At 44.2% G+C, this 72,089-nt stretch overlaps 1 protein-coding gene, 1 long non-coding RNA gene and 1 pseudogene across 3 annotated transcripts; 2 read left to right on the top strand and 1 right to left on the bottom strand.

Moving 5' to 3' along the window:
* The first annotated feature begins 30,020 nt into the window (after nucleotides 1–30,020).
* On the top strand, nucleotides 30,021–32,241 carry LOC113251630 (vacuolar protein sorting-associated protein 37B-like; annotated as a pseudogene).
* A 10,619-nt stretch (nucleotides 32,242–42,860) lies between these two features.
* Nucleotides 42,861–60,873, bottom strand: LOC123000756 (uncharacterized). 2 transcript variants are annotated; one of them, XR_007189960.2, is made up of 4 exons: nucleotides 60,166–60,869; nucleotides 52,963–53,134; nucleotides 51,512–51,685; nucleotides 42,861–46,680 (listed from the first exon to the last, which is right to left on the bottom strand). It is a non-coding gene; the product is annotated as an uncharacterized LOC123000756 (long non-coding RNA). The 2 variants fall into 2 exon arrangements; XR_006408952.3 differs by having other exon boundaries at nucleotides 42,861–51,685; nucleotides 60,166–60,873.
* A 202-nt stretch (nucleotides 60,874–61,075) lies between these two features.
* On the top strand, nucleotides 61,076–63,557 carry ADRB1 (adrenoceptor beta 1). Its single transcript, XM_026494177.4, has one exon. The coding sequence runs from the start codon at nucleotides 61,309–61,311 to the stop codon at nucleotides 62,707–62,709; it is 1,401 nt and encodes a 466-aa protein (XP_026349962.1). The 5' UTR covers nucleotides 61,076–61,308; the 3' UTR covers nucleotides 62,710–63,557.
* The last annotated feature ends 8,532 nt before the right edge of the window (nucleotides 63,558–72,089 follow it).

Raw genomic sequence — 72,089 nt, 5'->3', positions numbered from 1 at the left:
AGGCGCCCCTCAACAATGGGATTTATAAGTGGAACTTCCAGAGCTGTCGGGAGGAATAGAAATGTGCAAATATGGAGTACCCATGGTCACTACTGGGTTTTGAGGCCACGGGGCATAGTAATTAAGGATGCAGACCCACCTGGTTTCAAATTCCAGTTCTGCCGTGTCATCTTGGACCCTGGGGTAAGCTCCTTACTTGCTCTGAGCCTCTGTTTCTTCCTGTGACAAATGAAGATAACGGTTGTGTGTACCTTAAAGGGTCCTTGTGAGGATTAAATAAAATCCATGAAAATCAATAACTGTAAGGCAAGCACTGGAGATCTGGCGGACAATACCTTCACCCTCTTCCTATCTAACGGGTGCATCAGACCCGGGGCTCACCCCTACTCCTGCTCCTTCAGCCCCCTCCCCCCTGAGTCATAAGGGTCCTTCCTTCCAATCCTTCCAGAGGGAAGAGGAAAGCAAGGTCACTGGCGAGGGGGCCCAAGGTGACCTTGGAGGCACCGAGAAAGCAGGCCTGGAACTCATCTGCCCTCAGAGCCCGCCAGTTCACCCACCTAACTTCCCTTGGTTTCCGAAGCTTAAAATAGCCTGAACCGGTGTGGCCACATTTTCGCCTGCCACTCGCAGAGAGCCCCCAGGGTGTTTTCAAAGCCGCTCCTCGCTTCTCGGTAGCCCAGCTCCAGTTACAAGTTATTCATACACACCAGGCTCCCGCATGTCTGTCCCAAAAATGTGTTCAGAGTGTTTTCCTGCTCGGGCCCCTCTCCAGGCAGCCCCACTTGCTTAGACGGGTCAGGCCCATCAGCTTCTTCAATCAGCCGGGCCTGCGAAGCCCTGCCAGCCGCTGGGCAGAGGGAAGTGACAACCGGCTCTGAGTGCAGGGCCACATGATGGGAAAGAGCTGCGCTGGGTGTCAGGTGTTCTAGATCCAGCACCGCCGGTCACCCCGTTGTGCGACCTTGAAGAAGTTGCCTCACCTCTCTGGACCTTGAAGAGGTGTCGTGGAGACCAGGGCTTTCTAGATCTTTCAAATGGACTCTGTTCTCCACTGCGCACTGGCTTCATTCTCGGACCTTATCTGATGTCAAGATAGCTTCCAGCAGCCCCCAAACCAATGCTTCTCATGTTCACAACCGGCAGGAAACAGAGAGAGCTTTTCTTCCCCCTCAGTGACCCAACCAAAGTCCTGACTCTTGTTTCTTGAGTTGAGGGGGGGGCACAGGAACCGGCCCTCAGAGCCCATTCCGACCCCTCTAGGAAGGCTTCCCCGCGCTGCAAAGGCTGCAGCCTGAAAATCTGTATCCCCAGCCTCCGGCGCAGCCAGACAGAAGAGCTGCCACCACCACATGTCCCGGGGTGAGGTACCATGGTCTTGCTGCCCCGGCTGTGGCTCCCAGACCTGGACAGCTGTTCCCGTGGATGGTCTCTAGCTTCACGGGGGTTGAGAAGCTTTGAAGCCTGGATTGTTAACAACTGGGTACATTTTTGAATACGACGGTTTGGGGGTTGGGGGCTCCTCCCTCTCCACCTTCTTGCTTGATCCCTGGTGAGCAGAAGCATTTTTCCTGAAGATCCAGCAAGAGTCTGCTCCTCCAGGCTTTCTACGGACTTCATGAGCACCTGTTTCCCTGCATAAAATATCTTTCCACTTAAAAACTGCCAGAGTCATTCCCGTTCCCTGTCTTCAACTCCTGACTGGGGTGCCATCCCTGAACCAGTCACGGGGCTGCAGGGAAAGGACTGTGCTGATTGCCCAGGCCTGGAGCACATGTTCACCCAGGAAGTCTGGGCTAGTGGTCTCTGCCAAAAGATACAGACTAAGAATCATTTCCTGAAATTACTATTAGTTTAGCATTGCCCAATCGCCTAATAATAATTAAATTACAGTGATCAAAGGAAAGAGGGAATGGCTATTGGGCAACAAGAAAACAAATGTCCACTACATGTTCCAGTGCAGACGTCTGGGGAAGAAACCCTGGAAGACAGAAGCGGAATCGCGGATGATGTCGAGATTCTGCTCAGGCCAAAGCTGGGGCACAGTAGACACTGGCAGGACTGTGCCAAGATCCCCTCCATTTCCTTCCCTGGCTCATGCGTCCAACCCCTGGCCCTGTGTGCTCTGCTTCTGGCCCACACCCGCGACTCACTCCAGAAGACTACCCTGTGTGGCTACACCTGCAGAGAACCGGGGCCACCTGGGAACTCACTTGGTCGGGTCGGCCCTTGACCAATGACTGCCCGGTGCAGAGGGATGGACGACCGGCTCTCCTGCCCCAGGTGTGAACTCCTCCGAGGGACAACTGACCTCACGGGGCTCCCCTGCAGGACCAGGCTGAGGCTGGGACTTCACCGGAGAACACCCCTGCACTCAGCTTCTCCCGCTCCTTGTCCTGCTCCCGGCCCCTCCCACCCCCGGTCCCTGGGAAGACTGCTTTCCTAAGTCATGCACACGTGAATCTCCATCTCAGGGTCTGCTTCTAGGAACCCGGCACGTACTGATATCGTCACAGGTGTTCACACCTATGAGAACCTCCATCTTTACTCTGGCTCACTTGGAATGTGACATTGTCAATATTGAGGTGAGTCCGACCTCTGAGCTAGGATTCTGGATACAACACGGTTCCCCCCTTTATAGAAAGGAGGTCACTACATGGGGAACTTTTTGCAATTCCTTCCTTGCCCTTCACCTAAGGTGACAGCCATGCAAACCTAGGAAAGAATCAATTAATCTTGGTTTTATTTTCACCGCTCCTTGATTAAAAATGCTAATGGCTACCAGAGGTGTTCACTTAAACCCCAAGTTCCTACGTTAAATATTTGAGGAAAGAATCATTTTCCTTTCATTTATTTTTAAAAAAAAAAAAAGATCGGTGGTGAAGACAGCCATCCTAAGGTACAGGAGGCTTCTTGGCAGCTCGGGTCCCACAGAGTTTCCTGAGGAAGGGGAGGTCGGGGAGGTAGGAGAGGCAAAGCCATGGGGAGCAGGTGGCAGGATGGATGGGAGGTCTCCTAGCAGCTCTGCTGCTGACAGATGAGGTGAGCCGGCCATCATGGAACCAAAGACTTCTCGGAGTCCACTTCTTCGTCTAGTGAAATGATTGCTTCCTGGATCCTTTCTCACCCTAAAGTCCTCTATCCCCACCAAGGATGTCTACACAGCTACATGGCACTAGACTCTAATACTGAATATTTAATATTTTTTCATAGAAACCAGAAGGGAGTAGAAGCAACTTATTGTATTGTGTCCTTTTATTTTTCTAAGAAGTAAGTAAATTCACTGCACTACCTGCAGATACATAAAGGCTAAAGGCTGACCTCACAGCATCCAAGAACAATTCCTGATCCCAGCCAAGAGGAACATTGGGAATTTCCTTCTTAAGCAGCTGTTCAAGTGTCCAAATCAGTAACATCTTTGTCTTGGACCCATGCAACCCACAGTCTCTCCACCTCCCACCAGGAGAGACCATTATTTGGGAGATGGTTATACTGTAAGAAAACCTCTGTTTGCCAAATTGGAGGTTGGGTAATTACAATTCCAGGACTTCATGTAGGTGGTTTCTTCAAAGGCTTTCATTTATTTGCTGCTTAGCACAGAAGAAACCTCATTTATGTCATTTCTTTTTCTCCCAGGGAAGCTAAGAGCTCAGTACAGCTAATGAACTACGTACCACTGTATCACTGACTTTAATATGGCTCCAGGCAACTTAATGCTAAAGCAATTTGATGATTTGATGTTATAAAAAAGCATCTATTTTATTGAGAATGGAAGATCAACCACTCAAGTGTCCATCAGAAAACGTTATAGCTGCTAAAAGGCATTTGTTTGTAAAGGGAGGGAGGGAGAGTGACAGAGAGAGAGAGGGAGAAAGAGAAAGAGAAAGAGAAAGAGAAAGGGAAAGAAAGAAAGAAAGAAAGAAAGAAAGAAAGAAAGAAAGGAGGGAGGGAGGGAAGGAGGGAGGGAGGGAGGGAGGGAGGGAAGAAGGGAAAGAAAGAAACACAAGTTTATACCTGCTGCTGAATCTTAACCCCTGGCAGACTAGCCTGACAGCGTCCAATAGAAATATGATATGAGCCACATGTGTAGTTGGAAAGTATCTAGTAATCATACTAAAAAAAATGCAAAAAAACAAAAAATAGTTGAAACAACTTTGAGTAACATTTTATTTGACCTAATATATCCTATAACCTCACCTAATATATTTGAAATGAAAATATCATTTCAAAATATGATCAATATAAAAATTATCAATAAGTCATATTGCATTGCTTTTTACCCCCCTAACTTTTCTAAACCTTCATAGTTCAGTGTGTTTTTTTGCACTTGGAGCACATCTCAATTTGAGCTTGCCTCATTTCAAGTGCCCAACCGTCCCATGTGGCCGCCATGTCGTATGGTGCCAGTCTGATGGAGAGTCCTCGCTGGCAGGTCACCCGTGATCTGTAATCATCAAGTCAGATGGCCTCTTCTCACACCCAAGCCTCTTCCAAGTTCTCCTTGAGATCTTTTCTCCTTAAGGCACATTTGACTACCTGCTCCTTGACACTTTCTCCTCCTCTAATTTATAAAACACAACATTCCCGGTTCTTCTCCTGTCTGGCCACTGCTATACTCACAGAGTTCTTGCTGCCTTCCAAGCATAAACTGTCAAGATGTCAAGCTGCCCCCCTCTCTCTCTCTTTCCTTCCCCCCTCCTCTCTGGACAGCTCCCAAAGCCAGGCTCGCAGGCTGGTCCTGGCCCCTCAGTTCCAGTCACACATTCCCAGTTGCTTAAAGGACATCTTCCCCTAGCATACCTCAGCTCCTAAGACCAAACGTTCGAGATCAATCCTACCTTCTCCTACTACCCACTCCAGCTTCCCCCCCCATTTCAGTTTTTGTTCATGTCAGCATCGCCACTCAACAAATATTTATTTATTTATTTATTTATTTATTTATTTATTTATTTATTTTTAAGATTTTATTTATTTATTTGACAGAGATAGAGACAGCCAGCGAGAGAGGGAACACAAGCAGGGGGAGTGGGAGAGGAAGAAGCAGGCTCATAGTGGAGGAGCCTGACGTGGGGCTCGATCCCGTAACGCCGGGATCACGCCCTGAGCCGAAGGCAGACGCTTAACCGCTGTGCCACCCAGGCGCCCCCTCAACAAATATTTAATGAGCACTTACTATGTGCCAGCTGTGAGGATACAGCAGTGGACAAGCCAAACAAAAATCTGTCTTTGTGGAACTGACATTTAGTGAGGACGGTCAGATAATAAAACATAATAAATAAGTAAAATATATAGTATGTTAGAAGGTAATATTCACTGTGGAGAAAAATAGAACAACAGAAGGGGAATGGGAAGTAGAGGAGATAGTTTTCTTTCTTTCCTCTAATCTCCCAAATCTGTGATATCATTTTATTATTAAAATAAAATGGTTATAATTTTTTTAAATCACCATAATTCATGCTGGGTCATCAATTATCATACAAGCAATTTAACCTCTTTGAGCCTGTCTCCTCAGCTATAAGTAGGGGAAAGGCTTCTTACCTCCTAGAGTTGTAGTAAGAATTAATATGAAATTGTGCACATAATATTTTAGGTATGGAGCCTGGCTCATGGTAGGTACTCAATAAAAAAGCAGAAATAATGATGATGATGATGGTGATGATGGTGATGGTGAGGAGGAGGATGATGATGATGGTGATGATATTGATGATGTTTATGGTGAGCGTGATGATGGTGATGCTGGTGACAGTGACGGTGACAGTAGTGATACTGGTAATGTTGATAAAAATTGTGACTTTCAATGAACTAAAAATGAAGTGCTAAAAGGGGAGGGTTCTATCCAGGTGGTTAACTGACCACATCTTTCAGTGTAAGGTCATTTAGTTTTCCCTTCATCTGATGCTATTCACAAAGATCACTGGTATATTCATAGAAGATTCCAGGCATATCAGTTATTCATTCCTGCATTTGAGACTTAGAAACAGGTAAGTTTCATCCTGAGACTACAGACTAAAAAGAGAAAATTCCAGTTAGCATGGCTATTTGGTATTAGACTGTGTAAAACTGGCTTACTGGATGGACATGTAGTTGTTGTTTTTTAAGAAGCAAATCTGTCCCATAATAATTTTGGGGCTTTAATTTGCATATTATAAAATAGTTCATGTTTATTATAGAAATCTGGAAAATGCGAAAAAAGTAAAAAGAAGACAATGGAATCACACATAATTCCATTAATTAGATGGGGCGCCTGGGTGGCACAGCGGTTGAGCGTCTGCCTTCGGCTCAGGGCGTGATCCTGGCGTTATGGGATCGAGCCCCGCATCAGGCTCCTCCGCTATGAGCCTGCTTCTTCCTCTCCCACTCCCCCTGCTTGTGTTCCCTCTCTCGCTGGCTGTCTCTGTCTCTCTCTCTCTCTCTGTCGAATAAATAAATAAAATCTTTAAAAAAAAAATTCCATTAATTAGGGATAAAAGCTGGGTATACTTTGAGGTATACTTTTCTGATCTTTTTTTTTTCTTTTTCTAATAATTTGGGGAAGATATGGCAATCCTCTCTTTACTATGCTACTGTTTAATATTAATTTAAATTCATTTTTCTCTGATTATCAACAACAAGAATGAAATAGTGCCTGCTGTCTTTCTTTTATATAAGACGTGACATTTAGCACATTATTGTTTACTTTCTACTTCTTTTCAGCCATTTCCAGCTTTGGTTTATTTAATTGGGAATTTTTGGCTTAAATTATTATTACTAATAATATATACCTTCTCTTTCAATAATTATTTTTATATTTACATGAAGTTTTATAACCACATTAGCAATAATTATTTAATTTACTTGTATTTAACTGGTCACATAACACCATATACTTATACCATGTCTTCCCCATTCTTAAGTCATTTGTTTTACTTCATCTGCTAATTGACTGGTATTCTTCTTTGGGTAATTATTTTAGGCAGGGCCTGTAGGTAGTTGACTTTCTGAGGTCTAGAATCTGATCATGTCTTTGCAAACATAAAGTTGGCTGAACGTTGGAATTATTGATTCATAAACATTTCTCCTAAAAATTATGTCGATGTTGTTCAACAATTACTTCTTTTATTTCATGTCATAGAAGAGAAATCTAAAGGCACACGGATACACATTCATTTGTAGTAATTTGCCTGGAAGCTTACATAATTTGTTTTTCTTTACCCTTGAAATTCAAAAAATTCATTAGGGCACATCCATTGGTCTAAGTAATACATGTGGCCTGGTACCTAACGACCCTTTCCCTTTCCTTTTCTTGTCTATAGTAATTTAAGTTCACCCTATTTGGTAACAGGGTCACAACTAATGGATTTCAATGTCTGAAATCCAGGAAAACCCTGAGCTTTTTGAATACATCATTGAAAACCAGTTAACTGTGGTGGAAGGAGCACAGTCTCGGTGGCAGCTCTGTAAATGGTCGGCTGCATGACCCTGGATGTGTTGCCTGATTTCTCTCCAAGCCTCTGTTTCCTCCTCTGTAAATGGGGGTAGGAAACCCTCCCTACAAATGTGTTGTGAAGAATACACAAGGCAAAATGCTGGCCCACCATAAACCATATCTACTCTTCTGGAATATGAGAAGACTGATTCTTCCCCAAGCCAAGACCATAGAAATTTGGTTCAAGAACAAGTCAGAGTCTGCTCAGGAGCCACAGCTGCTCTGCTTACTAACTGGAAAGGGTCTTGGAGAAGTGGCTCCATCCTTGACAGATGACAACATCCTAGGGAGGCAGGGTGTCTGCAGGGGGAGAAGGAACACCCGCTCAAACCCAGTTCCAGGAGTGTGACCTCTAGACGTGGGAGGATGGCAGGGAAGAGAAATACTGCTTCTCTCTTGGTCACGGACATAGGCCTCTTAGCCTTGTTTGGGGTGCTCCTGTTGTCCTTGTCCCTTTCACGGTGACTCCAGACTGTGGACGTGTTGTCAGTGGAGCCCAGGGGATCATTAGGCCTTGCCCCTTAAAGAGCGTGGGCCACAGGCTGGCAGCTTCAGCATCACCCAGGGACACAGCAGAAATGCAGGATCTCAGGTCTCACGCTGGAGTCACTGAATCAGAATTTGCATTTTAACAAGACCCCCAGGGATGCATTTGCCTGTCAAAGTTGGAGGAGTTCCAGTCTGGACCACAAAGTTGGTCACAACTGAAGTTGTAGATGGCTTCTTGGTCACTAACCAGCAGTTTTATTTTCATGCCTTTTTAAAATAGCAATGAAAGCACAGCAGAGGGTTCTCGAAGAAATAAAAGTAAGGCATATAGGATTTTAAAATGTAGAATAAATCCAGTGGTTTCCCATGTAGCCCATTCTACAGGAGTGGGAAGGGCCTGGTTCTTCTCACTGGGGCCCCATTAGCTTGCTTCTCTGCCCTTGGCACTCAGCCAGCATTATGGATCATTCTCCTCAGAACATGTTCTCAGCTTCTCTGCTTGACCACAGAAATGAGGCCGCAACTGCTGAGAGCCGCGATCAGACCATCCCTGGCTTTTGCAGCTCCCCCCACCCCTAATTCTGGGGGATCATGCTGTGACCATGGATAGGGTCACAAAGCAGAAACTGGCATCCCCTGCTTCTGGAGATGTTCTGTGGCCCCAGTCTTGACCTCCCTCTGGGCCCCAGCTATCACTGGGCCTGCAGCTATCCCCCCGGGAATGGTCTTCTCCAGCTCTGGCCAGAGCCAAAGCCAGGGCCAGAGCTGGAGCAAACTTTGGGTGGTAACTCCAAGACGTCACTCTGGCACCTGGAACCCCAGCATCCTCAAGAATGTTCTGAGCTCTGTGGTCTCCAAGCTCGTGAGGCACAAGCTCTTCTCCAGGCCTCGTCTGTTGGTCCAACCTGAATTCCCAAAGATAAAACAGAATGTGGCTGGAACGAGGGGCCTGAGCGCATTCCAGGGCTCTGGGCAAGTCCCCACACACCCTTTTTCACCAGCAGCACGTGTTCGGGGACATGCTTGTCCGCTCTTGTATCTGTAGTGCTCACTGGAATGTCTGGCATCAAAGGCACTTGATATGTATTTGAACCTAAATCCCAGCGCAACAAAGACCCTGCGTAGTCTTAGACTGGGACGGCGCAAGCTGAGTTTGGTGAGAAATAAAGCCAATCCCCAAATTATTAGTCACGGCCTTATAGCAGAGTGGTATCATTCCTTTCTGCTTGCAGACAGTTGATTCTCTCTTTCGTCCTTAGGATGAAAATATCCTCACGGGTTTGGTGGGCCATTTGGTGGAAGGACATAGTCTTCCTGGGACAAGTGAGCTTAGGACGCGCTGCCCCAAAGGAACTGGGCAGGATGGGAAGACTCCAGGGCCGCCCAGGGAGGGCGAGGGGGCCCTGGGGGCGGGAGACATGGGAAAGGAGCTGGGGGTGACAGGACTAGTTCCGGGGAACTAGAGGACGCAGGGGCAGAGCAAGACCCCAAGGGCCTGAAGAAGAAGGTCAGGCTCAGGTCAGGACTGTGTGACATCCACTTGGAGCTCCAGCCCATCACTCCTGAACCAGCGGCAAAGCCAGCCAAGTCCCAGTCTTGTGAGAGGGTGTCCTGTGGACCGGGAGCTGCATTTGACACAGGGGTGGAAAAGAGAGAAAGAGGCCGAGAAAAGAGAGGGGTCCAGGAAAGTAAGCTGCTGAGCACGGGAAGTCCACATCCGAGAATTCTCTGAGGCCCGGCCTGGTGAGCAGAAGACAAGGCTCCATTGGGAACCCTGATGCAGATGTCAGATGGTTCCCGAATGTGGGAGGGGGCTGTGAGCCAGTAAGCACCGGACTGAAGGGAAGGAGGGCCCCCCAAGGGTAGAAGATCAGCGACCCCTGGTTACCGTCACGTGGCTTACATAAGACTTGGCCCCATTGATGGAGCCGCCTCTGGCTTTGGGGCAAGGAAATCTTTAGTCTGGGGAAGCTACGAGCACATGACTGAGTTCTAGTCACAATGTTGTAAAACCTCCCTGGAGATTCCTGGAGGAAAGTGAAAACTGTCACTACAGAATGACAAATGAACTGGAATAACCAGGGTTGGATGACCTCCACGAGTCGTGGAGCGGCTTCCCATAACAAAGCCCCCCCACATAAGAGACAGTTGGCCCTGTTACCCCATAGGCCTTCGGGACGGGAAGCCCACCCCCCTGAAGAGAAGGGGCCTTTTCAAAGAAACCCACCTGAGTTGGGCGCTGTGGCTCTACAGATAAATAGGGATACTCACGGCGGCGCGGTGAGGAAAAATAAATGATCTTAGTACTTGGAGAGAACTACTTCAGAGAAAAATCATACTTAAAAAACCAGATGGTTCCTTTGTTTCCAATAGTTGCCTATAAATTCTCTAGTTTTCTGTTCTGCAGAATTGAAATTGATTGAAATTGACATTTTTTTTATCATGAGTCAGTTGACAAGAAAAGTGAGAAAACAAAGCAATGGGTGCCAGGTTTGGGGTTTTTTTGGTTTTTTTCTCTTTCTTTCCAAACAAGTAAGTCCAGCAGTTCAGATAATCTTTAAAATAAAGAAAAGAAGAGAAGAGAAGAGAAGAGAAGAGAAGAGAAGAGAAGAGAAGCGAAGCGTGTCAATGGTCTGTTTTTAGAAGCCCCCGGCAGTTGCCTTTCTGAAGTCTATGCAGCTGTGGACACACTTTCTCCAGCGGCGGCACATCTGGAATTCTGGAGTTGTGCCTCTAGTGCTCCATGCAAAACAGCAAAAATCCACCTTTGGTTTTCTGACCCATGTGGTTTCATAGCCTCTTCCAGACTTGAGCTGTAGAAAATTGCTGCTCTTGGCTTGAAAGTCACAGTTTAGCAAGTGGTGTGTTTCAGGGGGAACTGGTGGGCCTGAAGATTAATTTGTATTTGCTGCCTCCTGGGGCTCCCAGTCAGCCACTTGGCTCCCAGAAGCCACCGGTCTGAGTGTTGCAATGCACACCAGGGCGGGGGAGGAATGCGGCACAAATGTCGCCAGTGAGAACAGCCTCAGTGTCTGGACGTCTTCTGGTTTGTGCATTTTTCCCCAAATCACCATCACATATACAAAAAGAGTGATGGGGGACATTTGTGTCTTCCACCAACCACAAAATGCCTCCTGTCCTGGGGACCTGGAGGTGGTGGCACTTGGTATGGCTTTGTCTGACTTCTCCCAGCCACATGACCCACCTGACATGCTTTATGCCAGGTCTGCTGATTAGCATGAAAAAAAGAGGCTGCAGTGACCAGAGGGAATCCACTGACCAACTAATGGGGCTTCTTTTCCCAAACACAGTATAGTACATATGGGAGAAAGGTCGCTGGGCTCTAAGTGTAGTGAACTGGCTCAGTAAATAGTCTCTTTCCCACTCCTAAGTAGCAGTGAGTCCCAAAGGATGTTGAACTTCCCATATGCGACTTCTAGAAATGGGGTAGAATTTTGGGTGGACGTGGGGAGAGTAGTGCATGGATGTAAGTAAATACATAGATATAGATATATTGTCTGTCTTTGTTCTAATGCATAGTCATCCACAGCATTTTGCTTATCATTAAAAGCGCTTGGGGGAATGGTATTTCCTTTGATGCAAAGTGGTAAATGAAAATGAGGAAAGCAAATGGGATCCCAGTCCCAAGCTTTGCATGGCGCTCAGTTTGTGCCTTAGCACAGATTCCAGCCCCACAGCCCCCATGAAAGCTTGCCTGAGTTTGCCTACTGTGAACTCCCACAGTATCCACCATCTGTAGCCCTCATTTTGCACGGCACATTTGCTGACTCCAAAAAAAAAAAAAAAAAAAAAAGTAATTATTATAACTTTCCCAGGTAGTCTTTCCATTTTTCTCAACTCTCCTACAGGGGCCTAGAGGGCAGATTTGTGTTCATTGTATCCCCAGCATCAAGCTCAGGGCCCTCCCTAGAGGAGGTCTCAAAATAATTTAAACATGCAGAAAGCATCATATACATTGGATATACAGCCCATTCCAGCAAGGACAGAATCCTGCAGTAGGAAATGACAAAGGCAGTGGTTCGATTCAGAAAACACTTGCTATGCAGAAAACACTTGCTCATGTCTTCTGGGGGTCCTGGTTAAAAGTGACTGTAATACAGAAGGAGCTCCTAGTTCCAGAGGTAAGTGCCACTGTGCTAGCCACTTGGCCATCCTCAACGTGAACTGTAGGCACAGATGCAGGGAGTGGAGAGATTCTGAAAAGCCACAGGTCTGGGGGCTTCAAAAGTACAGCCTAGCCATAGGTTATGGAAAGAGAAGGCTTGGTATGCTGAAGTCAGCTATTAGATATGCAGGAAAATGACAGGAATTTTGAGAGCCAGTTGTTAAATCATCGGTACCCTGAAATCGGCTGTGGTGAGAGTTATTTACATCATGGAAACAGGCAAACACCATAAATCAGGCTCCTCCCACCCCACGTCATCGAGGAGAGCTGGTTTACCAGAACACTACTGCGAGCCTCTGACCATCTGTGGACAGGCGAGAGTAATCTTTTTGAGCAAGAGCTTCAAGCCAATGGTGACCTTAACTGGCCTTAATTGCACAAAGCACCAGCCTCTGCCAACAGCAGCATCTGGTCCCAGGAGCAAAGGTTGGACGTTACCTGTAACTGAGACTGTTTGGTGACTGCGGGGTCTTGTCAGTTACATCTGCCCACCAGGCACCACTTACAGTCATAGCTTTTCACACAAAGGACTACACTATGCATATGTATGTATTATGCATTTTGAATTTGTCAATTTCTTTGATTATGGACTCTCAGAGCACTGCATAAGAATTAAATCAAGCATTGCTCCCAGTAGTGGTCCCCCGCTGTGAAAGACACAGAACCAGGAATAACTACAGATGGTCTGAGTATCCGTGCATGACACTTTCTTCTTGGATTTTTGCTGCCTTTCATCTGCACTTCTCTATTTATACTGTTTCCCTGGTTGACCTTATCTAGTCCTGCAGCATTAATACTCTTATACACATCACCCAAATCCAGCAATAATTTCTCCCTTCAGCTCCAGACTCACATCCAGATTCTTCCTTGACATCTCCACCAGGATATTGAGTGGTGGCTCAAAACTTTCAAAAGGTTAAATTGGCTCATGTTACTTCTCTGCTTCCAGTGACTTCTTATCTCATGCCAAATCCAAATCCGTAACACGGTCTGACTGACATCCCCAGTCCATCGCTTCCCTGTCCTCCTCTCTCACTGCTGGTCTCTTTGCTGCCTCTCAAACATGGCAGACAGGCTCCAGCTTGGGAGAACTGGCTATTCCATCTTCCTGGAAAACTCTTCACCAGGTGTCCTCATGATTTCCTCCCTTACCTCCTCCAAGTCTTTACCAAAGGCCCTTTGTTAAAGAGGTCTCCCTTGGCCACCTTATTTTGAATTACAACCTCCCTTTACACTCCCTATCCCCTCCCTTATCACCTCATAACACACTGTGTCTTACTGGCTTCCCTGTTTATTGTTTTTTCCTCCCACGAGAATGTAAGCTGCCAGAGGGCAGGGATTTTAGTCCAGTTTGTTCACTGTTGTATCCCTAAGACTTATTAGCACCATGCTCAGCCAAAATAAGGACTCAGTAAATGCTTGTTGAATGATAAATGAAAACCATGGATTCTGTCCTCAGAGCCCCTCCTCTCTCGGGCTTTGGCTTTGCCTACAGACCCACCATGTCGCTCAGTAGCTCAGAATAAAACCCTGAGCTACCCTCATCTTTTGCATCCAACCCATTGGCAAGTGCTGAAAGCTCTCCCACTTAAATACATCCTGAATCTGACCACCTGCCTCTCCTTGGCAGCCACCATTCTCATCCCAACGGGACAATGGCAATCACTTCCTTCCTGGTCTTCTTGCTGCCGGGCTCGGCCCTCTCCCAAATCCCTCACGCCCACCACCCCTCCACGCGCACACCCCGCCAGAGTGAGCTTTCTAAAACATGACTCCTCAGGGGAAAACCTCCCAAAGGCTTCTCACCACATTTAAAACTAAATCTGGGCTACCGGACCTGGCCACTGATGACTCCTCCTGACTCATCTCTGACATGTTCCCGCCGTTCTCTTCCCTTCAACAGTAGGCGTGAAGTGCCCGCTCTGTGACGGGGCTGTCCCAGGTGTCTGGGACACATCAGGAGACCAAATGGAAAAGTCTGCCCTTGTGCAGCTTCCAGTATACCAATGGGAAGCAAACAGCAAGCAATAAACACGATACTGATTAATAATAGTGCAGAAGAAGGTAATGAGTGCCATGGAAAACAGAAACGAGGGGGACTCGGAAGTGTGAAGTGTGTGTAGGCCGGCGAGAGCAGTAGTAGACAGGTCTGCCCTGAGGAGGCAGGACGGGAGCAACCCTGGTCACCTCGCTATTCTGAGAACAAGCCGGGCTCGGCTTGTATTGTGTCAACTCGGCTAAGCCGGAACTCTCTTTCTTAGAATTCCTCTCCAGGCACAGCTCCAGGTTAGCATGGGCCACAGTCGTGTACGAAACTTGGAAGGCAGAAATGGAGCGGCGGCATCCTTCTGTCCTGCTCGGAAGGCCAACGCTGGGCTCCAGGTGCTGGGGCAGGCCGCCCACGAGGAGGCCTATCTGCTGGCCTGTTTGGTTGGACAGCAGCTGAGCCGTGGCCCCTGCAGTCCCCACAGAATCTCTTCTGTCAGCAACTCCAGCTCCCGCCCAGTGCACACTTAGTCCTGTGACAAAGGGCACCGAGGTCAGAAGCTTGAAGGCAGTGAGAGCCCAGTCAGGTGCCAGCGCCCAGCGTGTCCCTCCTTCCCTCACTCAGAGAACAGCCTCTGGCATTCTCCACAGCCTGCTCTGCGGACTGCCGAGGGAGCACGGCTGCAGAAAGAGCCTCACACCTACTGCAAGTTAGCCAACTCCCATGGCTCTGGGAGGCCAAATCCCTAAATAACTAAATACGTTCTTAAAGGATTTATTATAGGGATAATATATTTTTATTACCTTATTATATCCATAATGGCTAGCTCCTTATCATTTAATCTGTGTTCCTGTGTCACCATATCTTTCCTTTTTTTTTTTTCTTTTTTTTTGAGAAAGAGAATGAGTGGTGGCTGGGGGAGGAAGGGGAGAGGGAGAGAATCCTAAGCAGACTCTGTGCTCAGCGCGGAGCCCAATGCGGCGTTGGATCTCACAACCCTGACATTACGACCTGAGCCGAAATCAAGAGTCGGATGCTTAACTGACTGAGCCACCAGGAGCCCCACCACCCGGTGCAAATCGTAGCTAAATAACTACAATAGAAGTTTCTGCAGTTACTGCGTATCCCCTCCACCTATTTTTTTCTTTTATGGTGTATATTGCTCTCTGAAGTTATTTACTTTTTTAAACATGATTACTTGTTTACCAGGGCCTATCCTTTCCTTGTTCTGTCTTCAGTGCCCAAAACACAGACTGCACATGGTAGGAATTCAAAAAAATAATGACTGAATAAATGTATTTGATGTCTTATTTTTGGTGTCTGTCAACAGATTTCTGAACACCAAAACAAGCTAAATGCCTTCAACTATGTGTTCTGAATGCAAATCTCACAAGGGCTTGATGGGAAACCTTCAGCATTTATACATAAAGTCTATAATTATAAATGAAAAGACAAAGCATTTTATTGATTACATTAGTCAAAATTATTTTGCCAACAAATTTTAAAAGCACAACTAAACCAAAAACAAACCTTTTTTTTTGCATCATGCTATCCATTCCACAAAAAAAAGTCCCCTGTGGTTCATAGAGCTAAATACTAAAATAGTCACAAAGACAATGTTTTCAGTTAATATATTATACTCAAATCTAAGGGGTAAGAGCAACTATTTAATCTTGGTACTACCTTTTTCTTTTTCTTAAATTTCTTTTATTTTTTAATTTATATTCAATTAGCCAACATATAGTACATCATTAGTTTTTGATGTAGTGTTCAATGACTCATTACTTGTGTATAACACCCAGTGCTCATTACATCACGTGCCCTCTACTAAAGCTTTTTTCTAGCAAAAAAACCAAAAAACAACAACAACAACAAAAAACAGAGTTTTAAACATTAAACTAAGAAAAATCTTTAAAATGAATGACTATGTTTTACATTTTAACCACTTTAAACCAAAGATACTTCTGAGTCAAAACTTCTGTTAATTCTGCAATGGAATAGTGGTCCTAATTCTTGCCAATAATCCATCTTAATGGTCATTAATTACTCCTTCAGGACATTAGACTGATGTTTGCTCACTACTTTTGTTTTCTTTACAGTCTCTATTCTTAGCATCCCACCTGGCTGTAGATTTTTGGCACCAAAAGCCCCATTTCAAAGAACTCAGTGCTGGGACACCTGGGTGGCTCACTTGGTTAAGTGTCCACCTTCAGCTCAGGTCATGATCCCAGGGTCCTGGGATCGAGTCCCGCAGTGGGCTCCCTGCTCAGCAAGGAGCCTGCTTCTCCCTCTCCTCGCCTCCCCCCACCTTTGTTCGTACTCTCGCTGTCTCTCTCTCTCTCTCAAATAAATAAATAAAATTAAAAAAAAAAAAAAAAAGCTCAGTGCTTTCTTACTAGGGCCAACCTGGCATAACTTTATTTTCCTCCTCAACATACTGGCATGTTAATTCATGCATTGAGCTAATATCTATTGATCATCTATTGCATTCCAGAGGCTGTTTTGGTTTCAAGGTCATTGTCTTGAAAGAGTTCCTTCCTTTTCTGGCCCATAAATGTTACACCATTGACCTGAAGCAACAGGTCTAGCCCTTCCTTGTTTTCCCATTCTTCCTGAGACCATTTGGGGTGTAACACTTCCTGTGGCCATTCCTACAATTCTCCGCCACGGATTTCTATTTGTCCTTGGTTAAGTGCTCTTCCTTCCCATTTTTGTTCCTGCCCTTTTAAAGTCTGAGAACATCGGAGGATTTCCTGCGCAGCCTCTGGTTTTACTAGCCCCATTCCTTTTTCTTCTGCAGGACGATCGCTTGCAATTGCAGACTCGGAGTGACATTTCTGAGAGCGTCCCAACCCTCCGGAGACATCATTCATTTGAAAATCTCTGACTGGGACATCTGGCCTATCGCTCCTCTGATCTTTGGGAAATCTGCTTCCCTAAAGTCTAGATTGTGTGCTTAACTGCAAAACTTTCCTCATTCTTGGGTATCATGTGCTCAAAAATGGATTCTGGGTCCAGGCAGCCATGGACTTGAATCCTGGCACTCCCACTTATTGGCAATGTCACCTCACCAAGACAAGGAATCTGCTTGTACCAAAGTTTCCTGATCTGTACAGAGGAAGGCTACTCTGAAGACTATGTTTTCCAAAGATGGACACACCAATAAATATATGTGTGCTCCATCCCATAAGCTTTTCTTACAATGTGATGTGGAAACCTCCCTATCTGGGTAGGCAGAATGCTACGCAACTTCTGAGAGTAAGCCATGCAAGGCAACACGGGACAAGGGCTTTTGGAATAGGGTTCCCAGATTTAGCAAGTCAAAGTACAGGACACCCAGCTCAATTTGAATTTCAGAAAAATAACAAATAATTTTTAGTGTCAGTATGTCCCAAATACTGCACAGGACATACTTATGCTAAGAAAGCTTATTTGTTGTTTCTCTGAAATTTGAATTTGAACCGCGAGTCCTATATTTTATATGCGGAGTCCACTGGGGAGCCCAGAACCACCGTGTAAGAAGTTTGGCTATCCGGAAGCTACTAGGTCTTCCAGTTTCTCAGTGTTTGAGCATTCCCAACCCAGGCATCAGACCTGTGTACGAAGAAACCTTTAGGATTATTCCTGCCCTAGCTACAGTCTGCCTGAGAACATGTACATACCCCAAGCCAGAACTCCTAGATGAACACAACAACCCTCAGAACCATAAGGGATGATAATAATAGATGATTGTTACTGGTTTTAAAATTAGGGGGCAATTTGTTACACAGCAATAGATAACTAATACAATTAATTACTTCACTGAACTTTGGCACTGTTTACAGAACATAACATAGTAAGGCCCGTAGCATAGCCCCTGGAACAAATAAAACTCTCCCCCCTTTCCCCCCAGCCCACACATAAGATCATTTATACACATGAGTGATGCCCCATGGTCTTTTTTCTCCAAGATTACTTTTATTTCCACAGAACTAATTTCTCCTTATTAGCAGAACTGGGTCCTGACGGTGTCAGTTGTTTCCCCAAAACATGTTCTCAGATCTCTGGGAGATGAAACTGACGGCAAAGTAAGAAATGTCAGACACTCTATTCTAGCTGTGAGACCCCCCCCAGCAGAAATCTCCACCCTGTTCATCGTGCTCACGGCCCTCTGCCAATTTAGTGATCAGCTATGCCAATCTCTTGATCTATCTGTAATATGGTCCCACAAAACCACTTCTTGTCTTCTCTCTTTTTATCCTCTGAGGTCTTCAACCCCACACCTTCATCAATTTCCATGAAGATGTTCACGAGTTATTATCGCATATTTGATTGTGACAGTTCCTGATGATCCTGTCCGTCCCACGTCCTACAGATTGCTACCTACCCCATCCCACTTCAGTCGGGTCAATGACACATTCCTCTCTTCACATACATTTTGACATGCTGATTATCACTCAAAGCAGAGGCCTAGGATCTTACGGTAGGCTGAATAAGAGCTCCCTACTCACCCAGAGATGTGCATGTTTTAATCCTTGGAAACTTTGAAATGTTACCTTACATGGCAAAAGGGATTTTGCAGGCATGACTAAGTTAAGGACCTTGAGATGGAAGAGATTATATCGAATTATCCAAGTGAGCCCAAAGTAATCACAAGGGTCCTTACAAAAGGGAGGCAGAGAGTCAGAGAGAGATGGAGATGTGTTGATGAAAGCAGAGGTCAGCATGATGCGAGGCCATGAGCCAAGGAATGCGGTGGCCTCTAGAAGCTGGCAAGGTCAGGGAAATGGATTCTCCCTTAGAGCCTCCAGAAGGAATGCAGCTCTGTGGACACCATGATATTAAGCCCACTGAGGCTGACCTTAGACTTCTGACCTTCAGAACCCTAACAAATTTGTGTCGTTTGCAGCCACTGAGTTTGTGGTAGTTTGTTGCAGCGACAGAAAACGAATTCCATGAGTCTCACGAAGTTACCCTTAGGGGGAAGGGGAACTCTCCAGCCCTGTTCAACCAGAAGGAACATTTACATGTTACAAGTGTATTTGTTTATAATTATGACCGCACCTCCTTTCCTAAAGAGTTCAAGATGACACATTAAGAAATAGCCTATTTTTATTTGACCCGAATGAGCTATAGTTTGGGAGGAAAAAAAAAGTACGACAACTTATGTGTGAGGATGGAGTACGTTTAGAAAGAGGAAAAGAAACAGAATTCAATCCCATGTGACTGCACTTGCAGGTCTCTTACATTCAGGATTCAATCTGCCTTTGGTTTATAGTGAGAAAGACACAAGACAATCATTTGTCAGAGACACGGCTAGCTTTCACCAAACGCACGTCCTCTTCTTTCGAGGCAGTAGCTAGACAGCACTTCCCAACCGGCTTGCAGTTGGGCGTGGCCCGGGACTGACACCTAGCCACTGGGACGTGATTGGATGATATATGCCACACCCAAGTTTGTCCTCCCCCAAAGCTTCCAGGCATGTTTTTCTATGTTCTTTGCCCTTCCATTGGCTGGATGCAGATAATCACAATCTTGAAAGCCACGTGTTGGATAAAACCACAAAATGGAAAGAGCCTGGGTCCCTGAATCACTGCTTGGAGGAGGATTACCGACTCATCAGCAACATCTGCTTTGGATTTTGAAGTGAATGACAAATTACCTTCTACTCTTTCGAGCAATTACTCATCTTGGAGTCGTTTACCGTTGCAGCTGGCATTACTTTAGGGTAACATACAAGGCAAATCTCAAACATTTGGGGTCAGCACAGCCTGTTTTGCAGACAGGTACGCCATAGGATCAATGCACCTGTAAGGAGCTGATCGGGGCTTACGTTTCACTACGAACATAGCAGGTTTTATAAACACGCCTTGAAGAATGGTTCTTTGTAGGTTTTCCTGGCTCAGCCCAATTAAAGCCACTGCTGATGCAACAAACCCTTCTCTTGATGCATTACATAACTTGTATTAACAAAAACAGCATGGTTTTAATATTTTCACTGTGGTCTAAATCTGAATGAGGAAATCACTTAATACCCTTGACTTTGTCAAAACACAGATCTCTGGACACAACCCTCTGAACATTCCTTAGTGTCTAAAAGAAATGCCACCCCACAAGTGTATATTTGTCTCTGGACCTACAATGAGGGTGATCAACCACTCCAGTTTGCCTGAAACTGAGGGGATTCCTAAGATGTGAGACTTTGGGTTTAAAACCGGGACAGTCCCAGGAAAACTGGGAAATGTTGGTCGCCCTACAAGATACTATTCTGCTAGAATAGTCTGCATATATGGCTGGAAATCCAGAAGTGAGCAAAGAAAGGGGATTTTTTTTTCCTCCTTCTATCAGGAAGGGCATACTCTCCATTTAGGAAATGCTATGTTTCCTTAAGGCACCACTGACCAGAAAAATCCCAGAGTCTCCAATTCATGCAGTGGTTGTGCCCATGACTCGAAAAGGCCAAGGGCCAAGGCTGAAGTCAAATGGTTGGTCCTGTGTCCTCAGCTTCTCTTGTGTTCTCTCTTGCGCAGCAGGACAGGCAGCGAGAACTGTTCTAAAGCGGAAGCTAAAGCTGCATAGGGAGGGTGGGTGCAGATGCCAGCAGCAGGAACCCTAACAGGAGGCAACAGCTGGGATGGAGGGTGTAGGGGGAGAGTACAGGCCAGGCAGTGCCACCATCTGCTCTTCTGCCCTGGGATTTCTTTGTCGCCCGGCTAACTCACAAACACTTGCCATCGGACTAGCTCACAAGGTGGTTCCTGGGATGCTGGGCATGTCCCATACTCTCTATACTATTAACTACCGCAGATTTTTCTTTGTATTGCCTCACTGTTTAAACTCAAATAATTGTATTTTAAAAGAAAATTGTGTTTCACCAACATAAATGGAAAACCAGTATCCTTTGACAAAAGCATACTCATCACAGAAAATCAAGTACAATGAAAGCAACGCGGTGTTATTCAATTCCTACTTGACAAAATTTCAGATGGAAAGCTCCAAGTCTGAGACCTGCTCTCTCTTGAGGGATATTAATGGAGTTAGAGAATTGCTATAGATGGACTCGTGCCACCCTGAGGCTTTCTCCCTAGTCAACTGAAAGAGAATGGGGGAAGAATACACCATTCCCACTCCGGGAGTTGCTGTTACTTAACCCTGTGTTCTGTATCACCAAAACTCATCTCACAAACAATCATGGCGAATTTGATTTCCCTTTAAATGAATTATCTTAAATGGTCCTCAACACAGCCTGAGATTCCAAATCCTTCTCTCCCTAGTAAGCATATCTTCCCACTGAACAAGATAGGAATCCCACACCTTATCCTCTCTGCTCTGTCCATACCCCAGCTCTCAACTGCCAATCTTGCCTCTTTCATACTTTAGAAAAGAATAGTGATTAGCTGCAATCTCTCCCTGTCCTTTCCTTCATCCTCATTAATGAACAAGTACCCTCTGAATCTCTAATGTTAAGAGAAAGTTCCTATTTCATCCACCTCCAGCCACTTACCCATTTCTGTGCACTTTCTAACATCCGAACTTCTCAAAGGAATTGTCTATACACCCACTGGATCCACCTCCCTTTCGCTCCTAATCTATGGTAATCTAATTCTACTCTTATCTCCCTGTCATTCTACTAAAATTGCCAGGATCAAGACATCCAGCTTTTTCTTCCCTCCCTCCCTCTCATGGCTCCTGTGACTACCATGTTCTTGGCTTGCCTTTTATTCCATCCCTGCATCTTTGGAATCCCTTTCACAAGACCCTTTTCTTCTATTCCGCCTCTCAGTGTCTGCCAGGGCTTGGCCCTCAAGCGCCTTCTTACCTCCCTCCACACTCTCCCACAAGGAGACCTTAGTATTCCCATGGCTGTATCATCCATAGGCTGTAAATGCCTGAAAAATGTCTCTCCAACCAGAGCCACACCTTTGAGCTCAGCTTGGCGTGCAGAGATGCTCACTCACTACCTCAGTTTGGATGTCCTACAAGAATATTAGGCTTCATATTCCAAAATCACCTCATGATTTTCCCTCTTCCTAGTCTTTCTCATTTCACTGAAGGGTTACCACGATCACCAATGATCTGAACCAGAAACCTAGGAGTAATGCTTGATTCATTCCCTCTCTCTCTCTCATCTTTTTCAATTCCACTTCTATGGCTACTCCCAAAATATATCCCCAACTCATCCTCTTCTCTAGATCTACAATGCCACCTCCCTGATCCAAGCCACCATCATCTCTCTTGTGGATTGCTGAATGGCCCTATATTTCCACTACTCCAGAGGTATCTTCTTTAAGCATAGCATATCACATCCTCCCTTGAAACCCATCTGTGGCTTCCTGCTAAACACAGAATGAAACCCAAAATCCTTATACCAAACCTCAGAGCTCTGTAAGATCCAACTCTGCCCACGTCTCCAATTCCATTAAATGTCCTCTTGGTCTCTCTCCCAGTACTTTGAAATTCCCATTGGCTTTCAATAAATGAATGGATTTGAATGAATGAATAAATGAAATGCCAACACTTACAAGAACATAACCTTGATAAAGTAAACCTTTTCAGATAAAAAGTTTGTAGAAGAATTAAAGACTTTTACAGGGAAAAAAATACATATAAAAATAAGAGTGTAGTCTTAGAATTAATGAAAAGTATTTGTTTAAAATTTTCCCAAAGCTACCTGGGTGACACATTTACTTGAAAATTGCTACTAAACTCCTTATTGAAAAAGTATTTACATTGCCCTACATAAGGAGAGGATCACACCTATTTCAAGTTAATTGGTTCTCTCTCTCTCTCTCTCTCTCTCTCTCACACACACACACACACACACACACACACACACACACCTGAAAACACTGTCAATGTTCTTAGGAAGGAAAAGTAAGAGAGGACCTATGCCATAAAAGAAAGCTCTTTCTCATAATAATTGAGAAGATAGTCACACACTACATCTTCTGAGTAGAGACACGGTGATTAGGTGATCTAAGATCTTATTTCAGGCCACCACAAATTATGACTTTTTGTAAGTAGCTCAACATCCCAATGTCTCTACCTAACTTTGTCTGCTCATTATAAGCCATATAAATTCCAAGGTGTCACATTATGTTATTTTGGAGAGAAGTGTCACATACAGAAATCCAAATCAATATAGAAAACTCTGGTACTGAGCCATGAGAGAGACTTGCATGTCCTAGGAGCGTCTGACTCAACAGTCTTCATAGGGTAAACTAGAGTTACAATAAGAGTTCTAAGGGTTATCTGCTTGAGTTATATATAAATATATGCTGGGTCAAATGTTTAAGAAAATGTAATGCCATAATTATAAGCTACTGTTACTCAAAAGGTTAAACGCAGTTACCATATGACCTAGCAATTCCACTCCTAGGCTTCTCCCCATAAGAACTGAAAACATATCTCCACACAAAGATTTGTATACAAATGTCCACAGTGGCATTATTCATAAGAGCCAAAAAGTGGAAATAACCCACATGTCCATCAACTGATGCATGGATAAATAAAATGTGATATAGTCACACAATGGAATATTATTCAATCATAAAAAGGAATGAAAAACCAATACATCTACAACATGGACGAACCTGGGAAATAAAATGCCAAGTGCAAGAAGCCAGATCACAAAGGACCACATACTATATTGTTTCTATTTATATGAAATGTCCAGAATAGGCAAATCTATAGAGATAGAAAGTAGACTGGTGGCTGCCTAAGATTGGAGGTGATGTGGGGGAAAGGAAAGATTAGGAAGTGATGCGTAAGGGATATAGGGTTTCTTTTGGGGCTGATAAAAATGTTCTATAATTGACTATGGCGATGGTTGTACAAGTCTGTAAATACACTAATAGCCACTGTAGATTTTAAATGGATGAATTATATGATATATGAATTACATCTCAGTAAAGTTGTTAAAAGCAGTAATCATAAGCTACTTTGCCTAAATTATTTCTTCTTCCCATTTTTAAAGGAGGCTTTAGCATGTTAAATTAAATCAATTGATCGATACTGTCTTGTTAAATACCATCATTAGATTTTTTTTTGATGACAGGAAAATCAATCAATAAAAGTTGACTAAACAGTTGATATTTATAACCTGGTGGATTACATTCCTAAAACTTTTATTCATGTGTTCATTTGTAATTACCTTCCTTGGTCAGCTCCTAGGATGGACATTTAACTTTAGCAGGGGTTCGCTATTTTAAGGCTAGGCATTTTCTGTCTTTTGGGGGTTTCCCTGACTACTTCCAGAAGACAGACTTGTTAGGGGAATTTCATGGACTCTCTCCACTGGGTATCGATTTCTTTTTAAATATTTTTTAAATACTTACATATTTAGTATTTAAATTTTTAAAAAATATTTTTTAAATATTTAGATTTATTCCTCACTTGAATAAAATGTCACTTGGATTAAAATTTTTGTTCTTATAGTGGAGGTGTTCAGTCACCGTAGCAAATAGTCTTGATCTTGTACTTGCTTCTTGTCACCCACTCAGCTGTAGCTAAGCTTTCTGGTATGGTCTGAACGTGACCTTGAGACAATGACAGTACAAGTGTGTTAGTTTAATGTCATGCCAGAGCTGTGACCAACAATAGCCATAATTGTGTCCAAACAGTCTCAATATTCAACAATGTCAAACAAGACTCTCAAGGGTGCATTGTGCTGGTAGAACTGAATTTGATGACATTGGCTGTTCTTTCTAACAAGTGTTCTAGATTAGTCTTTATTTTAAGGTTTTGCTCTTTTAAGTTGCTCTGTAAGAGGATTTTATATTTCAATCTTGTAGGGTCTCTGCTTTCAGAGTAGATAATCATTTTAATGGCCTGGTTGCTTCCATTTTGGCAAAGGAAGGTGATTTGTTTCCAAAGTTTTCAAAGAATATGGTGCTTTTGCCTAGACACAGTGTCTTTTTTAAAGAATGCCCAAGAACGAACTACCATTACTATTTAATGAAAAAAAAAATTCCTCAGTCATTGCAAACAAGTGTTTTACTTTGTGGTGATAGATTTTAATAACTTGGAGTTAAATTCTTGCTACACAATCCCACATTGATTCATGGAGTGCGAAAGATAGACAAGTCACACTAAATATCCTCAATATTCCAAAAGAGAAGACGCTTAGGCAAATCATAGGGTTTCTATTTATGAAACACAAATGTAACCATTCCTGCAGAATCTTGAGTACTGTTCTCATTAGGAAAATGATAACAAGCAGTATAAAATACCACTTGTATTGAATTGCTGACCTCATTTTCCTTTTGTAATAATGCCTGTGATGCTAACACCAGGAAGTATGTCACTAGCTTTTATTTTGTTTGTGGTTTAAGTATTCCATACAATAGCAAGCTGGGAATGTATTTTATTGGGGAAGAAGAGTAATCTATTCCTTTCCGCAAAACTCAAACCAAGATGAATTCAAAGTTCCCCAAAATAACTGCTCTGTAGATTATAAAGAAGCACAGGAATTCCAGGCATGAATCACTCATCTTTTTGAGTAAGCGATCAGGAATTCTAAAGCTTTGGAGAATGGGGGCTGTTGGGGGCTCGGGAGTGGAAGGGTCCGTTCAACTTTGGATTGGTGCAGGGGACAGAGAGTGAAACCTTCATGTGGAGAAAGAGTGTCAATACAACAGTGAGTGATTAAAGTCAGACACAAATTCTAGCAAAAGAAGCAGGTGCCTTCTCTAATTGTTGCCACCTGTAATTGTTGACAAACAAAATAAATGATGCACCAAGCTGATGTCTCCAGGAGGAGCGGGCTGGAAACTGCCACTAAGCAATGCTCTTAACCTACATGATAACTGCAGACCTAGGCCAAGGGTCAAGGACTTCTGGGCCTTTGAAACTGTCCTGAGAGTACTGCACTTGACTCCTTCATGCACTAAAAATAACCCATCTTTCCTTCTCTCCATTTCTTCCTTCCTTCCTTCCTTCCTTCCTTCCTTCCTTCCTTTTCTTTTCCTTCCCTTTCCTTCTCTTCCCTTTTCTTTCTTTCTTTCTTTCTTTCTTTCTTTCTTTCTTTCTTTCAGAGAGCATGCACATGGGGTGAGGGGGATGGGGGACAAGGAGAAGCAGAGAGAGAAGGAAGAGAAAATCCCAAGTAGGCTCCGTGCACCCAGTATGAGCCCAATGCAGCATGATCTCACAACCCTGAAACCATGGCCTGAGCCAGAATCAAGAGTTGGATGCTTAACCAACTGAACCACCCAGGCGCCCCTCACTTTCTTTTTAAGAAAATTAGTGACATTTAGATTTCCTGAATATAAAAATAACTTACATTATGCCTTCTAGGAAAAAAACACAAGAAAGTATAAGGAAAAAAATCAAGTTACCTATAATTTTTCTGCTCTGAAATAATCACACAATATGAAAAAGAATACTACTAAAATTAACATTTTAGTATTTTTCCTTAATTTTCTATACAGATATAGTCATAAAAAATCAGAACCATGATGAATATCCAGTTTTGTATCCTGCTTTTTCACTCAACATTATGTAGTGAGCGTTTCCTCATATCCTTCAATATCCTTAGAAACATGATTTTTCATGGCCGTATAACATTCTATTGTATGGATATACAATGATGAACTTAACCATATCCCTGCCTTAGACACTTAGATTGTTTGTAGCTTTTTCATTATCATAACAGTCCTGTGATGAACATTTCCTAACTTATTTTTAACAACCTATAGGGAAAACTTTGTGTTCTGCATGGGAAATTGACTAACATGGTAAGAAAAGACACGCCACCGCATTATTAGGAAGAAGTTTCAAAAGAGTGTGCCCATCAAAGGTTTAGACGTGTGTGCTCTCAAGGGAGCAGCTCCACTGGATAAGCACAAAATCATCCTTCATTTGCTCACCATTTCAGGACTTGAGTCCAAGTGGTCTGGAACAACACTGGTTACAACATAGGTCAGACCACAATCAGCTCCCTCTTATCGTGTCATTATGTCTCACCTACATACAGCAGCACAGAAACTTGGAGATAAGGAAGCATTTGGCAAAGTGGCATTTGCTAGATGATCAATGATCATGACAAAATGATGAAGGAAGGAAAGGAATCTGCTCCCCACTGCCCTTCGTTTGTTTTCACTGTAGCAAAACATACATAACATTTCCCATTTTAACCATTTTTAAGTATGTAATCCAGCATCATTAAGTGCATTCACACTGTTGTGCAACCATCACCACCATCCATCTCCAGAAAGTTCTCATCTGGCAAAATTGAAACTCTGTACCCATTAAACAACTCTCATTCCCCTCTCCCCTCAGCCCCTGGTGACCACCATCCTACTTCTGTCTCTGCAAATGTGACTACTCTAGGTACCTCATATAAATGAAATCATACAACATTTGTCCTTCTGTGTCTGGTTTCTTCCAGTAGGCACATTTTCAGGCTTCATCCATGGTGTAACATGTATAGAATTTCATTCCTTTTTAAGGCTTAATAATACCCCACTGTATAGATAGACCACTTTTATTTATCCCTACCAAAAATACTGATGAACATTGGGTTATTTCTACCTGTTCACTATTGTGAATAATGCAATTTTTCACACACTTGAACATTCATGTGCAAGTAGCCGTTGGAGATTTTGCTTTCAATTCTTGTGGGTCTATACCTAAGAGTGGAATCGCTGGGTCATAAGATAAGTCTATGCTTAATTTTTTAAGGAATTGCCACAGCACTGTACCATTTTACATTCCCACTAACAACATGGGAGGGTTCCCCTTTCTGCACATCTTTATCAACTAGTCATTTTCCTTCCTCTTCTTCTTCTTCTTCTTCTTCTTCTTTTTTTTTTTTTTTTTTTTAGTAACAGCCATCTTAATGGGTATGAAGTGGAATCTCATTGTGGTTTTGATTTGCATTCCTCTCATGACTAATGACATTGAGCATTTTTTCATAGGCTCATTGGTTAGTTGTGTATCTTCTTTGAAGAAAGGTCTATTAAAGTTCTTTGCCCATTTCTGAAATGCATTCCTAAAGGAGTCTGCTTTTGATGGGACAGACAGACACAGCATCAGAGGGCTTTCCACCCACAGCATTTGGTGGTAGGAACAGATATTGATTCCCCAAAAGCACAATTAAGAAGGGGATTATTATAAGGCAAAGGGAGCCCCTCCTGGGATCCTGGTACAGGAAGTTTAGCAGGCCTCTGGGGACCTGGAAAGGCATCAGGCTGCTACCCTATGTTTTTCTCTCTGGGGTGGTGTCGTCCTGTCTCTGCCTCTCCTTGCACGTCTGCTGTCCCTGTGTGAGGCATGTAACCTCTGCTTCCCACCCTCAAGCTAAGCAGCTGGCTTCCCAGGACACATGCCCAAGCCTCATCTTCACATGACCTTAGGGCTCCATGGGGGCCCCCAGTAAAATCCAGCTTCTCTGTCCCCATTCAGCATTTCCCCTCTGAGGTCAGGAGCCCCTGTGACCCAATCAGCTGGGACCAGAGGGCCAACCACATAAGGCAAACATTGCCAAATTGGCCCCTGCCTTCAATGAGGGCTGTGGTTGGAGAGTAACTTCAAAGAAGGGCATACCGGAGGGTGGCCATGATGGCTATGCTCAGCATCTGGAGGAAAACTTCAAAGGTTTTCAACAATCTAATATTACATTATTATAGCTATTTCTCAAACACCCAAGAGTATTCTACACTTGATATTATTTACCTTCAGCTTGATGTCTTTGTCTTTCAGGGCAGTGCAGCTATAAGGTCCAAAAGGCAACATTCAAAGTTGATGTGACAGAAGTGTGTCCAATGCTAAGGACAGTTCATAAGCTTATGACTGCACTTCAGTTCCCAAGGCTGAGTATTGATCTAAACAAGGCAAACTGACTTGGGACAGAATATTTGTATATGAATGTGCTCTCAGCTGGTCTCCCTGGTGTTAAATGTAAGCTATATTCTCTTCCCGTCTTATCATTTGGTTCAAAAAGAAAAATGGCAATTTTAGAGCAGTCAGCATGGGTAGAAGGGGAAGAGGACAGCATTTAAGAGCAGTCCCTAGAGTCAGCCTTGGGGGGACCCAGACACCCTTTGAAACATGATATTTTAATTAGTATTTACAGGTCACTGCTGACCTGTAATGCAGCTAGTAAGAGAAAATGTCTTGTAATTAGGACAAGAACCTATTGCAGGTGAATTCCTGTTTGAAATGCAAGCCCAGGGTAAGTCATGAATGCTCTCACTGTTAGCCCCAGCCCCTCCATCTTTGGCCATTCACATTAGTCTCTGAGAAAGGAGAGGACAGTTCTGTCTTTCCTTGTCAGGGGATGACCGATCCAACCCAAACCCCTTTCCCATTAAATGGTGCCTTTGGAGAGAAACCTTGTGAAGGGTAAAATGGGGGAGGCAGACAGTCAGACGATGAGAGGACTTCAAGACAACACCTAATGGCAGGTGCACTCGGAGGACCTGTTTCCTCCAGGATGGAGGGAATGAGGTGGGACAGCACATTGTATTGTTGATTACCACGCCTTTTTAAAAATACTAACAGACTTCATCTGTTAGAGCAGTTTAGGTTTACGAGAAAATGGAGTAGACAGTACACCACTACCCTCCCCTCATACGCAGTGTCCCCTATTAGTAACATCCTGCATTAGTGTGACACACGTCTTACACTGGTATTGCCCATATTAATACAATATCTTTAACAGATGTCCATGGTCTAGCTTAGGGTTCATTTTTTTGTGTTGTCCAGGTTATAGGTTTTAACAAATGCAAAATGTCATGTATCCACTGTTACCATACAGAATAGTTTCACTGCCCTAAAAATCCCCTGAGTTCCACCTAGTCACCCCACCCCCTCCTTGAACCACTGGTGACCACTGAGATTTTTATTGTCTCTGTAGTTTTACCACCATGCCTTTTTAATGAAAACTTCTGGAACAGCAGGGAACATCGGTCAGCATGGGATTAGAAGAGCAACGGCCTCGGTTTACCGAGCACATCCTTACTTTGTGCCAGGTACTCTCTCAGGCAATATGCAGGCATTAGCACAGCTAATTCTCACGATAACATAGAAGCTGTTACTATCTCATTCTAACGGTAAGGAATTAGGGTTTAGAGAACTGGGTAAGCATTCAGATGACATAGCCAGGAGAGGTATGGACCTGGTCCCAGAACACAGACTATAGAGACTACACTTAACCCCTGCACTACTCACCCCAATTTCTGACTATTCTAAAATGAACATCGTGACCATTTTTTTTCCTCTGGCACCAAATGAAATGATAGGGAGATGTTATGATTTGCTATTATTATTATAGATCTGTTCCACTGGTCTTAAAATCTACAAGCTTATTTAGAATATAACATGTACACAGGGAAAATAACCACACTTCTCTTTGTCTTAAAATAAAGTTACTTAGGGGTGCCTGCGTGGCTCAGTCATTTAAGTGTCTGCCTTCACCTCAGGTAATGACCTCAGGGTCCTGGTATCGAGCCCTGCATCAGGCTCCCTGCTGAGAAGGGAGTCTGCTTCTCCCTCTCCCTCTGCCCTGCCCCCCCCATGTGCTTGCTCCCTCTCTCTTTCTCTCTCTCTCAAATAAATAAATAAAATCTAAACAAAAAAAAAAAAAATGAAGTTACTTAGCAAAAATAGCCAAAATGGGACTACCTCAAACTCAAAAACTTCTGTGCATCAAAAGACACAAACAAGAGAGTGAAAAAGCAGGCTGCAGAATGGGAGAAAATCATGTATCTATAAGGGGATAATATCCAGAATTCCTACATCTCAACAACAAAATCATCAAATAACTTGATTTAAAAATGAGCCAAGAACCTGAATGAACATTTCTCCAAAGATGATCTACAAATGACCAACAGGCATATGAAAAGATGCTCAACAGCACTCATCATCAGAGAGATGTAAGTCAGAACCACAATGAGTTACTGCCTCACGCCCGTCAGGATGGCTACTACGAAAAATAAATGAACAGAAAACAACAAGTGTCTGTGAGGATGTGGAGAAATTGGAACACTTGCGCCGTATTGATGGGATTATAAAATTAGAGCAGTCACTATGGAAAACAGTGTGGCGGTTCCTTAAAAAATCAAAAAATAGAACTACCCTATGACCCAACGACATTACTTCTGGGTATATATCCAAAAGAATTGAGAGCGGGGTCCCAAAGAGCTGGTTGCACACGCATGTTTACAGCAGCACTATTCACAATAGCCAAGAGGTAGAAACAACACAAATGTACACCGACAGATGAATGGACAAGCAAAATGTGGTATGCACATACTGTGGAATATTACTTAGCCTGGAAAAGGAAAGAAACATGGGTAAACCTTGAGAACGGTATGTGAAGTCACAAAACGTGACTGAATAAGCCAGTCAAAAATGACAAATACTGTATGATTCCACTTACATGAGGTCTGGAAGGTAGTCAAAGTCATAGAAACAGAAAGCAGAATGGTCGTTATCAGGGGCTGGGGGAGAAGGGAAAAGGGGAGTTATTTTTTAATAGGTATAGAGTTTCAGTTTTGGAAGATGAAAAGGTTCTGGAGATCTGTTTCACAACAATTTGAACGTGTTTAACACTACTGAACTATACACTTAAAAATGGTTAAGACGGGGGTGCCTGGGTGGCTAAGTTGGTTAAGTGTCCAACCGTTGGTTTCGGCTCAGGTCACGATCTCCTGGTTGTGGGATCGACCAGGAGGGGCCAAGATTGAGGAAGACACCGAGGGCACAACAGAGAAGTTTCTTGGTAGAAGGCTTCCTCTGGACTCCTTCATCAATGTCTCTCAGAGCCAGCGGAAACTGCCCACACGCCAGGGCAGAGACTTCCGCAGGCCTCAGCACTGGCCCCGCTGCTGCCCAGGGTGCCCAAGCCAGCGCCCACTGCCCCCTGCCCTACCCTACCCTAACTCGGAGGCCAGCGGGGCCCCCCTCCATGCTACTCGGCGCATCTCCCCACCACCGGCCCCATGCCTGCAGGACGCTTGGCCACCCCATTTACCACTGCCATGGATCACAGTGCCCTCCCCTGTCCCCCCACGTGGGCCTGCTCCCCCCCAGCAAGGATCCTCTGCACAGTTCGTGGCTCCATACCCGCCTGTTCTCCCCCCCAGACCCCCGCCCCGGCTGCCTCCACATCAGCCAAGCTTCCTCCTCCGGTGAGCCGCCCCATTCTTCCAGGGAGACTGCACCTGCTGACTGGGGCTCTGCACACACAGATGCGAGGACCAGGGTGCCAGAGCCCTGGGCCAGTGCATCCGTTTGATTTTAGAACTGTAGGTCAGCGGTGAGTAGCCGTAGCACCCCGGTTTTGTACCCAGGGGGTTGTGTGTGCAAGGCTGCAGCCTGGCATCCCTGCAGTCATGTTGGTTTGTTTTCAGTATGATTTCTAAGTCTTTAATGTTGATGGACTCCTAAGTTCGGGTGGAAAGCTTCCCACTTAGAACTGTGGTCCTCCCGTTGCAGCTTTGTTTAATGAGCATGCTCCATCAAAAACAAAAAACAACAACAACAACAACAAAAACCCCAAAAAACCTCAGCCTTAAAAAGGGAAGAATTCTGACACCTGCTACAACACAGACGAACCTTGAAAACATTATGCCTAGTGAAAGAAGCCAGACACAAAAGGACAAACACTGTATGATTCCACTTGTACAAGGTACCTGGAGCCATCAAATTCACAAGAGGGTAGAAAGCAGGATGCTGGAGTGAGATGGGAATGGGGAGTTGGTGTTTAAGAGATACAGAGTTTCAGTTTTACAAGATGAAAAAGGTCTGGAGATGGACGGTGGTGACGGCTGCATAACATCGTGAATGGACTTGATGCCGCCAAGCCACACACTCAAATATGGCTAAAATGTCAAATTTTATTATGTCAAATGTTACATATATTTTACCACAATTTTTTAAAATTACAAAAAATGAAGTTTTCTACATTTTTTTCTTCCAAATGAAATCAGCCTGTTCATAAAGCTTAACCGCCATAGGAAATGTGTCCAGGTGACGAGGAGCTTCTAAAGCTTCTAAAGCTGAGACTATTGGAGAGAAGGAATGAGTAATTGCAAGAAAAGGGAAGATGAGCAGAGGCCTGCTCCCTTGACCAGCTGCTGGCTCCTAAGAATGCTGAGATTTGAGCATCATAAAGATCAGCTTGCTTACTGCTCACAGCATCCCCAAGGTACCTGTGGGCGGACTGAGGCACAGGCACGTTGAAGTCAACTTGCCCAAAGTCACACATCAACCAGTAAGCAGTGCCAAGATCCAGACCCTGAGGCCACATTCTTAACCACTGTGCTATTCTGCCTCAGAGGAGGTAAGGGACCAACAAGCCAAAGGCATGGATGCAAATAAGGGACAAGAAGATGAGGACCTGCCCACCTGTGCTGGGTCCGAATGTGAGCTCGTCCAACCATGGCACCCACTCTAGCAGGCAGCGGTGATCTCTGAACCCATTTTACAGACAAGAAACCTGAGGTCCAGACATCATTAAGTCAGCTTCCCTAGGTTCCCTCACCGGTAAGCCCCATCTTTACTCATCAATCCTGGCTCCTCCCCACTTGCTGGTCTTAGTTTGAAAATTACTGGAAAATCAAGGGTTCTCCGCATTGTGCTGTTTCTCGGAGGCAGAACTGGCCCAGCTTGCCAAAGCTGTTTCCTTCATTTTTAACTTTAGAATTCCAACCTTTCCCAATTGTGGGCTGCTGTGAGGTGCTGTGACCATTTCACCTCTTTCCCAAAGATGAAGAGTCAGGTGAGCAACTGTGGCTGGAAGGGCTGCGTGGCCAAAGACAGGGAGGGACAGAAATGACCGAGGTCACGGTGATAGGCGGTGCCAGCCTGAGCCCCGTGTTTTTGAAGCACAAGATCCTGTCTCGGGTGGAGGAAATTATGAAGCTAGAGGAAAATGTTGAAAATGGGAATCCACCAACGTGGCAGGATTTACTCAAGATTTTTTAGGCTAAATGCTGTAGGAAACAGCAGCAGATGGGGGCACCATATTGCAGGGAGCACTGTGGAACTTGGTCCAATGCGAGGAAACACACAGGTTCCAAAATCACGTAAACGCAACTGGGGAAAATGTGAAACAATTTGTTGTGGTTGAGAGCAGTTAAACTTGTCACACACACTAATGAGTTCAGGATACCCAAGAAACAGACCTCCGGCCAAATCCGGCAGCAGCCAGAGGCCAGAAGCAACAGGGCTTCTCCCAGGAGCAGAATTCAGGACTAACAAGGGCTCGGGGACTTTTCTGAAAGAGTCGTCTTGGATGAGCCAGGGAGGGGGTCGTTCCGGTCAGCTGCTATGGTGCGAAGAGTAAACGGGATGCTCTGATGCCTGGACAGAATCAGCCATCAAGTCTGGTCAGGCTCCCACATTCGTAGCATTCCTCTCTGCCTCCCCCCGCCCCCCGGCTGCCTTCCTGAGCCAGATGCCCATCACCTCCCTTCTGCTGCCAGATGCAGCTTCCCTCTGCCACGTGACTGCCCAGCTCAAAAACCTCCGGGGCCCCCCACTTCCTCCAGATACACCTCCAACCCCTCAGTGGCTCCCCCACGCGTCTCTCAGACCAACTTCCCACAGCTGCCAGGTCATCCTCACTGTTTCCAGGTCGCATTGGACAGTGCCATGAGCATCTCAGGACGGGGGTGCTGTCTGCCCATCATAGATTCTCAGTGACTGCTTGCTGGATGGGTACCGCCAACCTCACATGCTTTAGAGTCAGCAGACTCGGGCTGGAATTTCAACCCCACCACTGAATAGCTTTGTGATCTCCGGTAAGTTAACTAACCTCTCTGAGCCCCACTTTCAATTTTGGAAAAGGGGACAAGGGTGTCTTTCTCACAGGCTCATTTCAAGAATTAAGTGAGACAAAATATGTCAAATGCTTAGTCAATAATAACGTCTTAATAAATGCTTTAAAAATCCCTCCCCTGCTTATCTGAAAGCCACATGTGCCACAGCACCTGTCACTCTCAAGAATTAGGGACGGAGAGAAGTACCACCAAATAAAGGATCTGGGGGGCATTGATGAAAGGAGCTGTTTTGTTATATGGTGTCCAGCTTTAGTTATTTCATAAGAAAGACAGCGGAGAGAAAACAGGCTAGAGAAAGAATTTTTAAAGGATTGGATGAAGAGGAAAGAAAAACAAGCCAAAGATAATTATTGATTCCAAAAGAATTGGAGACATAGCCCAAGTGTTTGGTCTTCCAGGGAGATCATAAAACCCGCCCGGTGCTTGTGTACTTCAGCTGCTCCAAGAGAAGTATTATCAAATCCAAGGGCAGTAAATTTCGAATAACTGAAGGCACATTTGCTTTATGAGGTTGGGCTTGTTCTATTCCCTGGGAAGGAAGGAAAATTCCTCTCACTGTCATCCCTTCAGCCACCCATCTCTGCCAAACCACAGGGGCCTGGCTTCCTCGTTACACAGAACTTGCCCGGATGACTGTCGTCCAAGCCCTGGTGGAAATTAGACGAACAAGGGTCAGAGAGGTATCTGTGTTGCTAAGAAGGTCCTCACACCCACTGTCTACCACCATCCACCCCCAGCTCAGCCCCCATTCAATTCTCCCATGCCCTAATCCTCCTAGATGGAAAGCATTATCCTCTCCTTCTTTATCCCAAAGTATTAAGATTTTGTGAAGCTTTTTTTCAAGTCGCAAGATGCAACACACGAGTGTTGGCAAAATCATTCAGTGGATTGCGATCAACTTTTTTTTTTTAATGAAACAGAAAATAACATAGTGCACCACATGTGGTAATGGTAAGAACCATTCGATGAAAGTTTTGTCTCGGTCTATAGATAGGAAGATGTATTTCTTACTGTGGGTCTCAGTTGAAAATGGTCAAAAAACTGATTTGGGTACCTATGCAAAACCGGTTATAATCTTCATGTTTGACTCCTTTTCCTACCTTAACACAAGGAAAGGTCCAGGAAATATTTGTGCAGGAGTAAGTGATGAAGTGTGGGGTAGCTAGAGCCAGTATTTGAAGAGTAAGGAAACAGATCTAGTAAGAGAAAAAAATGTAAGAGTGTCTTTGGGAAAATTTCTCTTGCCTTTGGGGAGAGTTGGCTCATTTCAAGTCTCTAAGACCTGGTTCATGTGGCATAACCGAAGTCTTAATTGGACAAACTATCCACTTAATAACTTCCCCCTTCCGGATGTGCTTTATATCGTGTGAACCTAATACAAGTGTATTTCAGAACTGGGGCAGCGACATGAGCAACTCATAATCAGGAATGGATCAAATTGCCATTTCATCACAAGTGTCATGTTTGCTTAAAGTTTTCAGTGACAGAGTGCACATTATAGCAAAAACTGGAAAAGATCTAAATGTTCATTGGCTGAGGATGAGATTAACAGTGACCTATCCATACAGTGGAATGCTCCTCAGAAATTAAAAGGAGTGAATTGTGGATTCATGAAACAACATGAATGAACCTTAAAAACATCATGCTCAGTGAAAGAAGCCAGACACAAAAGACAACATATTGTATGATTCCATTTATGTGAAATCCCGAGACAAAAAGCAGATCAGTGGTTGTCTGGGCCTGTGGGTGGAAGCAGGGATTGACTGCAAATGGGCCTGAGGGAACTTTGGGGGTGTTCTATAACTGGATTATATTGATGGTTGCACAACTGCATGAATTTATAAAAACTTGTTGAACTGTGCACTTACAATGGGTGCGGTTTTATGCCATGTAAATTATACATTGATGGAGCTGTTAGGAAAATCATAGGTGCTTTGAATGCCTCCCTAGCTGGACAGTACAGAGAAAATTCCCCCTTATACTTCTCAAGTGTGGCTTTATTTATTGGAAAAGTGTCTGGATTTCTCTTAAAGTCAGACTGTTATATAACCTGGCCACTTCCAACCCTTTTCCATGACTATGGACAGAAGGTCAGTGTCCATCCGCCTGCTGGTAAGCTTCGCGGGCCTTAGAGACCACACAATAAAAACTGGCACATAGGGCCTTGCTGACCACTCAGCAGCGGGGATGCCAGGAAGGAATGAACTCCCTTGAAGCCCTTTCTATACCGTTGTGCTCTTCAGCAGACAGGGTCCTTTCTATGCTGCCCAAATCAGCAGCAGTTGTCAAAAAGAAAACACCAGGCCAGTATAATATATTTGTGGGCTTTTGCTCCCCCGAATAACTCACTGGACATGGAAAGTACAGAGCAGTTATAATATTTTTAACCTTGTAACCTAAAATCAGACATCTATTCAAAGCTAATGATCAAGGCAGACAGTATTTTGAGAAAAAAAATGCTATTTTCCTTTGTACTTGTTCACACAATGAAGGAATGTACCCTAGACATCTGCCACATTGTCCTTCTCCTCTTCCAAATCCTACCCTGAAATTGCGCTAAGGGTATATTAAGTCCTGCATACATACTTGTTGATTTGACTGATTCTTTGTCTGCTTCGGTGACAATGGCCAGGTTAGACTCGATGGGATGGTTTCTGCACGGCTGGAATGGAACGCCATGTACACCGTGGCCTCAGTAGTTTGATTAATGATGATGTGTTTTATAATGATCCCTTTCAAGTCTCAAACCTCCAGAACCTCTCAAATCCAAACCAGGAAAGAAGAAATTTGTTTAAGCTTCACAATATTTTAACTCCCATCGGTTCATGCCAAAACTACAGACCAAATCCAAGTCGGTGAAAGTTATTGTAACTTAGAATTATATGATAATCAATTTCAGTTTTGCTGATGTTTAAAACAGACAAGTGGAGATTTCAATTTTTTGTTTAAAAAAAAAAAAACAATGGCCCAGAGTTTCTATGCAGTTTGAAATTCTAATTCAAAATAGTCAAAGTATACATGGCTAAGTTCTTGGCAAAAGGCATAGAAGACAAACTAAAATGAACAATAAATTGCAACCTGATATTGAACTGCGGATGACATTTGTGCTATTTTTTAACTTTTCAGAGTATTTCTCTCAAAAACCCATGCCTGGCTGCCCTGCACAGCCATATTCGATAAAGGGAGAGTAACACAGATGGCCCCCATCCAGCCCACTCAGCGGCTGAACGTGAAAATGATCCCTGGGCTCCCTCCACCAGGATCGTCAGTCGCCAAGCATGCAGCAAAGGGCCCTCCCTCGCTTGAAGTGAAGACAGCCTGTTAGGGAGAACTTTCTCCATTAAAGGCTTCAAGCCACAGAAACATTCTCTCTGGAGATGAGGAATGTGGACTAGAAAGAGAAGCAAGAGCCACCTACTCACTAGAGTTATTCCCCCTGAATTGACAAAACTCGGGCTCGAAGTCCCTTGCTCTCAAAATAAATAATTCAGAGAGAGCTGGAAACAGCATCTCTTGCCAGACACCTGTGGTTTATTTCTGTTGTCTCTATTTGGTATTTACTGAAAGTCTGCTATGTGGCCAGCCCGTGGGGAACTCACTGAGTTTTGAACATGTCTCCCTTTTGACTGTGTCCAACTCTCCATGCTTTGAAAGGTCCTTGAGGAGTAGAATTGAGCCTTTCCATCTTTGTTGCCTTGGCCTCCAGCCCAGGGCCTGGCAGAAAGTATGCATTCAATTAATGTTGGTTGAATGGATGAAAGAGTGGATTGGTAGATGGGGGGGATGGTGGGTAGGTGGGGGGATAGATGGATGGGTGATAGATGAATGGATGGATGGATAGGGAAGAGATAGACCAATCAGCCAATAAGTTTCCCCACTTTTGAGGTCCTACATGTCAAGGTGCCCTGGGATACAAGTGTTATATAAATGCATGGCATTATCATTAAGTTCCAGACATCCATCTGTTTTGATGATACGCACAGTGGGAACACGCAGAAAAAAAGTCCCATGCTTCACTGATGCCACATGTAGAAAGCTCTTTGCCAAGTGCACTAGTTATCACCTGAAAACTACTCTTCCTGATATCTTATTCCATTTATAGATTCGGCTCAGAGTGTAAGATTCTATTTTTTGAATTAAAATGTGATAAGAGACATTTCAGTTCCCATAGTCCCTTCTCCGTCTGTAGGTCAGAAGTTATTGGCTAGAGTCCCAGCATCTCCCTTGAGCTACTGCTTCTGCTGACCAAACCGCCGTAGCCTTCAAACCAAATGATGTCATATTCGTTAGGACGCATTCTTCTCTAACAGTTGCTTACATCTGTGTAGGCACAGGTGTCTTTGATTTCCCAGTGCTATTCGCAAACAGGCGAGCACGTTTTAATTCTACACGGGGAGTGCCTCACCGAAGGGTTTTGATGATAATACTATTGAAAAACGTGTTGTCATTTGTCGGACTACCGGTAACTACATGGTTTTACGGCATATTATATAACGTGGTATATAATCACTGACAGGACAATGTCTCAAAGTGACACTATACTTCTCTAACAGAAAAAAAATTCAGTAATAAATACTATTCATTAAGCAGCCACAAACGCCAGCACTAGGCAGGGTTCCTACACGCATTAGCTTCTTCATTTCACATTAAAGTCCTAGGAAGTAAGCAATGTTATTTCCATTCCGCTGATGACATAATCAAATCTCGGAAAAACCCAGGTGAGGTAGGGCTTAATGCCGGGTCCAGCCTATGTGTTTTCTACTCGACCACTTGGGTTACACAGTTCTAAGGAAGCCATATTACTCTTGTTTATTTCTTTTGCTTATTACACAGGATATTGTGGTACTGCTCATGTCTAAAAACCATGCTCAGAGTTATTGTGGTTTTGAGTTAAAAAAAGAAACACACACCCAAGATCAGATGTGAAGATTTAGTTCGACCTAGTACAGTGTCACCTCAGTAAAAAGAAAACAACCCTGAATCTTTCAAGTGCTGATTTCCACAAGATGCATATTCACACAGGCTCTGAAATGACTGGGGAGAGTGAGTCTAGTTGATGAACTCCAAAGCAGTAAGTCTTGTCCTCATTTACAAGGCTGGAGGGACAGTGGGATAGGACATCACAGCCCTTGACAATCTTCGCTCATATCTGAGTGCTTTAATATGAATTCAGGGCACATTCACAGTACCTCTGGTTGTCTTTTGGTCTTGGGTTTTTGGCCTTTTTATGGAGTTTTTTTTTTTTTTTAAAGATTTTATTTATTCATGTGACAGAGAGACAACCAGCAAGAGAGGGAACACAGCAGAGGAGTGGGAGAGGAAGAAGCAGGCCCCCAGCGGAGGAGCCCGATGTGGGACTCGATCCCGGAACGCCGGGATCATGCCCTGAGCCGAAGGCAGACGCTTAACGCCTGTGCTACCCAGGCGCCCCTTTTTATGGAGTTTTTAACACGGTGGCGAACACGACGTGACTGCCAGCTGGCTGAAATCTACAGTTAATCTGAAAGGTCAAAAAGCCTCCTTTGTTCAACAGACGCCATCCCTCCCCCATTCCTTTACAGCCTGGGCAATGGTGACCCCGGTGTGTTGTGGTGATGCCAAGGTGCCAAGATGGCTCCGGGGCTCATCGAAGGTCAGCCTTCCCCATGTTTCATCATTGGCCCAATAGGCACAGAGCTTGTGGTTTACCGTCTATCTCTGTGAGCACTCAAGGCCAAGGCAAACTGCCCAAGACTGAGAACAAAAGAACAGCCAGTTGCCCAATGCTGCAAGACACTCGAGCCAGCCCCCTCCTCCCCAGGTAGCAGGCATGTGCCTCCCCACACAAAACCTACAAAGACTTCCCCATGCACCTTCCTCCCCTCTCCCTTCACATCCGTACCCCCTCAGCCCCACCTTCTCTGCAGTCACTCAGACAGTTTAATCCTAAAACACAGCAAGTAATTTCTTCCTTGATGAATCGCCCCTTCTCCACCCCACCCCATAACCTGGCTCTGAGGTAATTTCCTAATTCTCTTTGACAAGACAGTTTGCTCTTGATGGGGATTAAAGGTTATTTTTAACCTGAACCGCACACAAGGAAATGATGCAATCATTTCTTTGAGCTGGCTGAATGGTTCCTCTTTTTTGGTCTTTGAATTAACATGATCCTGAACTTTCAGTTGTTTCTGGCCTTTGTGAGTACTTTCGAAATCAGAGAATAAAGTCCAACTCTTCCATGTAAAGGGTTTGCGAGTAGTGATTGTTTTCTAAATGACTGGCATTCTTGTCAGATGTAGACCCCAGTGTTAAAAATCAGAATGATTTTAAGTCATCATATACACTCGTGAAGATCTCTTGCCTCGGAAAAGATCTCCTGTACCCACCTGATCCCTTTCACAGAGCCTGCTGCGATCTGGAAGGAAGGTGAGTAGTTCATTCTGCCACCGGGAGCTCCTCTGGTAGGCATCAAGTTGTCCGAGACCCCTCCCATCCCTTGCCTAGACCTTCTCAACAGAAGGTGAATGGATAAAGAAGATGTGGTCCATATATACAATGGAATATTACTCAGCCATCAGAAAGGATGATTACCCCACATTTGCATCAACATGGAGGGAACTGGAGGGGATTATGCTGAGTGAAATAAGTCAAGCAGAGAAAGACAATTATCATATGGTTTCACTCATATGTGGAACATTAGGAATAACATGAAGGACGTTAGGAGAAGGAAGGGGAAATGAAGGGGGGGGGGAATCAGAGAGGGAGACGAACCATGAGAGACTATGGACTCCGGGAAACAAACTGAGGGCTTCAGAGGGGAGGGGGGGTGGGGGGATGGGTTAGCCCGGTGATGGGTATTAAGGAGGACATGTATTGCATGGAGCACTGGGTGTTACAAGCAAACAATGAGTCATGGAACACTACATCAAAAACTAAGAATGTACTGTATGGTGACTAACATAACATAATAAAAAAAAAAAGGAAACTTGTGATAAAAAAAAAAAGAAGGTAGACATTTCTCAATCTATCACTATTTTTAAACTATGCATTTAAGTCCATACGTTTATATCACGGTTTCTCAAGCTCAGTACTATTGAAATGTTGGGCCAGCTTGTTCTTTGTTGTGGAGCTATGAACACATTATAGGATGGTTAGCAGTATCCCTGGCCTCTACCTATTAGATGCTGATAGCAACACCCCCCCCACCCCGCCACCCCAAGTTACAACAACTGAAAATATCTCCAGACATTGCCAAATGTCCTTCAGGGACACAAAACTGCCCCCCCCACCCCAGTTGAGAAACACTGGCCTTTATGTTGTTTTAAATTACAAGTTCCTTTTGGACCGGAACTAACCCAATTTGTACAGACTTCACAACAGGAAGGTGTGTAGAGAAGACTGCTTAATAATGATCACAATCACTAAAAATGGAACGAGGATTTCTGGCTCACGTTTAAAGAAAAGGGAAAATTTAAACAGATCATCAAGTAAACAGTGGAGAGAATTTGTCTTATTCAGGCTCCCATTCTAATCAATAGGATTAAAATGGCCATACTTGGCTCTCTTTTATTAACTGCCCAGAGGAATTAAAAATCTGTAAGAAAGAGCTCATCCCCTCGTAATTAGACTGCTCCCACAAGATAAGGTAGGAGGCAGGAGGAGCGAAACGGGGCACAGTAGTGTGAGTGACGGTTAGCCCCTGAGTGAAGAGTCGAGCGGAGCGCGCAGGGATAAACATTCCTTTGCAATGACTGTTCTGCGAGGCAGGGAATGAGGGCGGCTCCCCATCCCCTCCTGAGCTCTGGCCCTCATAAAGTACTTCAAGTATCTTTCATGGGTGGAAAAGCAAAAGATAGATATGAACTCATAGATCATTATAACTGCTGCTGTTTTTCATCCATTCAAGTGGCATGAAACTGCTGGGTTTGGAAAAGACAAGCTTCTAAATGGTCTCTTTCTGGCCCTCTCTCCAGGCAAAAGAACAAAACCTTTTATCAGTTAATCTGATGAATTACACGGGTTATTTTTATTCTATTTATAAGAGACAAGGCATGTAGGTCCTGCTTGTTCTTGCATGCGTTGGTTAACAATTCAATTAAACAAATATTTATTGAAATCATGGGCAGAGCAGCAGGAGAGTCACCGGCCACTGCAGTCAAAATACTCAATGAGTGAAAAGTGAAGATCTGCCCCCTGAGTTTATATTTTGATTTCTCTAACAATTGGTTGTGTGTTCGTATTATACCCCCATACATACTTGACTCTGTATACTTTAAGGGCCAATACTGTGAGTTCCCAGAGAGGTTTAGAAAGGATGGATTTAAAAAGAATAAATCTCCCTGACGGCTAATGATGTTGAACATTTTTTCACGTGTCTGCTAGCGATTTTTATGTCTTCTTTGGAAAAGTGTCTGTTCATGTCTTCTGCCCACTTTTTGACTTGATTATTTGTTTGCTGGGTGTTGAGTTTGAGAAGTTCTTTATAGGTCTTAGATACCAGCCCTTTATCTGTGGTGTCATTTGCAAATATCTTCTCCCATTCCATGGGTTGCCTCTTTGTTTTGTTGACTGTTTCCTTTGCTGTGCAGAAGCTTTTTATCTTGATGAAGTCCCAAAAGTTCATTTTTGCTTTTGTTTCCCTTGCCTTTGGAGACGTGTCTTAAAAGAAGTTGCTGTGGCCGACATCATTAGCCATCAGGGAAATTCCAATCAAAACCACATTGAGATACCACCTCACACCAATTAGAATGGCAAAAGTTGACAAGGCAAGAAACAACAAATGTTGGAAAGGTTGTGGAGAAAGGGTTGGTGGGAATACAAGTTGGTACAGCCACTTTGGAAAACAGTGTGGAGGTTCCTCAAAAAAGTTAAAAATAGAGCTACCCTATGACCCAGCAATTGCACTACTGGGTATTTACCCCAAAGATACAGATGTAGTTAAAAGAAGGGCCATATGCACCCTAATGGTCATGGCAGCAATGTCCACAAAAGCCAAACTGTGGAAGGAGCTGAGGTACCCTTCAACAGACAAATGGATAAAGAAGATGTGGTCCATATATACAATGGAATATTACTCAGCCATCAGAAAAGATGATTACCCAACATTTGTACCAACATGGATGGAACTGGAGGAGATTATGCTAAGTGAAATAAGTCAAGCAGAGAAAGACAATTATCATACGGTTTCACTTATTTGTGAAACATAAGGAACAGCATGGAGGACATGAGGAGAAGGAAGGAAAAAATAAAGGAAGGGAATCAGAGGGGGAGATGAACTATGAGAGACTATGGACTCCGGGAAACAAACTGAGGGTTTTTAGAGGGGAGGGTGGTGAGGGGATGAGTTAGCCTGGTGATGGGTATTAAGGAGGGCACGTGTTGTAATGAGCACTGGGTGTTATATGCAAACAATGAATCATGGAACACTACATCAAAAACTAATGATGTACTGTATGGTGACTAACATAACATAATTTAAAAAATAAAAAAAAAAAAAAGAATGAATCCAGTGGATTCAAAGGTCTGAGCACCCACAGATGATGGGGTAATCCAGAAAGGGTTTATGGACACATGGCTTTTGAAATAAAGGTGGGTAATTCAAAACAATATTAATGGAGAGATTTTTTTCCCCGATTATAAAATTAATGTGTGTTTCTGTTTTTAAAAAAATATATAGAAATCAAAGAAAAGCCCAAGGGGAAAATGGTCTCCCATAAACAGTGGAAGGTCAGAGCAAAATCCCAGGATGTAGCATGCTGAGGAAGGCAGAACCTGAGGAGCCACCAAGGATCATGGGGCAGGGGCCTGAATGGCAGACCTAATTAGGAGGGCAATGGGGAGCTATTGATGGTTGAATGTTCTGGGCATCCTTGTATCAGAGTCAAGATGCCTATGAGAGGTCGTAGTGGTTCTACTCAATTTTCAGATGTGGAGCTAGAGGATTCAAGGTATGCAATAACTTGTCCAAGGCCATGCAGCCAGTAGATGGGAGAGGTGGGCACTCCCAACCCCCATGTCCCTCACATCAAGTGGGAATTGAGTGGGGCAAGACAAGGACTGTGATTTAGAACATCATGTGTTCAGCTGTGACAGATATACCTTTGATCCAGTGGAATGTATCAAAAGATTCCACAGGCACAAGAAAATGATCTTACTTACTTTGCAGATAAAAGACCAACTGACAGCCCACAGACAGCTATGCAGAGCGGGTGGCTCAGCAGTGCCCTTTGGTGGAGGGCACCTTCCCCGGCTTTCAGGTACCCAGCACGACACACCACTGCCAAAGCACCACCTGAATGAGATCAGGGGATTTGGTGCTTTGAGCAGCTCCCCTTTGCACTCTTCATGGGGAGTCCATGCCACTGACCCATGACAATTGCTCTGGACTATCTGGCTAAGAGCCAGCCTGCTCACCAGGTATGATGGCTGGAACCCCCAATACATTCCTGAGACACTCCAGGATGTACTCCCAGGTGTACCATGCCTCTGGGCAGGAGTCACGCCAAGAGAGGACAACATGTCAAAAGGAGATCCATGGATGTGAACACAGTTAATAGCATCCGGTGCTATGGAAAGGGCCTAGTGCACAGGGCAACTGGTTTTGACTTTTATGGAGATCATTGAAGAAGATGGTAGTAGTGGGACAAGCTGGATTGTTTAGGGTTACAGAGGCAAAGAATAATGACTAAAGAAATACATTAGGTATGACCTACTCCTTCTGGAAGTATGTAGATGAGGAGGAAGAGGGAAATGAAAGGTGGTAGTGGGATCAGGAAGATTTGTTCAGGGCCAGGTAAGATGTGAACTTTTCTTCTTCAGCAGCATCCAACAAATGCTTTCTCTGTGCCTCGTAGATTCCAGGCAGTGTCCAAGAGTCTAAAGAGTCAGCCATGAACACTGACAAAATTCCTGCCCTCGTGCAGCTGACATTTGGGGAAAGGGGTTGGAAGGGGGGGCAGGGGGAGGGAACAAACACGAACAATGAAAATAAACACGTAAATATAAATAAGGTAATTTCAGATAATGATGTGAAATGTCAGTGAAAGATCAATGAAAAAAAAACAGATTGGTATATTAAGGTCAAGATTGGCGGAGTCTGGGGGTGGGGGGGGTGAGACAAGGCCTCCCTAAGGAGGTAGTGCTTGAGTGGAAGCTTTGGTAGTGACGAGGAACTACCAAGTGGTTTCTGACAGAGGGGACAGCAAGTTCAGAGCCCCTGTGGCAGGTCCCAGTTCAAGTGACAGAGGGACCAGTGTGATAAAACACAGAGAGCAAGGGAGAAGGAAGGAAAGGGGGGGCAGCAAACAGATTACCATATGCCTGCACAGAGCAAGTCTGGGTTGAATTCTAAATGCAGTGTGAAACCACTAGGGAGGCTGAAGCAGGAGGGCTAAGTGATTTTTTTTTTTTTAAGATTATATATATCTTTTTAAAAGCCACTCTTGGTTACAGAACAGAGAATAAACTCTAAGGGCAGGAGTGGAAGTCACTGGCTTGGACCAAGGTAGCAGCAGGGAAAAGGTGGCAAGATGGCAAACACAGAGTCCACAGCACTTGCTGATGGACTGGATGTGGGGAGAGCTAGAAAGGGGAAAAGTGAGGGTAGTCCTAGGGCCTCCATCAGAGTACCTATGTCAATGGCAATGCCATTTCCTGAGCTGGGAACACTGGAGGAGCCATCTGGGTGGAGCAGAGAGTAACAGCTTCCGTGCTGGACAAGTCAGCCGTGAGACATCTATATGCCAGATGAGATTTCAGGTAGACAGTTGGGAGTAATCAGGCCAGGGCTATAGATTTTGGAATCATCAGTCTATGGATGTTAAAAAAAAAAAAAAGCAAGTAGTTGGATTAAACACAGAATTATCATATGATCCAGCAATTCCGCTCCTAGGTATAGACCTGGAAGAACTGAAAATATAACTTGTACACAAATATTCACAGCAACACTACTGAAAATAGTCAAATGGTAGGAACAACCCAAATGGCCATCAACAGATGAATGGATAAATGAAATGCAGAATAGCCACACAATGGAATTTTATTCAGCCACGAAAAGGAAGGAAGCCCTAACACATGCTACAAAGTGGATGAACCTTGAAAACATCGTGCTAGGGGAACAGTTCCATTTATACAGAACAACCAGAATAAGCAAATCCAGAGACAGAAAGCAGATGCGTAGTTGCCAGGGGCTGAGAAATCAGGGAGTGGGGAGTGACTGCTTCATGGGTACAGAGTTTTCTTTTGGGGTGATGGGGGATGTGCTGGGGCCAGATGGAGGTGGCAGTTGCACAATGTGAATGTGCTAAGTGCCACTAAGTGGTACACTTTAAAACGGTGACATTTACATAGATGTGTATTTACCATGCCAAAAAAAGAACAACTAGGCAAAACACCCACAAACAAACAAAACAACCAAAACAAAAAAACAAAACAAAAAAGAAAAAACAAAAAAAACTGCCAGTGTTGAGAAGCCAGGCATAAGAGGAACAGGCAGCAAAGAAGTTTCAGAGGTACCAACTGTGACATAGGAAGAAAACCGAAGAAGTTGCTGTCCTAGAACCCGGAAGGGGAATGTGTTTCAGGGACAGTCAGGTGGCCCTCTGTGTCAAAGACGGACTTGGTATGTGGTTCGGGTGGACGCTGCCACATTCACGCGCTCCGGGATGGAACCATTCTGCACTCATCAGCACTGAGTCAGAATGCTCCTGTCCCCGTGGTGTTGACAACACAGTGTCTTGTCAAAATGTTTGCCCATCTCCAAGGTCAGAAATGGATCCCAGGGCAGTTTTCACCTGGGATCCCCTTACTGGGAGTGAGGCTGAGCAGCTCTGCAGATGGACAGGGGCCACCTGTCTTTCTTTCATCAAGGGCTATCTTGTCCTGATCTTCGCCCATATTCCATTGAGCTGCTAGTCTTTTCATATTCTTGATTCCTAGGAGCTCTCTGAATATCGAGGAGCTGGTCCCTTAGACCATCCCCTCCCTTGATGCTCTCTTCTCTTTGCTTCCTCAACAGAATTCTCTGCTACATCTTCTCTCATCTCCAAGGTCTCACCTCAGCATTTGGGATGTTTTTCTCTTGGTATGTGGGTTACTCGTCCCCGTTGTGTCTTTGAATGTCAGCGCCCCATCTTTGGCAGCCTCACTTCACCACATGCCCTTCTAAGGCATCCCTCCCCTTCCCTCACTGCCTCCACCATGATTCTGATTACAACTGTGTGCCCAAAACTCCCCAAACTATGTATAGCAGGATGTACAGAAGACTTTTCTGATGCTCAGTGTGGGCTGAGACCCCACAGCTGAGAACAAGGTTTGTTAGGCACCCACGCATTCTAAAGAGAGGGGCTAGACCATCCATGCAGACCCTGCAGAGGGTGACCCAAACACTGCACAGGGGCCTAGCCCATCATGACGGTCTCAACCGGTGGCTTGAGTGTTGCTCCTAGGCTCTTTGCAGAGGAGTGGCTCTTTCCCATCGCCCTTAAACCAAGCAGGAGGCTTTAAGAGAATCTTCTGGAGAGCCTGGCCTGTGTCTTATGGAATTAAGGGGATACAGGATTAGCTGACTCGTGCTGGAAAAGCTCTAAGGGTGAAAGGCTGGCTTGCTGCCTGGGCCCCAGGTGAGGAGAGGGGTCCTGGGGAGTGAGTTCAACTCTCGCCAATGCTGTTCCTAGTGGTGGTGCCCCCAGTTAATGGTCATTTTTCTCCCTGTTGGTCACAGAAATTGGAACAAAATTTCAAAAGTATTGAAAGGGCATGATTGTTGACTGTCTAGGAAGTTGAGAGAGAGGAAACGCCAAACAGGCAGAATTTGGTAACTCATGGAGAACCCAGACCTGTGCATTCATGAAAAACATCCTTACAAATGAAGTTTTTGAAAAAGCTAAACACAGAAACCTTCACATGATATTACACACAGTATTCACTTAAGATTTTCTTACATCAGTTGAATTTGGATCTTAGTTTTTTAAAAAATGAAGCTGTCTCAAAACAGGAAAAAAATAAAATGAGGCCTTACTTTAGAGTGGTCAAGAGCTCTGGCCTTTGAGTCACCTGGGCTGGAAATCCCACTCTGCCATTTACTAGTTGTGAAACTTTGGGCAAATCCCTCAACTTCTCTAAGCCTCAGTTTCCTCCCTTACAAAGCAAACATAATACCAGACAAGGCCGTTACAAGAAGTCAATGAGATATTGCAAATGACACCCTTAGAATAGTATCTGGTGTTTAGTCACTGGCTCTAACCAATCCCAATGACACTCATCATCAGGGAAATGCAAACCAGAACCACAATGAGCTATCCCCTCACACCCGGCTACGTTGGCTCTAATAAAAAAGACAAGTGATGACAAATGTTGGTGAGGACACAGAGGAAGGGAACCCTGGTGCACTGTTGGTGGGAATGGAAATTGGTGAAGCTGTTATGGAAAAAAGTATAGAGGTTCCTCACAACATGAAAAATAGAACTACCCTATGATCCACCAATCCCACTTGTAGGTACATATCCGAAAGAACTGAAATCAGGATCTCAAAAAGATACCTGGGCTATCGTGTTCACTGCAACATTTCTCACAGTAGCCAAGATGTAGAACAACTTAAATGTCCTTTGACAGATGGAGAGATAAAGAAAATGTGGTATATAGGTACAATGGAATATTATTCAGCCATGAAAAAGAAGGAAATCCTGCCACTGGTGACAACACAGATAAATCTGGAAGGCATTATGCCCAGTGAGATAAGCTAGACAGAGAAAGACAAATACTGTGGAATCTAAAACAAAACAAAACGACAACAAAATTTCTTAGAGAACAGGAACATTGTCATCCCAAAATAGGAAAGACTTACCTATGCTAACTATACAAGGTTGCACTAACTATACATGCACTATGTTGATCTTAATCATTCCACAACCTATATGTATATCAAATCGTCACATCGTATGCTTCAAATATATGTACCATGTATTTGTCAATTATTCCTCAATGAAGTTGGAAGGAAGAGAAGGAGGGAAACTCTCTAAAGGTAAACTTCTCAAAGACAGGGTCCAAGTCTTTCACAGACACTTACTATTCTACATCCCATGCCAAGTGCATTTTTACAGCTGTATATTACCATTAATACTGTGACATAGTGATACGTCGATTAACAAAAGTATAAAGATTCTTTGGCACTCGGAAGTGTTGGCAGACATTTCACACGGCCACAGATGATGTTTTCAATAAAGATAAAAAGAAACAGGAAAAAGAAAGAGAGAGAGAATGGGACACAGATCTGTTTCTGTGACATTGCTTTGGAAAGAACGCATATGCCCTATGATTCTATTCTCAGTTTTTAATTTTGGTTGTTTGGTTTGGTGCTTTCTGACGGATGCTGCTAACTTTACGAAGTTTCCAAAGAAAGTTCTCTGTAATGGGTTCTGAAGGAAACTGAGAGGAAAATAAACGAAACTGAAGTATGGAAACACAGCTTGGGAGTTCAGAAAGACTATTTGTTCATCATAAATTAAGTTAAAAATATAGTTGCACAAACAGATGACTAAATAATGCTCAGATGCACAGATCTGAGCTTTTCTTTAAGTGCCATCTTATATAAGATTGTTCCACTGAACTAACCTAGTCATTAAAAACACTTAGATGTGACATTTTTAAAAATACTGTTTCATATACATCTAAATTCATGCTGTTTACATAGCACGCACGTAACAGATTGATCTGTAAGGAGGAGTTGGCATCACGGCAACGCAGAATGCCGTACTGTGTTACAGAGATCCTCGGATTTTTATACTCAGGCATCCGGTTCCATATTCAGCTCCTACAGCAGCAGCATCCAGGATAGCTGCGAGCCATTTCTTAATATCAAATGGCAAGACAAATGCTCAGATTGAGTTCTTGGACCTTAATCAGGTGGGGCTTTTTGGTTTTTGTATTGAGGGCATAAAAGCCAGGTTCATTTGGTCCGTGGCCATGCACAGGTTAAAATATTATCAGCTCTGTCATCGTCGGCATCCACAAAGGACAATTAGATCTACCACTTAAGGGTGGATAAAATTAGAACGTTCATGAGCTTCAGATTCCATAATAAATCTCAGTCGATATACTGAAGGGAGTTATTTCTTAGTCAAACCTCTGCTTGCCAATATTTTAGGATCTGAATCACCCTCTCAATCAAAATCATTACTTTAAGGTCATAAAAATCCTGTTCTTCAATGGATTTTATATGAGTGAGTACCTGAGTTTATCTTGCCTCAAAGGCCAGCTTTGTTCTTCAGTTATAAAGGTTTGTTGTATCTCTCCTACCCAGTTATTTGCTGTCTGTTACCCCAATTCTGGCTCAGAAAAAATAACATCCATGTTGCAGCTGCGAAGAACAATTGTTTGTGTGTCTCCACAATGTCAAAACAACCCACTGAAAAGTAGTCTGTACAACCCACCGAATGGATTGACGGATTTTTTCCCCTTGAATGGGAATTATTAACATATACCTGAGTTTTTCTATTTCATTTGCAAGACAATAATTGAGTTTCTTGGTGTGTAATGAAAGCGATAAAAGAGCAGGGCATGGAACCCTACCTGGAGCACACAGTGAACAGGGATGTGGCTCACATGCACCCCTCCCCCTCCATGTGAAGACCCAGGCTACTTACTCAGCACACACGGGAACTTGATCTGACCACATTCAGCCGGTGGCACTCGTGACTTTGTGGCCAGCTGTAATCCTACAAGAAAGGTGACTGTTCTCACCAGTGTCTGGGTGCTACTTATTTGGGGGGTCATCTTTAGCGTTGAACTATGAGAAGTCATTCTCCTTGTCATCTGTCCTAGAAGACATAATAGAACATTCTGAAACACAGGTGACTACAGAGTGTGCATAAGGTGTCAAACTTCCTCACATACAAGTAGCATCTTGCTCTGGGTTGAATGTGTCCCCCAAAATAAACATGTGTTGGGAGTCCTATCCCCCAACCCCTCAGGATGTGACCCTATTTGGATCTTCAAATGTGATCTTTACAGAGGTAATGAAGATAAAGTGAGGTCAGTAAGGTGGGTCTGATTCGATAGGACAGGTGTCCTTATCGAAAGGAGAAATTTGGACACAGACAGGCACAGAGGAAAGATGGCCAACTACCAGCCAAGGGGAGCCAAGTGGGACAGACCCTTTCCTCACAGCCTTCGGAACGAGCTGACTGGCACCTTGATTTTGGACTTCTAGCCATCTAACTCACACCTTATGGATCCAGCATCATTGGAGAATGAAATAGTCCACATAAATTCATTTTCTAGATAACAGACGTTTTCTGGAAAATACGAAGTTCTGAAATTTTCATACTACTATTTCTTAATAAAGATATTTCTAAAAGCCACACTCCATTTCTTAAACGGAGGATGGGTAAACGCCATCTAAATCTTTCTTAATGATGTGGGGTCATCAGTGGCTGTGGATACAGAACACTGTCTCTGCAGTAAATGGCATCCCTTGTTTCCCTGTGTTCTAACAGAAAGTACCCGGATGTCGTTTGCCCCCTGCACCAGCCTTACTCCTTCGCTCCAGTTTGTTTCTCCTAGTCTGTTACAAAAGAACAGAAACCGGAAAAACAAGGCATTGAAACTGTTTCTGAAATAAAATTAATAGTTCCAAGTTAGGGTCTAAGAGTCTCCTAGGGGTCGAACCTCAGAGACTTGGAAAAACTTCCTTTGCTGCCTACTTCTTTACCCTCCGTTCTCAGGGGATGAGGTGGTGAGACCCCTTGTACTCAAGGGAACTGAAGGACTGTGCTACATTGACACAAAGCAGGTCACAAGAGAATCTTCTGGCCTCCTTGAGGTCTGAAGAATTTACCCCATAAAAAGCAGCAGCTTGGATCAATTGTATATCTGGGGAAATAGGCTTCTCTATCAAGAGCCCAGTGAGGCTTTCTTTTGTCATTATTGTTTCATATACTTGGAATATGGTTATACCATAGGGTGGAACTCTCTGGAATGACCTTTCCATGATGCAGAATTAGTTTAGGAAATTCTAATTCCCCAAGCGGAACGATAATCAGATTAAATGACCACAAAGGAATAAACTTGCCTTTGAAACCAAAAGAGTACTTACCAAATTAGATTCTTTACTACATCCTCTCGCTTTTAAAAAAGAACACATTTATTCAATTATTCCATTTCCACTGATTGGAAGCTGCCTTCTTTGCCACCCTTGGTTTTGCACAGAATGAAGATTTTTCTGCTTTATGCCGTGATCTGTAGTTGGGCTGGTGGTGCTGGTGGTGCTGGTGATGCCAGGGCGGGGGGGAGGGGAGGAAAAAAAAGCACTGATGTTTTTAAGTATTTACGATAAGCCAAGCTCTATCACAAATGCTTTTATGCCCTACCTTACTGACTCCTCCCAAACAGCGCCCAAGTAGGTAGGATATTATTATTCCCATTTAACAGATGACGAAACAGGGGCCTGAGGTGTTCAAACAACTCGTTCTGAGTCATCCAGTTACTAAGTGGCAGAACCCGGATTTTAACCCAGGCAGTCTCATGCCAGAGCCTGCATTCTTAATCATTATGGTACAGAGAGAGGTAAATGTCAAAACTAATCATTAAAATGAGTGTAACCTTGCTTAAATTTCTGCCATAATTTGAAATTATGTAATAAAAAGCATCTAAAAAACAAAACTGCATGGGCCAGGGATATTTTCAAAATCTGCCATCAAGACTGGCTATGCTATAAAATACTGATTATTATTTTTTGCAAGGTTAATCATGGGCTTTTAATTTGCTTAAGAAATTTTTTTTTAATTCTAGGTCACCTCCCAGATGAGGACTTATGAAAACTCTACATATGAATATATATATATGTAGGATTTTTATAAACTGAGACCATATTGTTATCTGCAAGAGAGAGCTATGAAAAGGCATATAGTCTCTATTAATTAGTCATGGGGGGGTGTGAAACATGCCTGCTTCAAAGTAGTTGGCAGCAGGAGAGAGGAAAGGTAGGGAGTAGGATGGAAATGGTGACAAGTCAGAGGCAGACATTTTCAGAACAAGCAAAAAAATATTTTCAGGACTATGCCAATACCCTATTAGTGCCTTTTCCCAGCATTTCAGAGAGCCTTGCAGCTCAAGTGTATGTGACCACCTGGTTTGGGAAAGGTATTAGGATGTGGAAAGGCAAAGCAAGGAGAGCTTGATTCTTCATTTTTCTGTTTCAAACTCCCAAGCAGCTTTATTTAGACTCTTAAGTAAAATCCCCAAGGTTGTCACAACTTTTGAGTCTTTCATTCTCAGTAAGAGTCTTCTGTGAAATCTTTTTCCAGTTACATATTAAAAAACAAACAAAAAAACCAAATTGCTTAATTGCTTGGCTTTTCTTTGGTGTCCTCTTTGTCTTCAAAGTTAGCATTCATGTGGCACTTTCGGAAATTCACACTGAAATGTACTAACAATGAGAATTTCATTTGGGTGGCTAAATATGATTATCCTTCTAGGTCTCTTATACTTAAACCAACTGAACAATATAAATAAACATTGCATGATAGAATCTCTTCACTTGCTCAGAGCTTTGTGTTCAAAAAATTACTCCACGACCTGCTCCAGGACCCAAATATATCATGCAATTGAATTATGCTAACAAGTAGTCAGAGGTGAGCCAAAATCTGTTAAGGATGCACGTTCTGGTAATTGAAGATTAGCTCAGGAGGCAGGAAAGTCAAGAACCCCTTTTCCTTTCCTTGAAACCTTAAGCACGTCTCTCTCCTTATGCTTCAGTTTCTCCATATTAAAATGGGGAGAAAAAAAATCCAACCATTTCTCCACCAGTGTAAAAAGTAACTCCTATTTAGAAGAGGTCTGTTAAGACAGTCATTGCCCCCTCAACATTTAATTAGGGGAAAATGCTCTGGAAGCAGAAATCTATCATGAGATAAAAGTCTGTAGCAGGCTTAATTTAAGGAGCTGCAAAGCTGAGACATTGTGGAAAATAAATGTCATGTCCCAGGGTTGATATTTATTTTCAAAGCAAGAAGACCGACCGTACTGGTTGTCAACACCAAAGTAGCAGCTAGACTGTCTCACTCGTGTCTTCAGACTCAGCCCTTCCTAGGCAAAGGACCTGCCATGCCTCTGTATATTGAGTGGGTCTGGATGGGCTTTTATGCAGTACATAAGTAATGAGTACGTGAACAGAAAAATACCTATACAATACAAAGTGGAAAAACATGTGAAAGAAAATACCTGTTTGGTGTCTCAAAGTAATGAGTGAAAAAGAACGAAATGTAAATGATTTGTTCTATCACCTGGCGGGAGGCAGAGAGGACAACTAGTTTCTTCCACTGGTTCTCTTCGGCAATTCCATTCAGCTGGATGACCCAGATGCCATGTTCCATGGATGAACGGAAAACACAATATCTTCTTTTATTTGGGAAATTCTACTATACATAAGCTTTTATTCCACAGGAATTTATAAAGTACCAACTACATGGCCAGCATAAATGGAAGATAAACTGTTTAAAAGGCATCATTCCCACCCTTCAGAAACTTAAAACAAGGGCTGGGAGGGATTCTTGTTGTTACAAACTCCTCGGCTGGTTACAACATAATTGTTTTATCTGGAACACGGTAAGACTCTGTTAAAATAAAACCTACAGTTTTCAATAATTAGCACAGCTTGTTGTCACCACAAGCTCTGGACTTGGGTCCAATGAAGGACGCCTCCTAGCCAAATGCTTTTCGTGGGTAGCAATGACATTCCTATTGCCACAAGCACCTGAAGGTAAGCTACCAGCCGGCCACAAATCCATTTTTACTCATTATACAACTGATTAAGAACAGAAGTTTTGAAAGTTGGCTTTACTTTTATATTGCATTACCTTCCTTTTTTTTTTTTTTCCAAGTTACTAGTCATGGTGCTAAGTAGTTGACTTGAGGGCGGAAAAATCCTTTACTGCTAATATTTCACCGCTGAAATACTTTAAAGGAATTTATTTTAGAGACTCAAATAAACAAATACTTTTAAAAAATAGAATAGGGCTCGTACTGTGGAAGGGCACAAAAAAGGGGGGGAAACTTTTTTAAAAGGATGATGTGCCAAAGGTAAAAGCATTTAAAAATAGTTCACTGTTATCCAGCCTCTGAGTCATATGAATATCTGGTGTGAGAGAAGAGTCCAGCTGATAAAGAGAAGCTGATTTAAGTGAATGGATCTCTCATTTGAGCCAATTCTGGCCCCTTCCATGTTTTGAAATGTCATGAGGACTGGGTAAGACTGAATTTGATGTGTTGCGAATATACGGTGCTCTACGTGATTTCAAGAAACCTTCACGTACATTCTCTTGTTTAATCCACGCACAATCATGTGAGGGAAGGAACGGTAGGTCGGTTTGAAAGATGAAGCCATTGCAGAAGGTCAAACTGAAAAGTGACAAAGCCAGGACATAAACCTGGATCTTCTGCCTCCCAGGTCTGAACACTTTCCAATAAGTCCAAATTTTGAAAAATATTGTTATTGGCTCTAGCATTGTTCAATGTACTCATGAGACACACCAGGAAGAGGAGGAGGTGGCAAGAGGGAGGAAGTGGGAGAGAGGAAAGCTTTTGAATTTTCCAAATAGTCCAGGCTTTGCTATGATTACACACTGTCCTCATTCTTATCGCAGTGGATGGAGTTGCTTGTCCCTGTGTAAATTGTGGCTGCAAAACCAGTATATGACCTTAAGTGCCAGCCCCGGGTGCAGGCTGTTCTCTGGTTAGCGCGGAGTGACCGTTTCAGCAGTAGTATTGCTTTATGTGAACAGATGTGTATCTTTCCTCGGAAACAGCCACTTGAGCTCTGATTAACAAACCCCGCCACCCATGATCAGCCTCAAGGCAAATTGTGCTAACTTACTGGTTTGACACACTTCTCAGGGCTTTACTTGGAAATTCCCCCCAAGACTTCCTTTGGCCCACATTCCAACAGTTGTCCGGTTAGGCTCTTCACTATAATTTTTATCTCATTTTCTAGCAAAATCAACTCAAGAGTGGCAATGTGTTGGCCAAGCTCCTGGCTTGCAACCACAGGTGGCTGAAGTACTATTAATCACTGCTGTACAGACCTTGAATTCAATCTAGAACTTGAAACAAGATTCAAGTCATCAGCTGTTCACCCAGAGCAGAAATGCCTGGAAATACAGCATCACAAATGAAGGCTAAGGAAAAAGGTCATTCACCTTAAATATTTATGAAGATTAGGTAATGCTTTTTATTGATGTGGACTTGTGTGACCCCTTTGGAAAACCTATTACCTATGTCCAGCTTTATTCATTACTGAGTAGGTATGATATAAATTTATCTCATGAGCCTACCTTGTATTTACAAAGTATTTTTGAAATACTTACATGAAAAAATGGACTGGACTACAGGAATATGAATTATTACTGTAAATTCTAAGCATGAGGGAAGATTGTAACTCCAAAAACACTCAATTATTTCTCATGCTAGTAAATAATGAGATTTTAATAAATTAAACGGGAAATATTTATGACTCAAAGCTTTATGTTAATTAAGTAAATATTAATAAACATGGGAAATATAAAAATGTACAGGATAGTCCTGGCTCTCAGAGAGCTTACAATCTGTCTGAGAAAAAAAAGAAAAACATATGAAAATTAAATCACAATATAAGAGGTGTCGAAAGGCAATATATTGTTAATTACCTTGCGAAATGCAATTAGCAAAGTAACTACTGCAGGCAGAGGAAGGAGACATCATTTCCAGAAACAGTGGGCAGGGACGATTGTAAAATAAAAAACTTATCAACCAAATCTTGAAGGCTGAATTTATTGAAACAGAAATGGAGGAGGGGATTCTTAGTGGAAAGAACCCAATGAAAAAGAGTACAGATAAAAAAGAAGAAGGCAGGGGGAGGAGAAAGAGGGGGAGGAGGAGGAGATGAAGAAGAAGAAGAAGAAGGAGAGGAGTATAGATTCAAAAAAGGAAAAAGAACGCAGTACTGCAAGTTAGGGTGACAGGGACAATTCTACAAAAGACAGTGCTGGAAAGGCCATTTGGAACTGGACCTTGAATGCCAAGTTGAGGAGTGAAGGTTTCTGAACACAAAAGCATCGTGCTTCAAAGCAGCATTTTAGAAATATTAATTTGACTGTGGGATGCCAGATTAAATGGAGGGGGGAGATTTAGAGGCTGGGAGATCAAAGAGAAACCATGGTAAGTGTGATATGTAAGGAGAGTAGTGGGATGGAAAAGGCAGGTGGGGGTGGGAACTACGGAGGAAGGAGCCTACTCCCTCCCCATGCGCCTATTATCATTTATTGTTGGAGCTTTCTGTTGTTTCATAAAGTACTGTCAAATCAGTGGGTTCCGAAGAACTGATTCATTTTGACAGTTTCCAGGAGGGAAGGGGGAAATGGCAGAGTTATTAATTTTGAACTTGCAACATGTAACACCTATGTAAGTAGATATGGTGAACCTTTTCCTCTTTATGTATATCCTCAGCGAGGACCAAAAAGGGTAGCTCAAAAAGTGTCATGAAATGTAGGATTTAAAGGAGATCCAAGAACATTTTATTTTAAAAGGAAGCTAACTCCAGTTGAACATGGGCTATTCCAGACTCTTCCATAAGTACAAGTGAAAGAAAGCCCCAAGAATCCCAGGGACCCCTTTATATCTGCTGTGTTCCTGTGTTGGAACGCCTATTAAAATAATCTTCTGGTTTTAAATATTTGTGATTTAAGGTATTTATTATCCAGAAATTTGGGGGAGTTTGATGTACCTCTGATTGAGCAGGGAAAAAAAGTTTCCCGAGAGCTTTGTGACAATTCAAATCCCATGCCCTGATACTTGGCATGTTTATACACATGCACCTGTACCCAGATGCATGTATCTATATATCACGTACACAAATGCATAGACACGTATACCTGTGGCAATGTTGCTGGCATCCAGGCCTCCGCACTGAACCTCTACAACACATTCTGGCTTTATCGCTCACACAAATGCAATCCCTTGGCCCATCCTGGGCACTTAAGCTTGGCACACACTATTCCAGTAACACCTCTTGACAGAAAGATGGCGCAGGACAGAAAGCCTCCTCCCCACATTCCCTACACCTCACTCCATGGCCCGGCACTCAGAACCCCTTTCCTGGGCAGCGTCAAATTCAACTCTTTCCAACCCCTTGGCTATTTTGAGTCTGCCTCTTGAGGGCGGCCACAGATGGAAGCCCGAAGGGGAGACAAGTTTGCAGTGACAGGTAACTAAGGCTCTTGGGAGCTTAGGCTAAATTCAGGGTGCAGTCCCTGTTCCTCCCCTCTTTCTAGCCCCCCTCCTCTCCTTGCTCCCCCTTCTCAATCTCCCCAAGTTGGCAGAACTCGGCTGACAAGTCCTGGCGCAGGGGTGAATAAACAAATCACCCACACCCACACCCACCGGCCTTGTAACACTGATTGATTATCCAGTTTGGGCCTGAAGCAAATTTATGTTTGGATTTAAGTAAGGGAAGGTGGTTAAAATTGCTTGACTTTATAAACTGAGTAAGCCCTGCTTTTAGCTCTTGACTTGGGTAGCTGTGGAAATCAGCCTCTCTCTGCAAGGTAAGAATATGGGTTTGGTCCAGATAGTGATGTTCCTTCCAGACCCTATTCTTTTTACTCCAAGGCAAGAAAGGCGTGTGAGCAGTGTGTAACGCTTTCGTGCACCCTTACATGGGTAATTAGAAGCTGTTTACTTCTCGAGGATTCCATGAAAGGCTTTTTATTTTCAAGGCTGAGCTGAGGACGTCATGGTGGCGGGGATTAGAGAGGGGGCTTGCAGTCCCCCTGCTGCACTGTGTTCCAGGTGGCTGTTCCCCACATAGAAGCCACCCACAACTGGGCTAACAACTCGTCAATCTCAAACGGATTCATTCGCCAATTCAAAAGCCGCTGATAAGAACTTTAGATGCTATAGGATATTAATCCTCTTGAGTATTTACATATTTTCTCCTCTCATCCCTCCCAAACTAATCCTAGAGTTTTCGGAATCTGGGAACTTGGGCAAAGGAGAAAGCAACCGACCAGCCCCAGGAATCTGAAATGTCAGCTCATGACGTCAACCCAAACTAACAGTACCTTTTTGTTTGTATTGACCCAGCTCAAAATATAAAATCATGTGGGTAATAAAACACAGATACAGGTGTTATTGCTGAATGTGAAAAGTCCGAAATGTAATTAAATGTGTTCTTTGTTCTTGGCGGTGTCATTTACTCTACGTTAACATTTGTGTTTCCTTAAGCCTCTCTTTATAATATCGACACCCGCTGTTGCATCATACTCACATATTCATTAGCTGGGGCTGAGGAGTGTGTGATTTTCCAACTGGTCCTCAGCGTTAGCTGTCAGATGCACAAACCTTCGCTTCCTTTCTGCGTCTACCGCACTGGAACAACAGAAGCTCCTTGCAAGAGCGCCCAGAGAGCGTTCTTGACAGATGCGCGGTTTGCTCGGGCAAGGCGCTCTGCTGGAAAGTTTCCTCTAACCACTCACACCCGCCTCCGATCCCCCGAGCTGGCAGGGCGCGGGCTGGCTGGGTCCCCTCTTGACGGGGGAACGGTTTTACACACACTCTGCAAGGCTGCCGGATCCGAGAAACAACCTCGCAGCCAAAGTCCTCCAAGCCCTGCGGACAGACTGTCCGAGGCGCTCGGGAGTCTGGAGGACGCCGAGGTCTCCTCCCCGCTAAGGGGAGCGCGCGCTCTGCTCCGCAGGGAACCTGGGCACTGGAGGTAGAGAGGATGCCGGAGGTGGTGGGGCGCAGGAGGGAGCCCGGCGCGGGAGGCCACAAGGGCGCGGGAGGGAGCGGACTGCGGGAGAGAGTGGGGGCTCCAGGGGGCGGCGGGGACGTGGGTGGGAGCCGGGCGCAGTAGTGCGGTAGGGGGCACAAGGCCCTGGAACCGCCGGGCCCTGGAAGGGGCGCGCCTGCAGGAAGCGGCGGGCGCGGGGGCGGCGCTCGTGCGGCGATCTGCCCCGGACTCCCCGGAGCAGCTGAACGGGCGGTGGGAGGGGGGGGTGCGGGGAGTTGGGATGGGGGGGGAGAACTAGATAGGGGCGGGCCTTTGCCTGGATTGGCTGCAGGAGCCTGACGCGAGGTCCCGGGGGTTGGCTTGGGGGAGTGGGAGCGGGGTGGGGTGGGTGCTGGGTGCCGGGGCTGCGGGCTCAGCGCGCTCAGAAACATGCTGAGGTCCCGGCGGCTGTTCCAGCAGCGGCAGCGGCTCCAGCAGCAGCGGCGGCGGCGGCGGCGGCGACAGCGCACGGCTCCGGCGGGGAAGGCGCCCGGCGCCCATGCCTCCGGCCCCGCGCAGCGGCTGTCCTGACCTGGCCGCGACCTCCCTCCGCGCGCCCCGCCGCCCGGGCCCCTGGGGTGTTCCCCAACCACGGCCCAACCCCGCCACACCCCCCGCCCCCGGCCTCCGCAGCTCGGCATGGGCGCGGGGGCGCTCGCCCTGGGCGCCTCCGAGCCCTGCAACCTGTCGTCGGCCGCGCCGCTCCCCGACGGCGCGGCCACTGCGGCGCGGCTGCTGGTGCCCGCGTCGCCGTCCGCCTCGCCGCTGACACCGACCAGCGAGGGCCCCGCGCCGCTGTCGCAGCAGTGGACGGCGGGCATAGGCCTGCTGATGGCGCTCATCGTGCTGCTCATCGTGGCGGGCAACGTGCTGGTGATCGTGGCCATCGCCAAGACGCCGCGGCTGCAGACGCTCACCAACCTCTTCATCATGTCCCTGGCCAGCGCCGACCTCGTCATGGGGCTGCTGGTGGTGCCGTTCGGGGCCACCATCGTCATGAGGGGCCGCTGGGAGTACGGCTCCTTCTTCTGCGAGCTCTGGACCTCGGTGGACGTGCTGTGCGTGACGGCCAGCATCGAGACCCTGTGTGTCATCGCCCTGGACCGCTACCTCGCCATCACGTCGCCCTTCCGCTACCAGAGCCTGCTGACCCGCGCGCGGGCGCGGGCCCTCGTGTGCACCGTGTGGGCCATCTCGGCCCTGGTGTCCTTCCTGCCCATTCTCATGCACTGGTGGCGGGCCGAGGGCGACGAGGCTCGCCGCTGCTACAACGACCCCAAGTGCTGCGATTTCGTCACCAACCGGGCCTACGCCATCGCCTCATCCGTCGTCTCCTTTTACGTGCCCCTGTGCATCATGGCCTTCGTGTACCTGCGGGTGTTCCGCGAGGCCCAGAAGCAGGTGAAGAAGATCGACAGCTGCGAGCGCCGCTTCCTCAGCGGCCCGGCGCGGCCCCCCTCGCCCGCGCCCGCGCCCGGCTCCCCGCGCCCCGCCGCCGCCCCGCTGGCCAACGGGCGCGTCAGCAAGCGGCGGCCCTCGCGCCTCGTGGCCCTGCGCGAGCAGAAGGCGCTCAAGACGCTGGGCATTATCATGGGCGTGTTCACGCTCTGCTGGCTGCCCTTCTTCCTGGCCAACGTGGTCAAGGCCTTCCACCGCGACCTGGTGCCCGACCGCCTCTTCGTCTTCTTCAACTGGCTGGGCTACGCCAACTCGGCCTTCAACCCCATCATCTACTGCCGCAGCCCCGACTTCCGCAAGGCCTTCCAGCGCCTGCTCTGCTGCGCGCGCCGGGCAGCCCACGGGAGCCACGCGGCCGCCGGGGACCAGCCGCGCGCTTCGGGCTGCCTGCCGCGGGCCCGGGGGCCGCCGTCGCCCGGGGCCGCCTCGGACGACGACGACGACGACGACGTCGGGGCCGCGCCGCCCGCGCGCCTGCTGGAGCCCTGGGCCGGCTGCAACGGCGGGGCGGCGGCGGCGGACAGCGACTCGAGCCTGGACGAGCCGGGCCGCACCGCGGGCGCCTCGGAATCCAAGGTGTAGGGCCCGGCGCGCGCTGCCGGCTCCCCGCGCCCCGGGAGCAAGAACACCCACGCGCCCCTGAAGGCTTCCCAGGGGAAAGAGATCTGTGTTTACGCAAGACCCAGAGCAGGTGAACTCGAAGCCCGCAAACCTCGTCGGATTCATCCAAGACAAACACAAAAGCCACGGACCGTTGCACAGAAAGGAAAGTTTGGGGAGGGGTGGGAGAGTGGCTTGCAGATTTGTCTTGGGTTCCTTTTTTCTGTGTGTGCTTCGGCCTTCTTTGGTGTGTGCGTGTAATGCATCTTCAGTTTTTTGGGTTGTCTTTTTTTTTTTTTCCCTCCAGGTGGTTTTTGACACTTGCTTCGAGGACTGGGGTAGTGGAAGGGAGAAGCGTAAAAGTCTATCAACTTGGCTTCCATCCCATTCCAGGGAACGGAAGCAGCCAACTGGACAGAGAGAAGGGGGAATGACAGTTGTCAGGACATGTTTCCTTTGCTTTCCAGAGAAATTTCATTTTAATTCCTGAGTAATGATTTTTCCTGTTCTTGAAGCAAAGGAAAGGATGGATGCAAAAATCAGTTTCAAGAAATTTTAAGCTATTCTTGGAACAAGCCTCACCTTGCTTTCTTTTAGTAGGGCAAACCTGTCCCCGCGCGCCTCGGTGGTCAGGCTGAGGGGTTTCTACCTCACACTGTGCACATTGCACAGCAAGATAGAAAGACTTGTTTATATTAAACAGCTTATTTATGTATCAATATTAGTTGGGAGGACCAGGCGCTGAGCCTCTGTGACATGTGACTCTGTCCATTGAAGACAGGACAGAAAAAAGAAAAAAAAAAAAACAGGAGGAAACAGTTCAGATTACTGCACACATGGGTAAAAAAACAAAACACAAAACAAGGAGTGGTTCCAAATACCATTTTTGCACAGTGTTAGGAATTGTAAAGTCCACACAAGATACTACTTGCACAAAAAGAAATTAAATATTTTTTAACTGGGGCAGGGGGCAGATCTTACAAAACTAAAATAAAATTCAAACTCTACTTCTGTTGTCTGTTATGTTATTGAGCTAATGATTTATTGGAAAAATACATTTTTATACTCTTTTATCATGGTACTGTAACTGTATCCATATTACAAATATAATTATCTTAAGGATTTTTATTATTTTTTTATGTCCAAGTGCCCATGTGAATCTGCTGGTAAAATTTAGCACTCGTGTGTAAATGGTATTTCCTGTGTGTGTTTTACCAAGTATTTATACCCTGGTGCAACTAACTACTGTGTGAGGGATTGGTCCATGTGCAATAAATACCAATGAAGCACAATCAAGATTATGTACCGTGTGTCTGTAAGGAAGGGGTCAGTGATAATGGAAAAGACAGTTTGTTTTGTTCAAAATATAGGCTGGGTTTCCCATAGAGCTCTTTTAATAGCTTTTCATGACTCAGTAACATAGCAAAATGCCTCTAGACCAAATAAGGCGTGCACCTACTGAGAGCTGCAGACTTGCCCTAAATTTTCACAGCCGGATTCAAGGTATTCTAGACTACTTATAGATGTTTTCAAGATCCCATCTGCTGCACTTGACTTAAGAAGTAACATGTGGGATTGTGTATCTTTAAAAAAAAAAAAAAGTGATAGAGCCAGGTAAATCAACTGCAACTTTGCACAGAAACGCACGGGAAAAAACTTAACTCCTTGAATAATGAGTTGCCTGCCTGGAAGGAGGTAAGTGGCTTCCACACATCTTGTTTTTGTTTTCCAGGAGAAAATCACAGCCTACGGATGACCAGTGTGTGCAGATTTCTCCAGTGGCCGTTTAGAATGAAAAGTGCTTTTAGGCTTAAGCAAAAATGTATAAAAACAGCTTTCTAAGTCAACATTTTTTTTCTCTTATATAATTAAATAGACCATTTTTCCAGAATCTGGGGGGTAAGCAGGTCACAGGTAAGAGCAAATGTGAAAATCTTTAACTTCCCAGCAAAACTGTGACATCCAGATGGATAGGATATTTTTCATAAAATCGGTCCCTAAAGAAAGGATAGTGAAATTCCATCCTGGGATTAATTCTGCATTCTCCAGAATAAGTTGAAGTCTTTATCTTCTGATTTTTAAACAAGCTTTATGTTTCATGATCGAAAGAAACCAAAGTGAGGATTATAAAGTTTTGACTCCTCCTGAAGAAACTATTCTCAGCTAAGGGAAGCCACATTTGCAATGGAATATTCTAAAGACCAGGAGACAGTCTTCTGAGAAAGGTTAATGCTGTAGTTTTTAGAGACCAAGAGAAGATTTTATGAACAAAAGCTGCTGCAAAGTTTAACCCCTTTCTGCAGGAAAAAGAAAGGGGGGGGGAGAGAGAGAGAAGAGGGGTGGGAGGAGGAAGGTGGCAAAACTTACTTAAAAATACAAAGAAAAATACTGAAAGAAACTTAATTTGGAGATATAAAATCAATCTCAGGATGAAATCTCACTCCTTCCCCAAGAAATCAACAGAGCCCACTTCTACCCTTCCTTACCCCACGAGGGTATAAGATGCATTGTCTTAGGACTTTTGTTCTTTAGTTTATACTAGAAAATTAATAGACGACGCCTACAGTTTCATCTGAAGAACACTCAAGTGCCAGGGTAATGCTTCCCTCTCCTGACTTCTTGTTGTTATTTTGTTTAGATAAGTCCTTGTGTCTAAATAAAAAGACATTTTCCCAGCCCAATATTCCAGGCCCATCAAACCTCAGGTCTTAAAATCATGACACTCCTTTGAACTTTAATAAACAAATATCTATAATTTAACTACTTGGTCGAAACTCTTATGTGAATTATAAGAAATGACTATAATCTTGGGACCAGTTTGCATTTGTAGGAAATAGAGAAAGATTTTTCGAGGATCCCTTGAGTACTCTGAGGATTACAAGGATTCCGAAACAGACCGGGTCAGTGATTTCCAACTCTCCAGGATAACTGCTTTTTGTTATTTTTGAAGAAGACGGACATTGACTGGTAACAGCAATGCAGGCAACGGGGCTGTCCATCCCAACAGCTATGGCAATGGGAGGAGAGAACTGTCAATCCTGTTTAATCTGGTGAAATAATACACACCGCAAATGACAGGGGACAGCAGTGACTATGCAGAAAATCAACCTTATGCCGTAGGTCTGTGTGCACCAAATTCCAAGGCATAAACCTTAAAACTAAAAAGTGACCTTCAGTGTGATCAAGATTCATGGATTCACCTCATTGGAAATTATGTTGAGATTGTGCAAAGTTCTCTACTCGTAACAAGATGCTCCCGCATCTATAAATGCTCCCTCCAGTGCAGAAATGGGTAATTGGTATAGCGTATAGCTGAATCCCTTTGGTGAACTTGCCTAGATAAAACTTTGCAAATGATTCTTATTTTTTTAGTCCATGCTTTCTTTGGAACTGGAATTATTAATAACTTCTTTTTTTGAATTATTAATAACTTCTAAGTGGCTATTGTGAAACCTTTCCTTGTGAAGCACATTTCCCTAGCTTCTTTTAATTTTGCATTTTGAACATGCTAACTTCCTCTGGTGATATGTAAAATTGCCAGGCGGAAATTCTGCACCCAAAGTATCAGGATGATATTATCATTTAAGTTTTTAGCAAGGGCTTCTAAGCAAGGGTCTAAAGGAAAATGATTAAGTTTTGCTGCCATATGTGAAAAGCTTTAAAAGAATTTTTTTTTAACAAAGTTGGACCCATTAGTTCTTTTGAAGAACAAATCTTAGCAGTAATTCAAATTAAGCACATTGGCACAGACAATTTAGTTTTATTTTGTACGTTTCTGGCATATCGTGCTGAGAAATACTAATTCTTTTGAATCCCTGCCAATTTGCTACTAATCAAAATGGAGAAGATATGCACTGTTTGGATTATACCTAAAAATAGTTGTGCTCCAGTCACATCAGCAAATGGAATTAAATTAATTTCTTTCTTCCCCTTCACACATACCCACCACATTATTTAAATTTCCATCAAGAATCTTGCTCCTGAATCTTAGAATTTGTGACTCAGTGTGTCCCAAATTGCATTGCTACATTGCTACGATTTTTCAGCCAACTCCACCGGACTACTTTCTGAGAAATACACCTCTCCCGAAGTTTCCACTTTTACCTTGCTTTCACTTAAAGAGTCTGTACTAGATAACCCTTAGAATGTAATCGATGAGGTGGTAATTCTATAAATACTTTGTGGATTAATTTACCTTCAGCAGAGTCCTTTTACCCTTTTGTGGGAGGAGAGAGAGAGTTTCTGAATCAAAACAATTTGGTCATTTGATGGAGCAGTTAATAGCCTTCCAAATCTAATTGCTCTAAAGACTGGAAAAACAGCGGCCCCAAGGGAAAGTTTACACTGTCACGTCAGAGTTAGAGCACGATCCTCACAGTAATGTCAGCAGGATCCAAGAAAGCACTGGAAGTAACCGTCTACACCCTATAAATCTTTGCCTTCACTCGCGTGTCGTGCCAAGAACACTCTGAACACCTGTCTACCTTCTGTACCTGAAGCCAGTTCTTGTCTGGGACCCACCACACTCACCAGTCCTTCTCTTGAGCACTTCTTCACTTCTTGAATGAACTTAAAATATCTAGGACATCTAGTTCTAGATAAATCCTCTTCATGGCAGCATTTCTCATCAACAGTTTCCTAAAGCTCTGATTTTCAATATATAGCAATGCACTCATTACAATTCCTTTCCTCTCTCTCCACATTCCCTTGCTTATAGCTGCTAATTAGTATTAGCAAGATCAAGCTGTAATTTTCTTCCTATTTATGCCACAAAACTTACCTATGATGCATTTTAAATGTCTTAAGTTTGGATTTCTTCCTGAGAATTTCAGTATTGCTCATAATTACGAGTGGAAGAAAACTTTTTAACTATTGTTTGCACATTTCCTATACAAGATCTTCACACTGAGTGTAGGGTATGGGGCTTTCTTAAGCTTTATTTTTCCGTTTTTCTTTATTTTTCAGTTTTTAACCATATGACCTTCAGTTTTTCAGTACCCTGATTGCAAAGGTTAACTACCATTAGCTAGTCCACCTGCAACTATGTGTAAATCACTTTTCCCAGTCATTATTAGGCTAGCGTGGGTAAATTTCTACTCTTGGAGAGCAAAACTTGTTCAAATAGATGGTCCAAAGATTTTGGCTGCTCTGGCTGGCCATTGTGGCCAATGACCTTGGGAAAGTCGGTTGGTTTCCCTGTCACTCAGGCTCACTTCCCACAAAGCCTGGTCAGTAGCCATTGTTTGTGAAACCCTTTGAGATAGGAGTTTATTGCTTTGTGAAGTCTATCATTTCAAATACTTCCTCCTAACTTTCTTTTCCCTTTCCTTGCAACTCCACCCACAAAAATCCCTGGTTGTTTTTTTTTTTTTTCTTTTTAAGTGACAGGAACGGCTAAGAAGAACAAAATATATATATAATTCCCCATGCATCCAAACAAACGGTGCTTCCCTTTTTTATCACATTTAAAGTTCTGCAGAAACCGCAGCTGAATAAAATAACCTTCCCAAACACCGGCTTAAAAAACCTGTTTGCCATGTGCTAAGGAAAAATGGTTGTTTAATGATTTTTCACCCACAGCCACTTTGAGAAAAAAGTAAGTCAATTTGGAAAGTTGCTCCCCTCTCCAATTTGCATTGAGTTGTAAATGCTAAAAGCAACTCTCTGGATTGTTCTCTTTTTCTGGGCATAGCAATTCAGAGGTGAAAAGTGCTGAGAGCAAGGGAAGTTTGTCTTTTTGTTTACCTCTTTGGTGGCTTGCAGGGTATCGGGTTTCTTTGTTCCCAACTTCATAAACAGTGACAAACCTACCGGAACATTACTGACTTAACATATCTGTTACGTTAACTGGAGGAATTCACCTGCAATCTTGATGTCCTTGTTAAAAATGCTTTTAAAGAGTAAACATTAATAGATGTTCCAGTAACATTTTCTTCACTCCAGGGATTTTTCTAAAGCCATTAAAGGTAGCATTTTAGTAAGACGGTCCTCTTAAAGAATTCCTTGTGCTTAAATGATTCTGTGATCCACCCTGAAATAATTTTTTTTCTTAAAATAGGCATACTTAAGTAAAAGTAAGTCACATACTTAAGTAAAACTGAGTCACTAAGAAAAATTCCAGACTCTCGGGTGTGGGAAGGACTTCGATTATGTCTAGTAAACAATACCACTTTACTCAAGCAAGTCTACACCTCAATCAACCCAGACCACGGAAATTGATGGAATTCAGCATAAGATATAAAGACTCACCATTTTATAGCCTGTCGTATCAGCAGATGTTTCCTTTGTAGCTAACACAAATCCCTCTTGCTGTGTTGACTCATGACCGATCCCCATAGACTCTCACAAAGGATGACTGATGGATCCACTCTTCTCTGTATAGAAATCCTTCTGATGATATATATGAAACATAGTGACCCCTTCCTCAGCTTTCCAGGCACTATTTCCATGTACTCATACAAATGTCCAATTCTTTCATTCTTCCTGTTGTTCAAATGGGACTCATCCCAGCTCCAGGAATTCCTCCCGGCTCGAGGCTAGAATGAAATACAGCACAGTAAAGTCTTATGTGTGTCACCTGGCCTTGTGGCATCAAAGTATCATCCTTCCTAGAATCGTGCTAATTTTTTTTCAATGTCACCAGAGCCACAATATTCTGAAGACCTGAAAAAATATTGTACAAAGTTTCAAGTGTAACGTGAAAATGAATAAGCCCTTCTGGTCCATGCATAAAGCATCCTTGTGAACACAGGACAAAACAGGCAATATTTCTCCAAACAGGCTATCAAGAAAACTCCCTCCCCAAATGGCAAATGTTTACAACTCTCTTCTGAGTAGGAATATACCTATATGGCTAAATAAATTTCTTCACATTAGATGTGCTCAGGAGACACCTGAGCTATTTAGAGGATTTCTGTCATTAGTCTTTGAGATGTGAGATGGGGTTCACACGCTCAGCTGTTTTTTAAAAGATCGAGGGGACTAGGCACTGGGTGAGTGTGCTGTATGGGATGCCGCCAGCCTAGGACTCTGAGCCTGTCCCCAAGGTACTCACTCTGGCTGGGGAGACTGGACCTTCACATGTGAAAATTGACAAAGAACCTGGACGCAGGCATGGTTGAGCGCCAGACACATGGGCTGAATGTAAGGGCTCTAGACCAGTGCTATCCAACAGAAATACAATGCAAACTCTATATTTCATTTTACATTGTCTAGTAGCCACGTTTTTCTATTTTTAAAAAAGATTTTATTTATTTAGTTAATTAGTTATTTGAGAGAGAGGCTGTGCGCACGGGAGGGCCAGAAGCAGAGGAGATAAGCAGATTCCTGCTGAACACAGAACCAGACTCGGGGCTCAATCCCACAACCTCAAGGTCATAACCTGAGTTGAAACCAAGAGTCAGTCGCTTCACCAACTGAGCCACACAGGCACCCCCACATTTTTTTAAAAAGTAAAAATAAACAGGCGAACTTAGTATTATCATTTCAATGTGTGACTGGTATCAAACAATATTAATGAGACATTACTTTTTTTTTTTTACACTACATTTTTAAAAATCGGTGTGTATGCTGCACCTGTAGCCCATCCTCATTGGGACCGGCCACATTTCAAGTGTTCAGTAGCCACGTATGGCCAGTGGCTCCTGTACTGACATTTCAGCTCTAGAGTTCAGAGAGGGGAATAGGTGGAGGGGGTGGCATAACCCTATGTGGATCCTGAATATGAAGATAAAATGGCATGAAAAGCCATTCCATGAGAAGTTACAAGGGGGAGAGAAATGCAGGAGCAAAACCACAGAAGTATGTGAGTCAAGATGAATTTTCAAACAAATCGCCAATTGTAGGCAGTTCATGTTGATGGAGTAATTAGAAGATGAAGTTGGAAAAGTCATTTGGTAATGGATCAGAAGGCTAATACAAAAGTGCTGAACTCTAACCCTCCTGAAAGCACGGAGATTGATGAGCAAGAGTGTCACGAGAAAAGCAGTGGTTTAGAAAGAGCGACTTGCCGCCAGAGGCATGACAGGTGGATGTAACATCTTAACCTTCATAATAATCAATGATCACATTTTCCAAATCAAAAAATTAAGATTCGCTTACTCTCCTGTACTAAAGATGAGCTCATTATTAAATTGGCTTTCTGGTTTTTATATCTCAACCTCAGGAGCTGACCCAGAGAAATGTTTTTTTTGTCAAGCAGGTTTCTATGGGCACAGGACTGAGGGCCTGGAAAATGCTCGAAGATCGTGCCCCCAGTGGAGATGAGGCTGTAGAGCACAGTCGTTTGTTCACGGCAACAGGTGAGCAGTTTTGATCTGATCTCCTAAGTCTGTCTCCTTGTCTTATTGTCTTGAACTCTCTGATGCCCAGTGCATTGCCTGGCATGGGTTATGCACTCTGAACCTTCCCTGGCCATTTGACTAGAACCAGAGACCCAAGCTCCCTGGCCCCTGCAGCCATCCAGGCACGGAGTGTTAACAGGCCTGCCTAGAGCTGGGCACTGCGAGAAGATCTGATGTGACCCTATATTTCCTTTGGAAATTCAGATTTTTCCTACAGACATAAAGAATAACTTCTCTAAGAAAGGTGCCAGACCTCAAGCTGACATTCATGTGAAATAAGCTCTCCTAATGTCACAGGAAACAATGGGGTTCTTTCCCAAAGACCTCCAAGAAATGACTTTATTTCTAGAAATGACACATAGATTGTTGGAATTATGTACCTTGCTTGACAATGTAAATTCAATGAGCATGATGGTGGCTATATTGTATATTATCATTCTTTAAAAATAGGCATTTCACTAAAACTGTTAACTCAGAACGACATGTTCTATCTAGGCTCTAGGTTCGGTTGTCAACGTGCAAAATAGTTGATTTACTTGTCCCGTATTGTATTCTATCCGAAATGGGATTTTCTCCTTTCTAACTGAGAGATCGACAGCCTTTTTCTTGCTGGACTTCAAGAGAAAAAGCCCCTTTCTCTACCCTACGTGGTCTCCCTGGACCCTGACAGTCAACGCAGCTAAGAGAATCGATCGGATTCGTCTTCACCAACACACAGATTTCAGTTTTAAATTTTACATTCGCATTTCTATCCTGTAAGGAATGACCTTCTATCCATAAAAAATATATATTTGGAGCAAACAAACAGAATGGCCGTCTCAAAGTTTGCATCTCCCATTCAGGGCTTTTCCACTTGAAACAGATTCGCAATCATTGTCTTCCCATCTTAACACAAGAAACAGAGCTCATGTCCAATCTTTAGCTATTTCAAGGGAAATTATATGGATTCTTGCCTTTTGAAAAAGCATTCGGACTTTAGCTGGTGTTCTTTTTTTATGTATGCATGTATGTACTGCATAT

The sequence above is a fragment of the Ursus arctos genome, unplaced genomic scaffold (genome assembly GCF_023065955.2).
Source record: "Ursus arctos isolate Adak ecotype North America unplaced genomic scaffold, UrsArc2.0 scaffold_7, whole genome shotgun sequence".
Taxonomy (NCBI): Eukaryota; Metazoa; Chordata; class Mammalia; order Carnivora; family Ursidae; genus Ursus; species Ursus arctos.
The sequence above is the reverse complement of the archived record's forward strand: the minus strand, read 5'-3'. Positions and strand labels throughout refer to the sequence as shown.

Bases quoted from the DNA above. Each gene is read 5' to 3' on its own strand.
- ADRB1 (XM_026494177.4), top strand. From the start codon at position 61,309: ATGGGCGCGGGGGCGCTCGCCCTGGGCGCCTCCGAGCCCTGCAACCTG.